This window comes from Astyanax mexicanus, chromosome 1 (assembly GCF_023375975.1).
Source record: "Astyanax mexicanus isolate ESR-SI-001 chromosome 1, AstMex3_surface, whole genome shotgun sequence".
In the NCBI taxonomy this organism is placed as follows: Eukaryota; Metazoa; Chordata; class Actinopteri; order Characiformes; family Acestrorhamphidae; genus Astyanax; species Astyanax mexicanus.
The window spans coordinates 57,288,523-57,360,611 of record NC_064408.1 but is presented as its reverse complement, the minus strand read 5'-3'; the positions used below and the strand labels follow the sequence as shown (position 1 = coordinate 57,360,611).

The window sequence follows — 72,089 nt, the reverse complement described above, 5'->3', positions numbered from 1 at the left end:
AGTTTTCCCTATTAATAACACTTCCAATCTCCGCAGCCAGATAGCAGACAAAGCCTGTGAAAAATATTTTCCTGCCTTCACCTCCTCAGACTGGCAGACCTGATTATGCGGTTTGTTTATTTGTTGATTTATTTACTCCCTGAGCCCCCTCTCCTGTTCCTCTCGAGGGACAGCTATACGGCAAGTGCAAATAGCCCAACGTGTGTTTACGAACATGGGCATGTACAGGCGCAAATAGGAACAGGCATGGCAGTGGAAAATCTCACACACACACGCACACACACACACACACACACACACACATCATTCATGACTGCTCATGTTGGCACGCATGCTCAGGGCTCAGATGATGAGGGCTTGTTTGCAGTGGAGGTCAGAAGTGACCTCAGCCTCACAGAGAACCCAGTGTACCTCTCCACCCCTCCGACTCACAGACACACACACGTTTGTTTTTGTATATTGTCAGGACTTAAGGTCATATTTACAGTCATATTTCATAATACATAATTACTGACCACAAAAACTACTGGTTTTGAAAAACTGCTAGAATTGAATTCTAGGTATTTGCTGAATTTAACATAATGATAAAAAATAAACCTGAAATATGCAATATAATGTGCTCTCAGTACAGGATGTTAAGATATCTATAGGTTATCTATTTTTTAACAATAATGATAAAAACAAAATAAAAAAAGTCTATACATAAAATATGATCCTAACACTAAGCACAGTTCATAACAGTTTTTCTGCATTTAATTCCCAATGTGTTTGTCCTGAAAATTTTCATGTACAAATGCAAATTACCACACACACACACACACAGACTCCCAGTGGACTGTACACACCCCTGTTATTTGGTGCAGCAGCTGCTGCAGTTACGTAAGAGCTGTCAAAAAGGTTGCACACATCCGTGGACACACACACACAGACACACATGCTGTCACCCACAAAGGAGCTCAGCAGTGCAACCCAGTGACACCTAGCCACTCCCTCTAAAAGGAGGTCCCCGCAGTAGAAAAACAAAAACTAGCAAGAGGGATTCCAGCAGGTTATGTAACAGCCTTTCCCATTCCATGTATTTGCAGGATTGTCCCACTGTGCTTCCTGATTGGTGCATTAAGCTACAGTAGTGTTGTGAGAAATGGCACAAGGTCCAGAATGTCAGAGACATGAAGGTCAAGCAATCCCATGACTCAATAAACAGTCCTGATTGGCCACTGTGTCTTCCTGACCGGTACTAACTGGAGGTGAAATATCACAGTCAAAAGGACAAAAATATTCATTTGATATGATCAGTGTTGGGCGCGTTACTTTGAAAAAGTAATTAGTTATAGTTACTCGTTACTTCTCCAAAAAAGTAACCGAGTTACTAACGGAGTTACTCCACTATAAAAGTAATTAGTTACCAGTAAAAGTAACTATGCGTTACTTTTTATTATTCGCCCGTCAAAAAAAAAGGAAATCAATTATGCATTTACTATTATTATTAGAAAAATAACAAACGAAAATAAACCCAAAATGTTGACAAAAATATAATCTAACGAATTTCAAAAAAATTAAACGAAATTCTCCACACAACCAAAGAAAATTACTAAAACTTGTAATACTGAAAAAAGCGTAAAAACGCGTCTGTGGATGAAATTAAACAAACCAAGCCACACTCAAAAGAAATATGTATGTATAAACAAAACAAAATAATGGACAAAAACAACAATTTAATGCCCGTTAAAATGGTATTAATATAACAGCTTCACCAAAAGGGAGAAAGCAGCAGCACCACAAAAACCGGAGCAGCTAAAAAGAGCTTAACGTCCTTAATTCGGAACTTGGGCTTAGAGCTTAGATTCTCTGCCCGAACCCGACCTGACTAGCTCTGGGCGCACGTCAACACCTCCGCGTTTGACTTGCAGCATTGTGTGTAGCTGTTCTTAAAAATCATTTAAATTAAATAATAGTTCTATGCTTTTATGTTACAGTGTAAATTAACATAATTCTGATTATATTTCGCTCATTCAATCAGCCCGAAAACAGACAGTTTATGGGGCGGATCGGCTCGGGCTCATAATGACAGTTTATGGTTTGGGTTGGTATAGGGCTTGGGCAGAACGTGCACGGGCTCGGGCTGGGTCGGGTCGGATTTTTTGGGCCCGATCTAAGCTCTACTTGGGCTGTCCACGGCAATCACTGAATTAATTAGAGCATGCAAATAGTCACAATTGTGCCTCACTTCACCACGCCAAACCACAGGCACAGCGGCCAGAAGCTCAAGTTCACCGGACAGAGGAGGGGTTAACCAGGGCAAAGCGAAGTAAAAAAAAAAAGTTCATAGAGCGGCTAAAGTAACGTGCAGTAACGGGGTGTCGGAAATGGTAACGGCGTTATAGTTACAGTCATAGTAATTAGTTAGATTACTCGTTACTGAAAAAAAGTAACGGCGTTAGTAACGCCGTTAGTTTTAACGCCGTTACTCCCAACACTGCATATGATTCTGTACCAGAGGACCACAAAATATTTAATTTAACAAACATTTTTTGGTGCCCTGATCTTATATGAAGTGTCTTAATACTGAACATTATTCGATACATATCTTTAAAAAAAAAAAAAAAACTGTTTACAACCTCACAGTTTAGGTGAAATGTGATTGGGGCTTCTGTAACATTCTATAACATTATGGTGTAACAGAATGCTGTTATTTCTGGTAAAGCCCTTTCATGATACTTTTGCAGCTTTAACAGAATTGAATCATAGACATTGAATTTATGAATTAGTATTCGTAGTAAGGCATTTGACCTACAAAGCCAGAACCACAATATTCCTTTCAATAAAAAATAGCGGGTCAGTTATCACTGTTTACATCTCAGTGTCTGAAAATCAAAAGAGGCCAAGACTGACCCTTGTTCAGCTTCAGGCAGAATATACAGTAAAATCATTTTAACTCCACCTGAGAGTTCATGCCAATTCTTTCACTATTAAAGTAGATAGCCTACACTGGAAATAATGTTCTGCCCTTTGTCTTTATGTTTGTAAGGATTGGGAAAAATGATAGACAGATGATGTTTTTAGATTACAGAGGAAAATGCTGAGTTGTGCTCTTTACCCTCCTTTTGTTTGGAGCAAAACTGACAGCCTACCTGTTTCTGTATTTTGTTTATGAGTCTCAGTAAAACTTCAGTGTCTTGAAGGTTAAAAGAAAATACTGGTTAAACCTTCCCCAGTAGTGCTGTCTTGGCTGTGGGTCATTTTTAAGCTGTCAGCATGAAGTGCTGTGCTGTAAATCACTAGTTACCCGGAAAAGCGCTGTGTACCCATAAAAAGTTCAGGGGCTGTGCTTTTGTGAGGAACGTGCATTTTCCAGTTTTCCAATAAAGGAAGAAAAACTATATGCAAAGCACTTCCCTTTTTCTCCACCAATCATTACTACAGCATATTATAACTCTTTTGTCCCATAGGCCGTTTACACAGCTCACCGGTAGTTAAGAGCTGATAAGTGTTGACATCACAACTAGACAAAAGTTGTGGGTCATTATTTACTAGGGGGTACTGGTGCTAACATGACAGCATTTAACTCAAACAAAACGTGCTTCAAGGGCCAGAGCACATCTGCACAACATTACCCAGGAAAGACGCACCTACTCTGTAGCTGTTTGTGACTTTTTGGTTTCTAGTTTTGGGCTACCAATCACACCGGTTGATTGGCTTTTACATTTGGGACAGTGTGAAACCAACATTCTGTTGTTAATGATTGTTAATGAAATGTCAGGTCAGTGTGCCATGGCCTTAATATTTAGAAAATGAGATCTGAAGCTCACTCTCCTTTATGTGGATACATGATATTTCTCTTGTTTTGATCTATACACATGTATTCTTAGTTTAGAAATGTAGTGTTAAAGAAGACATTTGCACTTTAGGTAAAAAAAATAACAGTATGCTTTGAAATATTTTTTTGTGTTGACACACAAAATCAGCGTGTTTACATATTTCTCTGCCTATTCAATCAACAGCAGTTTAGCTCCACCATGGTGTGCATGTTCACATTGTTGTAAGGGGTATTATGCTCACGGCGGGCAGAGGCAGGAATGCAACCACAGTGAACAAGCTATGGAAACAAACACAACAGGAAGCACACTGAGGCTGCACTGAAATCCCGGCAGAGCTGGAAAAACAATTATCCCTGAGGTTCTTATTAAGACCAGTAAAGGTGGAGTGGGAGGGTTTGGGGGTGGAGGCGATGCTCCTTGAAGACTAGGGCAAATTCTGAATGGAGGGTGTCTCTCTGTTGTCTCGACAGTGTGGCAGCATCTCTAACTAATGGAAATTCACGATTGGGTTAAGGCAGTGTCTCTGGAAACGAACCCCTGGAGCCCTTAGAGCAGATTCAACATGTTATGAGAAACATGGAAAAAGCTGTGCTGTGTTTTTCCTCCTTTCCTTTGGCAAAAAAAAAAAAAGCAGAAGAGGGAAAAAGAGTGCCGTGACATGGTCAAAAAATGGGTTGGTGTATGATTTTTCCATGGGTAATACTGGCTCTTTTGGAAAGATGGGGTGAGTTCCTCCACTGGGGAGTGTGTTGTTGTGAGAGAGAACAGAACTTGGAAGCTAAGTAACTTTCCTCCTGCGGAACCCACTTTCCAAACCTACCAGTGCCAGCTAGTGTGTTTGCTCAGGGAGAGAGATGAGTGTTTGGGCCAGGACGCCCAAAGCTGACCCTTATCAAGGTGTGAGAAGCACCTAAAACAACACTTTCCATTATCTCCTTGCTAAAAGGAACTATAGCAAGACTGTATGAGTGGGTTGAAAGGAAGAGAGAGAGAACGAGTCATCTACACCATTGTGGTGTAGTTGCTGGAGAGACTTTGGGGAGTTCAGTTCACACCTCTTTGTGACCACTTCCCCCGGCGTCACTGACACACTTCCGGCCTCACACAATTCTCGCAAAATCGCTTGTGGGATACACTCTGCTGTCTCTCTTCAGACACCCTGGAATGCCTTTTGCCCTGCAGTAAAACACAACCTGCATTTATTCACCTCCTCAGATTATAATGAACTGTGGCACAGCACAGGACATAAGACCTTTCTCAGGTCCCATATTAAAGTACTACTAAGAACAAGAGCTTGGAAGCAGTATTATAGAAGACTTACAGCAACTGTAAATACAAATTAACCTATAAAGTAAATGTCCTAAGGTCTGCTTTTTTGATGCAGCGCTGTTATAAGGGAATTAAACTACAGTGGAACTGTTTCTGACATTATTTTGCATACTGTTGTCAATCTGCACTTCACTTTGAGCATAATATACTATTATCTGAACAATGTAAAAAAAGTAAATAAATTTGTGAGCACATTAAGAGCTCAAATCACTTAAGAAACTTGGGTCAGCCATTACTCTAAACAGAGGAGATTGCAGTCTCGAATGTCCGTCTGGAACTTGATCCTGACCCAGAGGTTGTTGGACCTGTTCTCAGGAGACTGGACGTTAGCTAGCAGGATTCTATGCAGGGGGTTCTCTGTGCTCGAAACCTCAGCCTGTGCCCAATGCCAGTTTGCTTTCCTTGGGACTGCCATGTCATGTCCTTCGTTCTACCTTTGATTCTCGCATGGTCAGCTTGAGTCAGGTGTTAAAAGGTGAGTCGATTGTAGATAAATAGAAACAAGTGTGTTCCTCTCATAATGGTCTAAAATAAGTGAAAAATAAAAAGAAGCAAAGTATGATCAGAGCAGTCGTCATGGCAGCTCACCTCACTGCTGCCACCCATAATTCTGTATACTGTTGCTGTATAACAAGGCTTAGGCTTAACATGTCTTAGCATAGCATTGTTGCAGGCTGGTGCAGTCACTCAGAACTGCAGAATCACTCGCAAACTAAAAAGGAAAACAGCCATTATGAGTTTGTGCTAAAAGAACAGATTTAGATAAGCGGACAGAATTATAGTACTGTTGCACCCCCTTTTCATGCACACACACTCAACCCCCAACTTAAGACCCACATTAGGAAAGCATCTCAAATATTGTTACAGCTGCTGTGTTGAAAGATGTTTTAACAGTTATTTCAGTCAGCATGTTAACCTCTTGAATGGCCTTTGCATAGTTCTTTGGAAAAATGACATCAAAAGCTCAGTCAAGTGTGCAATTTCATATTCTTTTCTTTCGTAAAGAGAGAACAGACTAATTTATTCCGCCTTTTACGAGCTTCTCCTACAGCCGTGTCTTAAACAAAGGCTGTTGTTTTTATTTACATCTGCATCCTGGCACTCGACTTGGCTGAAACCTCTGATGCAGCGTTGTGATTCTGTAGCCATCACATTGGAAAGTGACCTCAGGGATACCAAGGGTGGCACAACATAAAAAATGTGTAAGTGATTATGGGAATTACTGAAAGCTTCCTCTCTCTCTCTCGGTTTCTCTCACCCTTTCTGCTACTGGATTAGGACCTGGCAGACATGCTCGTCTGAAGTGGGCCATTTTGCCCCTGTGCTTAGCTGCACTTTAATATTAATGCATTGGGAGGCTTATGGAGGCACTGTTATTATCTCCAGAGTGTGCTCATCTCCTGCTGAGTGACAGTTAAAGGAACAGGCGCCACAGTGCAAACAGAGCCTACACACTCTGTGTTGTGAGCTGGTGAGAGCGGCTTGCAGAGGCCCAGCAAAATATGGAGGGGCACTGACTGATGCTCTTGGCCCAGGAGTTTCACTCTCATCTGCCTTTATTTGTTCTTTATTAGGAGCAGAAAGAGGGAGGGCTGCGAACTGTCCAAGACTAACATTATTCCACGGGATCCTAAGGGACAGCAACAAAATATCAGAGTCTTTCACCTACATTAATGCTAATGTCAATGATGGATTCTGATCATTAGCATTCCATACCAGGAGACCCATTTCAGAAAAATCAAAATAAAGCATTCTTAGTAGTTTAGCATTTGTGTCTATTTTAAATCAATACCCGTTTAGAAGAAATATTATGTTTTAAATATAAATAAATAATGACAAAAGAATCCAATTAAGTAATGCAATTAATTTTATTTAAATCTCAAAAATCAGTATCTCCGAAAATTAGAATATTATATAAGACCAATTGGTACTTTTGGCAGTGTGGGAAGTGTCCCAAGTCCTGCTGGAAAATGAAATCCACATCTCCACAAAAGTTGTCAGCAGAGGGAAGCATGAAGTGCTGCAAGACTTTCCAGGAAAACACTACACTGCACTGATTTTAGACTTGATAAAACACAGTGGACAGTTGGAAAATGAGAGTTTGACTAAAATAATTGTTGAACTTTGTTTGTTTACTGACAAAAAGTATAAATTACCAGGCACTGAGTTGTTTTCTGCTCTTTCCTAAATAATTTCAGATGTGAACTTACATTGGGATTAGGACATTTCCAATAAGTAGTTCTTACTTCAAAATGTCCTATTCACAATGTGAGCTAATAATGCAGATGACTCGGCTTTCTTCCAGCAGTATCTGCATCAAAGTCATTGACATGGCCAGAACAACAATGCTTTGGCTTCAGAAGTGGTGAGTCGGCATTTCCCCACTCACAAGTAGCAATGGTTATTTTAGGAGATAGGGTCTTATACTTAAAACTTTCCAAAAATGTTCTGTATGTATTTTAAATAAGTAAAATCAGAGAATCCTTTAGTTGATTTGTGGTTGCAGTCATACTGACCAATATTATGACTGGATCTTAGAATCTGTGTGACCTCTGAGAGAGACATGACAAGTGTTTACAGATGAATGACAAGGTCATTTCTGGGAAGCAGTGATTGAGTTTATGGTAAGACCTCATCATGAACCATATACTTCCCCCTTTTAAGTTCTCAGACAGGCGACTTGTTGCTTTTCTGATCAATTTGTAATATCTGACAGATGATTCTTTGGAATACACTCCAGGTCTAATTATGTGAACTGCAAAATGCACCTCTGATGTCAGTAGTAGCTAAAAGCTCTTCGGCTTGTTCTCTTTTTCTTCACAGGCCACCCATTAGTTTTTAGTGATGTCAGGACATTTTAATTGTAATCTCACCCAAATAGTGTATCAATGACCATACACATTATCATCATCTGCCATATTCTGCTATATCTGAGACCCCTACACTTTTAAATGGGATTTTTGTGGATTTTTCATTCGTTGAAAATAACTATAATTGGTATGTAAACACAGATTTTCAGCATAGTTTGATGCAGACGGTTCATTGTGAATGAACGGACACTGATGGCGACATGACGGTTACATCAAAACGACATATTTTTGTATGTAATGTTAGTATTGTCTGAATTACATTTTACAACTCATCCATTACATTCATGATTGCATTAGACTTGTCATTACATGATCACTAATCATGTTTTTTAACAGGGCATATGGTCATTATTATGACGATTTACAAATAACGTAGTCAAGCTTTATGAATAACGCTGCAGATCAATCGCAGAAGTTTCTCTTGGATCTGGGTTTACTAGAGGGTTAGTAGAATGGCAGGCATGCCATTGTAATATATTACTGAAATAGAGGAAGTGCTGTTGTTTAGCCACTGAGGATGACATAAACCAGTCCAAACCAGCTGCACCCTTCTAATGTCCACAGCCTGCTGCTGAACTTCACGAAGGCTAGCTATTCACACAAAGTTCTCGCGTTAGCTCACAACCTCAGGGTAATTTAGTGGTAAGGCCCAATGTTTTTCTTAAAAGGTTTATTCCTACAGGACACCAAGAACACTCAAACAAAATTGCTCCTTCTAAATATCTAGTTTTGAGGTCTAAAGTTTCTATGTGATGCAGAAAGTCTTAAAATAGTGTAATTTGAGTGTCTGTCTGGCTTGGTGCCACTGTTGATTGGGTGTTAATAGATGCCAGTACATAAAATTTCCTGAACTTCTCAGCCTCACTGTCATTTAACATGTTTCCGGAGGGACCCTATAAAAAGGAGCATGCGTCTCTTGCAGGATATGGTACTGTGCTGTTGCTGTGCTGCCTGAGCCCATCAATTACATTGCCATAAAGCTCTCATTTCGACCAGCAGAATTTTGCCACAGCTCTGTCAAAAATCCCACCGAAGTGCCTGGCTGCTCTTAAAGCCAATCTTTAAGAAAAAATGGCTGGTGTGTGTGTGTGTGTGTGTGTTTGGGGGGAGAAAACGAGTGGAAACTGGACAGACGGGCCTGGATGTCTTTTACAGACTGACTCAGAGAGCTGCTCAGTGCCAGGTCCTTTGCCTTGTATAACAGCCCTGAGATTGGCACGGATGGCGTATTCTTGACTCACGGTGCTATCATGCAAAGTCTGGTCTTGTTTTTCTGCAGAAAAGGTACAAGAGTACGCCAGAAGGAGGAGTGGGTGTTCTCACCCCGCACAGCAAAAGGCAGTGAACTCAGTGACCTCAGACTGGTCCTTAAGGAACAAGAGTCTTCTACTGTTTGATCTGCAGACCACCACAAGAAGTCACTACATTAAAGCTATGTTTATGAGACATGTCTCACTTGTTGAGATTTTTTTCACTCAGTCCTAATCTTCTTGCCTTGATTGTTCTGCTCTATATAGTAAAGTACAATGCACTAATAAATCACAATTCCATTGTGGCATGATCGGATCTCCCTTTGGCATATGGTTACAGAAAAGAAAGCTAAAGAAGACCTTAAATATGTAATCAGTCCTTAAATATGTCCTGGTTAAGCAACCACATTTGGCTTTGAAATTGAAAGCTGTGTATTTTTTGTTTTCTTTGTGCTGCAAACTATCCTTTGGAAATGTATTTATCATTACTGTTGTAATAGATTGCATGGAATCACCAGGATTCTGAATCGGGCAGATTTACTTATATTCACACAGCCACATTTCCTATGGCACTAAAGAGTGAAATACATTACATTGTACTGCGGTGATATGTTTACATATTTCATTCATATTTATCCTTTATTAATTAATATATTACTCTGCTGAAGGTTCCTGGTGCTGGTGCTGGCCTGGTAGTTATTTTCAAATGGTCAAACTTTGGTCTGTGGAAATGTCAAGAAAAGCAGGAATTAGGAATGGGTACTAGGAGCCCAGAACTAGGGTCCTGACGCAAATGACACATCCCCCTTTCAATCTGGTGATAGTTACAGTGGTGCTGGTTGGGTTTTTTTTGTGTGTGTGTGTGGTTGGGGTGGACGAGGGGGGCTGTCGGAGGCGCTAGAAGATGACACTGATTAGCCAGCTCTGGAGGCGGCTGACGTGGCTTATGCAGAACGGTCGCTTCTCTCTATGATTAATGTCCATTAAACACCATGTGGCTCCAATTTGTTGCAGCCCAAATCCTGTCCCCCAATGCGCTGATTACAGAGTGGGTGCCCGGCTCTTCTCCTACACCTGCTGGACTGAGGAGACGCTCATTGTGTGCTACGCTTGATCATGTGGCACCACTGTCTGTTTCAAGGCACACACAAAAAAAGGGCAGGCTTCTTCTCCTTTTGGAATAGAACATGATCCACAAGATGGAATATAGATGATAATGTAATGTCTGCAGAATTATCACTATAATAATAATAATTTGACCTAGATTCTGAAGTCATTAGGCTCTAGCCTGTCTTGATTACACGTTCAATTCAGAGTGCTGTAGGACTTTTCATTTCTGCCTTCATTATTTCTGTTACCGGCACTGGCCTGAAATCAGGGCTAATTTTGCCAAAAGACAGCCAGTGCTGTCAGGAAATCCACTTAGGCCGATTTCCCAGCTCTTGCTTTGGGTAACGCGACACTAAGCGGCGGCTGTCAGAGGAGCACTCGCCTGGGTCGACAATAAAAACGTGAGCCTCTGATGTCATGACCGCAGCTATGCTGCGAATTCCACCCTGATGCACTCATCTGTCAGCCGTGCTCTTAGGCCACACTATCAGGGGGATACATGGAAAACGGAGGGAGGAGGAGAGAAAGAGAGCAGGGTGTGAGGGATGGTGGGGGTATTAAATGCAGCTGGGGCCAGAGGATGGGGGCCTGCTGATCAGTTTGTTTGCGCTAAAGAACATGCAGTGGTTTAGCAACAGGGTGTGCACCATCCACTTACCTCTATCCCTTCTGGAAGATAGAGCTGTCGCCTGGGTCGGCCTCACCATTCCTCAAAACGTGCTTTTCAGCTTCCTTCCATAAATATTTAAGTCAGTCCATTAAATGTAAGGTAATTGCGCCGTCTCTATAGAACGCCTGGAGTCATGAGCCTTATTAAAGACCCTCGAAAGTCAGTGAGTTTTAGAGTATTTATTAAGAAGACTTGTATTAATTATAAAGGAGGTGAAGGTATAAAATGAAGGAATATGAACAGAATGGTGGCCCTCTATCAGCAAGATATAATGCCCAAAGTGTGCCAAGGCGCGGAAGCAGCTGGAGCAGGACAAGGCAGCTCATACAGAAACATGTAGACCCTAGTTCATGTTGTAATGTTGTGACTGCTGTACACTACTACTGTACTGACTGACTGATGTCCAAAAGCATGTACTTCGTCATTTCAGTCGGGGACTTGAAAAAGCAAATTTTATTTTTTAGAGACCAGAGCTTTGAAATAAAGGCAGTGCAGATCTTTTTAATGATGGGGGGAGAGAGAGAGAGAGAGAGAGAGAGAGAGAGAGAGATGGAGAAAGATGGCTTTGTGCAGGATTTTGGAGGTGACAGGCTGGAGCAGGTGCACCTGACAGGGCACTCGTTGGTTCCCATGGTTGCAGGATCGGTGCAGTGAAAGGGGCAGACAGGCGATGACAGGGTGGTTAGCCCCAGGGCTCTTCCTGTGCCGTGATACATTTAGCTTCCTAATGCCACCTAAAATGATCTCCCTAACTTTCCTTTATTACTTTACATGAAAATTTCATCAGTTTGAATAATGTTGTCTAAGTAAAGCAACAGGAAGACTTCAGTGCCTTGACACGGTTACCTTTCTACACGTTTACTGACCACACTCGGCATCCCAGCAGTGTTAACTAAGGTCAGCTTTTAATACATGCAAATCATTAATTACCCACAGTTGTATGTAGGTTGTTGACACAGTGAAGAGAAAATAACTGCAAAATCTATCCAGAAAACCAGCTTAATTTAAGCAAGAAAAATACCATACTTTAGTTTTTCTCAAGTTAGTGGAAACAATAGACCATGTTATGCACTTATTCAAATAAGTCCTTTTATCACAAAAAACACTCAAGACTTGTCACCATGTGTTTATTCCTTCAAAACATATGTAGTTTTGTCTGCCCACAGTTTGTCAAACCATGACAAGTAAACGATAAAATCTCTTTCATTTCTACGTATTTATTTATTGTATTGCGTAAGATGTACTGGGTTATCTTTGCAGCGAATCCATCCAATTAACTTCATCTTCCTTGGATTTTCAAGGCTGCATTTCCTCTGAATAGGAATTAGCTTTTTTTTCTTCTAAGAAAAGGAAGGGATTAGAGTAGCAAAAAAATGGTTCGTAATATTGTGTATGTTGTATTTCCAATGTCAGTCCTGTAATCCTATTCATCCTGAGAAAAAGAGGCAGAAAAGAGCATTAGGCTGTGCAATTATAGAATGGGACTTAACAGATGCACTCGGCACACTGTATTCATTTTGGATTGCGGCACATAGAGTGTGGGAGTTATATACGTTCCTGAGAAATGTTTCAGAATCCAGAACGTCAAAAGAGAGGGGAGGGTGAAAAAAAACAGCATTCATCCGTCATCTCTTTAACATTTCAATTTCCTAGACCCATCCTGCTGTGCATTGCGCAAGAGAGCTTTTAACAAAACACGCCTCGAGTCCTCAAGTATTTGGAAAGCGCAAGAACCGGCGCTCATAATTACATGCAGTTATTTATACTGTCCATATCTCCACATCACTTGAAAAATGGTTGCGCCTGCCTTTAGGACCTGCTGAGGGAGGTGTGCCAGAGAATTGCCAGCCACCAGCCTCTTCTCATTCAGGGATCTGGCACAGAAAAAATAGCTGCAAATGAATCTCCTGATGTTGAGCAGATTTCGTCCACAAGATGTCAGTCCCTTCAGAACCCTCTCACAGAGGAACTCCTGCAGCTCAATCTGGAATGAGTAGATTACTTGCAGAGAAAAATCCAATAATAAATGTCAGTGTTTAGGACTATATTTACATTGTTTGGTCCCACGGTTCTTCAATTGTACCTAAATGGTTGTCATGGCTCTACATAGAACCATTGGCTTTACTAAATTAGTATATTAGAAATATATTGTCTGTAGAACTAATGCTAAAGCTTCAGCCTTTTTCTTTTAGAGACTTTTTTTGGTATCAGATTCAGTTATGTTTTGATGCCAAACCTGTATTCATTTAAAATCCCAAATTGTTAAAAATGCAATAAAAATACATGTTAGTCTAAACCAGATTTCCCAAGCTTGCTTCAGGTTCTTACTCACTTATATTGACATTGTTTAGTGTAATACCTGAGATGACCATCTAATCACACAGAAATGTTCATCAGTAAAAATATACTGCTAATAGATCTCCAAATTAGTTTGTTACATTTGAGCAGAGGCAAAAGATTTTTCAGCCTTGATAAACACTGTTTCCTGGGTTTACTCTGGGTGAGTGCTGCTGCAGATTGTGATGCAACCCCAATGAAATGCCTTATTTTTCTGGGTTAGCTGAGATGGCCTTGGTGCAGAAGCATAGGAGCATAATGGTGTTTGTAATATCCCTAGCCTCAGAGCTCACAGAAAACCACAAGAGTGCACAAGGCTGAATCTGAATCTGTGTCAGAGACGGAAGCAGAAGAAGGTGTACACTACATGTCCAAATATTTGTGGACACCCATTCTACTGAAAGCATTCACCTATTTGCAAGTTACACCAGTAGCTGACAGAGATGTGCAAATGTACATCTACAGCATGTCTAATCTATGTAGAGAAGTATTGCCAGTAGAATAGAACTCGGGGGAGCAGATGCCTAAAGCCAAACATGGTCTAGAGGGGTATAAAGCCCCCCAGATTTGAGCTGTTGTGACTGAATATAATCAAATCCTCACAGCAATGCTCCAGAATCTAATAGAAAGCATGTGTGGGGGGAAAGGGTGCTCCTTCAGCAGTTTAACAGCAGTATTGCACCCCACTAATGTTCTGGGTTTTGATTGTGAAAAGAGCTTTATGATGAAGATGCAAAGAGCCGTTCACCCATAGCAAAGGTGTGGACTGTTTTACTAACAGCCGTGATCAATGCTGTCATTTTTCAGTTCAGTATCCTGGTTCAGTCTGTTAATAACTCTGTGTTGTACTGTCTGCGTAAAGGGAGCTTACAATTTGGCTGGCTAAATGAAATGCAGAAAACGACAGTTGCTGTTAGCTTTGGACATGACATCACTGTTCTCTTTCGGTATCTAATCAGGAAGAGGTCCCTTGCACACAAAAACCACAGTGAAGCTGATCTCCTGATTTGTTGGCCAGAGGCTTATTACTACCCAAGCAGGGACACAGAGGGCTTTCTGGCCTTTGTTTAGGCTTAGCCCTGTTTCAATGGCCCAAAGGCTTTAAAATTTAATTTAATATCCGTGATTTGTCGACAGGGCCTGCGGTTTGGGACGTAGTTTTTCATCTGACGTTCTGCAAATGAGAGGGGAAATCTTATTCTGTTAGATTAACAGCCATCCTAATTAGGCCCGTGCTCTACTGTGAGGAGTGGGATTTGTGTCATTTTTCAGGTACTGTCAGCTTCGGGGGAAAGGATGAGGGATGGGCTAAATTTTAAGCAGAGGATGAAAGAAAATGATGAAGAGAGGAGATAGCGAGTAGTGTTCGAGTATACTTTTACTACGATGTCTCAGAGGTCTCAGAATGCCTTCCATGAATGCTCAGTATTTAAAGAGGTTACATATATTTCTATTGTATGAAGGCCTCATTTTTTAGGAAGAGGAGTCTTTCTGTTTTGGCTTTTTGAGTGGGTCATCTCTCTTTACAGTCATCTCATGTTTTCAGAATGTTCCTAATTGTGGTTATGGGTTTTGCTTTAATGCATCTGAACATTTGGATTAATCGATCATGGTCACTTCTCCAAGAGAGCAAGATAATTGTTTCAGCAGATGATCAGTTCTAGTTTATTTAGTCAGTGTGTAGAGCCCGAGCAAGACACTAAGCTCTACACACCCAGAGTAGAATCAATAAGCATTTTCATTCTCATGCATGGACATGTAAACCAGTCTATCTATTATCTGAATGTAACTTTGTAAAAGATACATTCAAGGTTTTTAATTAATCATTTATAATAAATAATTATGTTAATAATTGTTAATATTTTGCAAATCTTTATTGTCCAAAAAAATCAGGAATTCTTTTCGTAAAGTTATTAAAGAAAAATGGTCATAAAAACACTCTCTATTGTCTAAAACAATGTCTTTATGGAGGAGCACATGTAAGATGTTGTAAGGCGAAATATTACACCAAAGGTTTTTGTGTATAGTGTGTAGAGAAAAAAGCACACTAGAGAGAGAGAGAGAGGAGACACATTCCATCAGCTGCACATCTGGCACGGCTGGGAGCTGAAGCTGCACGCCTTGCAGATGCAGACAAGATAAAAGGGCATCACTGATGGTATCTGAATTACTGCTACTGATAAAACTACTGATTGGCTTGCTAAGAATCCTTCAGGCCCAGTGTTGTAGGAATTGTTTAGGTGTTCCGTGTCCTTGGGTTAATGTTCTGGTAGATCTAAAATGCGTCATGGTTATTAACATTATATATATATACATTATATATAACATTTTTTTTGTCTTTTTCAACACATTGGAGTCTACTTTAGCATTTATATTACCATGTGATTGGATGTCAAGAAATCTTAAAAACGATGTAAAATAAGGAAGCATAATGCAGGTCAAAGTTAGACGTTTTTATTGTAAGTCACATTTTAAACAAAATAAATGACAGACTACACTGGGGACATAGATAACTAGGAATTCAATGATTAACATTATTAATCCTCTGATAAGGGGGCTGAATGGGTGCATGAATCAAAAATAAAAGCTGTTAATGTTTAGACGGTTAATGTGACCTTCTTAAAAATTACATATGATTTTGGAAAATAAAAACTTCTAATGGATGTGGAACCTTTACAACTCTGCACACAACTGGGTCTGTATTATACGTTGTATATGGTAATGGCATGTTGGTTGGCTTCAAAAGCTGGATCTCGCCTCCATATGAACCCAGTGTGTCCTGCACATCTCTAATATATGTGCTTGACAGTGTGTGCATCAAAGCTTCAAAGCCTGAGCCTGAGAGCAGTGACGAGATCTTATTTAGCCTGGTGCTCTGTGCAGCACCAGCGACTGCCAGACGGCCCAGCTCACATCTGTTTGCCCACCAGATCTGATGTTGTTAACCTTGGACAGTGACTAGAGCCATTTATTTGGTCTGCTTTTAGAGGCCGGGCCACTCTGGTTTCATGGCCTCCACATGGTCGCCTTCTTGTTTTGCACCTTCGCAGATGAAATTCTGATTTGACATGTTTTGGCATGCTGTGTTTTAACAGCTTGTTCATATTCTTGTGTCCACTAAGAGTTTTACTCTGCTGGTTCATGGGCATTGAAGGAGCATGTGGTGGGGTGGGTTGATGGTTGGATCAACATGTGTTAGCCCACAGGCAAAAAAATGTGTTAAAAAGCCTTTTGGAGGCCACAGCTTTTGGAGGCAGGTTTTGCCCTTTAGGCTGCTTGTTTTTAAAAGTTTACAGCAGGCCACTGTTTTTTACGCGCTGTATAGTAAAATGAAAGGAGAGAACAAAACAAAAAATACAAGTATATAACTGCAACAAAGTGTAATGTTGTAGGTCCAGAGGAGAGATCCAGGGAGAAAGACAATTAATCACTGCTTCTACAGCTGCTTCCTGACATTTCTGCAAAATGTTGTGGAAAATTTAATGAAGGCTAGCTTCGTAATGGTTTCAAGCTTACCCAGTGGAAAATATGACTGTCTTTCCGTAGACAATTAAGACCAACATGAAGCCCCCTCCCTTCCCCCCCTTTTTTATTTTTATTTCTTAGTCTTTTCTTTGGTAGGGCTATGCTCTGAGCTTCAGCCAGGGATAAATGGAAACATGTACATTAAATAGCTACAGCTGCACCACACAAAAATGACCAGTATTGTTTCTTGTTTATGCAGCATGATCCCTAAGTAGTGGCACCTACAACAAGCTCCAGAAAACCCTAAAATCCAAACCATCAATTCACTCTACAATATAACAAACTCATTTTAGGAGAGGCTTAGACTCAGACTTGCCACGTTTTTTTTTACCATCAAGCCTCATTCTTACTCTGATAATTCATGTCTCTTTGCCATTAATCCAATTGTCTGTTGTTCAAGCTCACTCACAAGAAAACACAACTTATACAGGTGTGGGCATTCCCAAACCTAAAATCATTGATTTCCTTGTAGTAAAACTTCATTATTAATTTACATGCTTCTATCCCATGACCTTTGGTCAAGAGTCCTAAGTGAACGATGAGTTCATTAAACACAAAGCGACTGAAACCAACTGGACACAGTAAATGTTTGCTTCTCCTATAAATTTGATTGTCTGTTTTTGGACAAAAGATTAACTCAGTAGTCCTGATTTTAGTCAGCAGTGTGTATTTACATTTTTGTAATGGTGCATGTCAGGCTGCGCTATAGGCTACAGTATAGATGCGTGAAGCTACATGAATAATCACTGCAGGCTCTGGTGTAGATTTGAAACAGAAGCATAAATTGTCCTTGAGGTTGTTAAGCAATATGGTGAAAAATGGGCTTCATGGGCTTCCATTAAGATTGTAAATTTTTACCTTTAATCCTTGCAGTGATTAAAGTTTAATTTAAATTAGTTTAATTTAATTGCTGATGTTTAAACTCATTGATGTTTTATTAAGACAGTGCAGCAACTGGAATAACTTTCCACTCCCTATATCTAATGGGAGAAGTGTTTTCTGCACCATCTTATCTTTCCACATGCAAATCTTTCTTTAGGTTTTTAGTCTGAGGGAGAATTGAGTAAATGGAAGGCTGCCGACTGCTTGCTTTTTCCGGTATATTCACTCTCTCCCTCCTGTCTCCTTCGAGTGGCTGGCATCGCAGCTGCCGGATAATTGCGTGTTCGACCAAATGTCTTGAAGGGCCGCGCGATGCTGCGGATCCGGCTGCCGTTGCTGCCGGCCCACTCTGGCCGAACGCCGGCAGGGCCGCGTTGTATAACTGCGTCTACCCCCCACCCTTCCCTTTCATAACGCAATTCATAAGCACCATAACCCTGCATGGTATTCATGCCTTCTCCTCCCACACAGGAACTGTCACCCACGCTCCTCACCCCGTCTCGAGATGGCTGTGGATGCTTCCCACGCACGCTTTTTCTTTCCATCACTTATACACTCTTATGTAGACGCACACACACAAACATGTTCACACACATTCAAGCTCTTCTGTCCACGGCGTTAAAAATACCTCTCCTCTTATTTAATTGCTTCCTCTTTGCTCTAGATATCTCAGTGAGTTTTGCTCTCTCTCTCTCTCTTTTTTCTGTAGTCTGCCTTTTTGAAAGGAAATAGAATCATGAATACAAGTTGCTTTTCATTGACTCCCACAGTATGCTCGCCTTTGCCTGCACAAAGGCCATGAGCATAGACCCTGGACCACCAGAATGTAAGACATACTGTTAGTTCCATAAGTATTTAGACATTCATACAGTTTTTGTAATTTTGCACCCCACCTCAGTGGACATAAAACAATTGAAATGTAGACTACTAGCTTTCAAGGGGTTTAACAAGAAATATAGCATTCACAGTTTGAACAATACAGCTTTTAAAGTCCCTTAAATTTGGCTTGTAGGAAATTGGATGTTTTTGTGTCCAGGTCTGGAGTTAATTCCAAGTGTTAACTTAAATCTATGGATAAATGAAACCAAGAATAGTCAAATTAAAGGTTTTATTATTATTATTATTAACAGCTTTGTCTAGGGAGTCTATATTACATAAACATAATACTTTCATTTGGACTTCTTCCTTGAGCTTTGTTGATGCAATATAATGTTTTTATGTGAAATTCTACACTTTTTGAATCATAAACTCAGTTCATTAAGTTTTTTGAGCATTCTGACCATCTGGTCACTATTTGAGCCGAATCATCTCTTCGTGTTGGCCTCTCAGCTGTGATGCTTGCCGAGCTTAGCCGAGGGGTTGGCCTGCACTTCATCTTAGGGGTCCTAATGAGGAGTCAGCAGGACACGAGGGGGCTGACTTGCACACATTTTGGGGTGATACATCCCCCAGACCTGCTAACGCAGGCCAAAAAAAATCCCTGCAGAAAGTTGCTGGGTGAGCAAAAGGCTATTCTTCCAGGAGGAGGCAAGACAGACTGTAAAGAAAGAAAGTTCGGAGCAAAAAGAAAGAGAGGTGATATGAGGATAACGTCAGTAGGTCATTATTCAGGGGTTTTGTCTTTCGGAAATTTCCGGAGCACCTCTGTTTTTCTCTCAGCTGTGCTCAAGACAAAATGACAGAGAGCTCGCACCATTTTTGCAGAATGTGCTTGAATAATTGCTGAGAAAATAAATGTGCTAACTGCGTAAGAATACACAGTACTTCATTGTGGGATTCTTGCTTCAATCTATCTTTAGACGCTCTTATTCATCTAGTCCTTGCCAGTTGATAAAGCCAGTTGGAGTTGTAAAAGTTGCCTCCATCACTAATGAGCTGGAATACTTGGAACATAAATCTTGGAAAAACAAACCTAGCTTTCTCAGTCTTAAAAATCTCTCTTTAGTGCAGAATTCCCCCATTTTATACTAAGAGGAGGCCTATATATTATAATTTTTGTACTGGATTGTTTTCTCCTTAGGTCATACATCCTATAACTTTACCGTGATTATATGTAGCCTAATAAAAATTGATCTACCTAAATAGGTAGATATATGTTTTTTTTTCAGGGTACTTTACATATATTGTCTGGAAAGTGAACAATATGTTTTTACATTTTTACACACGTCATATCTTTTTCTAAAAGAAAAACTAATTTTATCATGATATGGACCCTGACGTGACATTGAACATTTATATTGTGTCAACCACCCAGTCAGGGAATGAAGTAAATGTGTTTTTTTCCATGGCATTACCCTGAAGGACTTATTTTGTAAATGTCTACCACAGTAACACTTTCTTTGTCCAGTGAACTTGTTTGGTAGAATGTGCAGAATCCCTGGTGAATAACTTTGCACTTGTCATTGTATCAGTTGTGAACAATATACAGCACAGAGGCAGGCAGTGGAAAGTGGTTTTTGAAGGTAAGGGTACTGAAAACGGATAGGCCTGATTTAATTTTATGGTTATATCTGTTTTTGGCAAGTGCAGTGCAGCCAGGCAACTGATAAGAGTTTTAAAAGAACATACATTGGCAAAACATGCCCCTGTTTCCTGCGTGTTTGTTTATTTTTAGTTCTGTGGAATCTTTCAATCAGCTCTCGGAAAATCGATAGAAACTATAACTAGCTATTTCAGCCTCTGATAAATGCATTTTTGTGATTTGTACATTAATGCGTGTTCATTTGCAAACAGAATCAACACAGTCACCCTTAATCTCTTGAATGGGATCTGGCAGGGAACATATAACATACCTAAATCACAAAAGCGCTGAACGTCATTGTGTAGGACTGGTTGGTGCTCCAGGGTAGCAGTAGGCAGTAGAAGATCTCAGAAGGTCTCACCCATGCAGCAAATTGGGCTCCAATAAGTTTCATAACCCTCCTGCTAGCAAATCATAAGAGTGGGCAGATGTGTGTTGAGCTGCGTGTGAAGAAGTATCTGTGTGATATTCTAAAACCAAAAGAAACCCACACAGCAACAGGAACATCCTCATCTCTTCATTCAGTTCCATGTGTGCGTCTATGTGTGTTTAAGAGTGGTGTTGAGACCACATGTCTTATATTGGACTTTTTTGAACTCGTTGAGTTTATGTAATTTCGCTTAGTCATCCTATTCAGGGATACAGTAAGTGTGCAGTGAATGGAGGCAGTGCTCTATGTGGGATGTCTGCCCTTTATCCTTTTGACTGTGTATATATTGTTCACTTGGAGTCATTTTTAGAACATTTCCTCTCAGCTTAAAAAAAGTGACCGAATGTATTTCAGTGCATTTACTTGTTTCTGCAGAAAAGCTTATGCAATCCATTCAGTAGATATCTCTCGACTTAAAAACCTCTTATCTTATGCAACACATGCAGGGGGGCTGCATAAGAGGTTTTAGGACTTTTTCTATTGCTGGCTGCCTCAATGTCATAAGCTGTAGTGAAGGGGAGGGAGGTTGGTGTTCTGCTCTGGTGGCATCACTCATTCAGTTATGGGGAAAGGCCTTGCGTTTATCAGAGAATGGGGCCCTGCACAAGTGGGTAGCCAAGCTACACAGATTAATTAACAGAATAAGACCTTTTATATGCGGATGATGTGCAGCAGCAATGGGTCCAGATTACCGTTAAGTGTGATACATGAATCAGAAGCACTGACTTACTTAAATACATCACTCTCCTCTAGGCCGTGTTGTCAGTGAGCTGCTGCCATTACTCTTGGGAACATCACCTGACCTTTGTTTTGCTGGAGAAAACCAGCAGAGGTCGAAAGCCTTCAACAAGCCAAGAGAACACAACTCAAATTCTGTATATAGGTAGCAAAGATTGAATGTTGGACATTCTTCATATTCTTAGCATTTTAGTAGCAGCTGCATAATTTCTGGATTTGGAACGAGGTGTATATTTATAAATTGTATTTCAAAGGAGTTGGGCCAAACATAATGTACCATATCTCTTGGGAAATGCAGTATCATGTAAAAAAGCTTTTTCTTTCTTTGGTAAAATGTCACTGGAATGTGAATGTGAATGTATCCTATGCATTATATAGTCCCTGTAGCTTCAGTGTCTAGACATAATCCTTGAAACACACAGTCTAAATGACAAAACATTAATCAAAACCTTAGTCTTGAGCAGATAAAAAAATTATAAATAACATTTAGTTGGATATATATTTCTAGTTACTTTCTGTTCTGTACTTTCTGTCAACTCTACTTTTTTCTGCTTTTTAAATACCCTTTTTTAATATCCTAATGTTACATCAGCCTACACAGTGGAACTGAGTACTGGTACATAAAAATCTTCCAAGCCTTTGTGCACTAAAAATATTCACCCTTGTGCCTCTGTTCAAACTCATGACTTGTCTCAGTTTGTAAGTGCATATTTTCCTATGTCATGCATGGATGAAAATGAAAACAAAACGAACCAAAAGTTTCAGGTGCTATAAATACCAGTGGCTTCTCTGCCCTGCTATTTTTAGCAATCACACTGGCTTCCAGACATCAACGTCACAGTTTCCTCACTCATACTCAGGCACTCAGGCAGCTCTGTCTGTTGCAATCAAGTCTGAGATCAGGAAATACATTACACAGAAAACACATTCAGCATCCTGCCATTACAAATACTGAATCTACTTTATCTTTGTGGAAGATATTGTAACTTGAAGTGCTGTAGTAGGTTGTGCTTCAATTACATTTGTATAGAGCAGCCTTTCTCTTTTAGTGAGAACAGAGAGACAGCAGAATGCTAAACAAAAACAGCAACAAAGGAAGAAAACATGCTGTAGCTTGCCCTTTAGACGCCCACGCACATGTGACGTTGAATGTCACTTGCCTTCCACAGCCTATTTTTACACATGGGTGTCTTTTTTGGAACTGGGTGGGCATGGTTGTTAATGATGACTCATGGCTTGGGGAAGTGAGGTAGCTCCTCTGTTTCAGTTCATTGAGATTCTGAACATTCTCATTAGACCCCCAATCATTACTTCTCTGCTCAGCGACCTCTTCTTAATACTTTGAAATTAACTGTTTATATTTGTTGTCAAATTTTTCAAAGCAGACAAATACTGTTTTAAATATAGTTTTTCTCTGTTTGTGTCTCTTACAGATTTATCTGGAATTAGGCTGTTGAAGAAAAGGGGAAGCAACAAGGATTTGGATGAAACAATACGTCACAGAATATTACCATGCCAAAAGAGTGAATGAAGGAAAAGCAGTGGTCTGATGATTGTAAAACACATTTTGGAGTTTCAAATGTGGAGCAAATCTCAAAAAAATGGAAATGGAGGACTTTTTCTTTAGATGTCAGTAAATTACCTGGCATGACTATATACTTGAACGCAATTTAACAGACGGCACCTTAAGTAACTCAGTTGGAATACAGCAAAATATGGAGCCACGCGGAACAGACGCCAGCCACAAATGCAGCAAGGAACCACGTGATAAGAATACTCTACAGAGGAAATGGGTCTCTGAGCCCTCTAATGGTACACAAAGAAGCACTTATGCAGAATCGGAGAGTAAAAGACATTTAGACCATGAAAGTTTCCAGAGTGGTGCCAGTGGGACAGGTATTGCAAGTGCTGGAAAGCTGCATTTAAATGCTGTGTCTCAGTCATCTCAAGAAAGTCGATTCTTTCCTCGGTCGTACTCCTACCAGTCGTACCCACAGCAGCCCATGCAGAAACCTATTCTGACTGGTACAAAGCCACAGACTGGTTTGGAGGCCCATGCTTGGCCATTCTCAGGCCAGTTGCAGTCTCTGCCGCCGGATGATATATTTCCTGCTCACTCCCGCAGTCATGGAGTCTTTCCCCGTCAGAAGTCTCCAAGTTTACCTAGTGCTTTTGGCCAGTATTCTCAGTCAAGCTCAGAGCAACAAGAAGAAGGACATAAGAAGGAGCAGAAACCCAAGAAGCCAGGGAAGTACATTTGCCAATACTGTGGACGGGCATGTGCTAAGCCCAGTGTTCTTAAAAAACACATCCGGTCACACACAGGAGAGCGACCCTATCCATGCGGTCCCTGTGGTTTTTCATTCAAAACCAAGAGCAATTTGTATAAACATAGAAAGTCGCATGCCCATGCCATTAAAGCAGGACTCGTTCCTTTCTCTGAGCTGGCTATTCGTACAGACATTGATCAGGCATCTTCAGTTGGTGAGGCAGAGGTACATTCTGATGGAGAGCAAAGTACTGACACTGATGAAGAGACTGCAGAAATAGCAATGTATCCAGAAAAAAGTAGCCCTGTACCCCAGATATCATTTGAGTCTGACAAAAGCACAATAGAAAAGGGCGGAGAACCAGCATATGCAGATCCAGCAGAAGAGCTGGCTATGGCGCCTATGAAAGTGCCTATCTTAATTGTCCCAAAACAGGGGCTTCCATCAACAGCCATAGAGTGCATCCCATTCACAGAAATCAAGGGATCTCATATTGGAGGACAAATGATCAGAGGAGATGAGTCACATACCATCAAACAAAGGCTTGCTTTAAGACTGACTGAGAAAAAGGGCCAGGACTCAGAGCAGTCACTGAATCTGTTAAGTCCACACAGCAAAGGTAGCACAGATTCTGGCTATTTCTCTCGCTCAGAGAGTACTGAGCAACAGATTAGCCCACCTAACACCAATGCAAAGTCATATGAGGAAATAATGTTTGGCAGAACCTGGTATTACAGACCCAGACAACCAAGCACAGTTGGAATGGCTTCTCCTGCCAGTCAGGACCCTCACAACAAGAACTGTGCCATGATGGAGCTGGAAATGGGAAAGATATGGGAAAGAGGTTCTGCAGAATCACAGCTTGCTGCAGGGTGTGACCCTAAGCAGTATCCTGGAGCGCCTTGCCAAAGCAATGCTGGTCTCTTAGAAGCTCCTTCAGAATCAGGGCCACTCATTCGAAGCAACTCAATGCCCACACCTTCTCCAACTAACCTCAATGTACCACCAGGTCTGAGAGTAAGCCATTCATTTGATGAGATGATGTCTCCTGATGATGTATTTTATCCAGCTGGTCTGAGAAGGCTGAGGAGACAGGCTGCTTTCGAGCATGGGGAATCTGAAAACTATGGAAAGATATTAGGTCCTGTTTCAGCCATGAAAGTGGTTGAAAGAGGCCTGGTTATGTCTGAGTTCAAAGGTTCAGGATCAGAGCTTGCTTGTCCATATAGCTCATATGGTACGAAAGTTGGAATGCCAGAGATGACCACACGAAAGCGACGTAAAGAAAAGAGTGTTGGTGATGAGGAGGATTGTGCTGTGCAATATGATGATGCTCAGAGTGGTCCTACTGAAACAGCAGACTTTGATCTAAAACAAGCAAGTCAAGACTCTTCAAGGGCTACTCCAACAGATAAAAGGTCAATGTTTGGTGGTTATAGCCCCTCGGAAAGTTTCGATAAAGGTGCTGGTGTGTGTCCAGAGGGTGTGGCAATTGGTCAAGATCCAGACAGAAAAGCTGCGGGCAATGTTATATCTGTTATTCAACATACAAACTCACTTAGCAGGCCTAGCTCGTTTGAAAAATCAGAGTCAGTTGAACTTCAGAACTACCATCCAGAAAAACTGATTGGTCAGCTCTCTGAGCAGTCTGACACAGAAAACATAGAGGATGTGCAGAGTCCTGAATCACTTGTGAGGTCTGAGAGCATGGAACATCAGCAGCAGGGTGACAGTGAAATGGCATCTGTTGCACCTAACCAGCAATATCATATGCCTCACAAACTAGTACGGCAACCCAACATTCAAGTGCCTGAGATCAGGGTAACAGAAGAGCCTGATAAACCAGAAAAAGAACCAGACGCACCAGCTAAGGAACCAGAGAAACATGTGGAGGAATTCCAGTGGCCACAGAGGAGCGAGACTCTGTCTCAACTCCCAGCAGAAAAGTTGCCTCCAAAGAAAAAACGTCTTCGTCTTGCAGACTTGGAGCACTCATCTGGAGAATCGAGCTTTGAATCCACCTGCACCAGTCTTTCAAGGAGCCCAAGTCAAGAAAGCAACCTGTCCCATAGCTCAAGCTTCTCAATTTCATTTGATAAAGAGGAAAGCATTAAATCAGTGTCACCAACAAAGCAAGATGAGTTCAGTAAGCAATCAGAGTTTCTGACTGTACCAGGGAGTGGTCATTCTCTGTCAATACCAGGCCATCATCACAAGGAGATGCGTCGCTCTTCTTCAGAACAGGCACCTTGTGCTTTACCTACCGAGGTACCAGAAATTCGGAGCAAGTCGTTTGATTATGGAAGTCTTTCAACCTCTTCAAGACAAGGGGAGGTATATTCCAGTGCTTCAGCCATGAAGGAGCGCAGACGTGGATACCTAGTTAGACAGGCATCGCTGAGTGTCTACCCTGAAGCCGTACTTCAAGAGCAAGGCTCTGAGTTGAACATCAAGCAGGAGCATTCTGACCAACACGGCTCGCCATCACCTTGGCAAGGCACCTCATCTCTAACTGGCACATCTCATTCTGTTTCTGGAAGTGACCTAGCAAGATCTAAAAGATGCACGCAGCCAGTTCTTGGATCACATCAGCTGTTGCAACAAAGCATAAGTGAAGACAGCCAATCAGAAGACATTCTGCAGAAATCTCCTCGCTTGCTAGGGCAACTGTCTTCAGACAGCGAGGCATCAGTACATGAGCACATGAGCCAGGATGTAATGCAGTCCTCGCTTCAAAGTAGCTTGGCTTCGTCTGCCTTTTTGCCATTTCAGACAGTTCAGTTCTGGAATCCTGAATCAACTCAACGACCCAAACATCACCTGCCTTATCAGACACATCAGTTACAGAAAGTACATATCAGACAGCCAAATATACAGCCCATACTTCAGAAGTCCCACCAACCTTTACATCAAATACAGGGACAAAGTGTTTCAAAGACTGATAGCACTAGTCACTATTCATATCTTTTAAGAACCTCCCCACAGAATGTAGGAGCGTTCTCAACAAAGGTGCTCACAACAAGTTCACTTTTCATACCTCAGAATGTCAGTTCCCAGCCACCACTCCCCGGAATGATGGTCCCTGTTAGGGCCCAAACAAATGTGCCATCATATGGTAGTGTTATGTACACAAGTGTTTCACAGATTCTTGCTACTCATGCTCAGAGCACTACGTCTATCAGAATAATATGCTCAGACAATGCATCTACTAGCTCACTGGGCATGTCCTCCAAACACCCGGTAGGGTTCAATTTATCCAAGATATTGGGCCATTCAGAAGGATCTTTGCAGTTCCCACTTTGGAAAGTTCCAGAACCATTACCTGGGAGACTGAACACAGGCATACCATTGTCTTTAACATCCGGGACTATCTCAACTACAGATGCTTCCTCCAGTATCGGAGGGAGTAAGAGAATGCTGTCCCCAGCCAGTAGTCTTGAACTTTTTATTGAAACCAAACAACAAAAACGGGTCAAAGAAGAAAAGATGTACGGCCAAATAGTGAAAGAGCTAAGTGCTGTTGAGCTGAATAACTCGAGTGCACCAAAAGACAGTGACACATGTCCACAGCCTGATCATTTAAAGAGAGAGGACTCAGAAGATGATCAGGAGAGAATGTCCTCATCTCCACCAGCCAATTTTCCACCATCTAAGTTCCCAGTACGCCCCACTGTTTCTCATTTCCCTGATGTGCCACCCACAGACAGCTTTACCCCACCACTCCAGATTGTCACCAACACTTCTAAAAGAGCAGAGTCCCCAGAAGAGCTTGATGTAGATGAATCCACTCCAGAGGCAAGCTCAAGCCCACAGTCCATGATCTCCTCAAGTGATGCTCAAGAAGACCTAAAGCAGGGCAGTAAGATCCCCGTAAACATGCTGGTACAACTTGCCGCTAGTCAGAGTGGTGGTGCTGCCGGTAGCACTCTACTGCTCACTGATCTTGCAGATGTTCAACAGTTTTTTCAGTTTCCAAGTCTCCGCACAACAACGAGTGTCAGCTGGTGCTTCCTGAATTACACCAAGCCAAACTATGCTCAGACAACTCCATTAAGCTCTGTTTATGGCTCTTGGTGTGTCAGCTCCTATAATCCTAACCCACTTAGTCTCAGCACCAAGGCAACTCTGGCACTGCTCCGCTCCAAACAGAGGAGGAACACAGAAACTTATACAATGGCTGCTATGTATCAACCAGGGACTGGAAAACTTGTTTCATCCTTATTGTGGAAGCAGAGGTTTGAACAGGTAAATGAAACAATAATAAGCATTTAAAAGTAAATATACAGATACGATCTGTTTCTAAAAAAACAACATTTACTATTTCTTAGGAGCACAGAGTTCGATTTATAATTCTGTTTATTATAAACAATAATTCTGAATAAGTTTTTCTATTTCACTGATGTTCTCTGATGTTGATCATTTCGATTCTTATTACATATTCTGTGTTTTTGATTACATTTTAGATGAAGCCAGAGCTCATGCAGCTGGATGTTGGCAAGTTTGGGAAGAAAATGAAGGGGGTGAACTCAAGGGAACGAGGAAAAGAGGACCACGGAGAGAAAGAGGCTTCCTCAAAGCAGCATGAGCCCACTCGCATTAAAATATTTGAAGGAGGGTACGTGAAGATGTGTGTCAATATTCAAAGCAACCAACTGCATACTCTTCCACTTTGGAAGGATGACTAAATATTAATGTTGTGAATGTGCTAGTTATTCAGCTTAGGAATGATGCTTTTCAATGCATAATAATACTATTAAAATATTATTAATGATTGCCTCATTAAGAGGGATTTAGGACCTCAAAAGTATAAAATGTGTTCAGGTGGTCTGCCTGTACTTTCCAATAATAGTGTATATGCTGTCACATGTATAAGGGCATAGAAAACTAAACATTAAATGAATGCAGCTGTGTAAATTTTTCTGTTTAAAATACTTGGGTTCAGCATAAGATTTATGATGTTTTTCTGTTTAAACTGTACTTTATGTAAGCCACACTCTTAATAACTCGTTCCTAGGAACATTCATTTTATGAATCCTTCCTATACTGTTAATAAGTTCATCCATATTTTTATTTCAGGTACAAATCCAATGAGGACTATGTTTACGTGAGAGGCAGAGGTCGAGGGAAGTACATCTGTGAGGAATGTGGAATCCGATGTAAGAAGCCAAGTATGCTGAAAAAACATATTCGCACACATACTGATGTGAGGCCATACGTCTGCAAGTTCTGCAACTTTGCTTTTAAGACAAAAGGTAGGTTTCCCCTTCCATTTTCAGAAACCAACTATTTGTGATAGTGATAGTTTACAAGAAGACATGAATCACTACAGCAGTATTTATGTTTAGTTAAAAAATACAGGCATTTTACAGTAAGGTGATATATTCTTGTTCTTTGTTGTTGATTATTGAAAGAACCAGACATTTCTTTTGCATTCCTTTAAGTCTCTTTACCTGTTTTTTAGGAAATCTAACAAAACACATGAAGTCTAAAGCCCACATGAAGAAGTGCTTGGAGCTGGGGGTGTCGGTGACATCTGTGGATGACGCGGACGCAGAGGAAACTGGTATGAATCAGTCACTTAGGACATAATGTTAAAATCTGCCAGAAATGTGATAAATAGTGCGCCCTACAAATTGCACTAAAACATGACTATTCGTTTAATGTGAAAAGAAGCCCAGACACTGCCAAGTGTTGTATAGAATGTAGGAGTTTGTAAGCAAGTCTTTTCTCATGCCTGTGTGACACAACAAGAAGTGCAGTATTGTTATGCTTTAAGTCACATGATTTTTTTTTTCAGATGCCACTGAAGATGTCCAAAGGGATTCTGGGAAGATTGGCATGCTGGACAGCATGGCGAAGCACCAGTTTTCTGATGCTGACGATTCTGATGGACCTGAAGATGATGGAGATGAGGTGGATGAGGATGAAGAAGATGACGATGATTATGATGGTGATTCCACACCAAAGACACGCTCTCGAAGCACAAGTCCACAGCCCTATGTTATCCCCTCACACGCTATCACTGCAGTTGCTGCATCTCAAGAGGCTGCGCCCGAGCTTTTGGGCTCTGCTCCTAAGCAGCCTCTGTTTAGTTACTTCACCAGCCTCCCAAGTATTCAAATCACCCAGCTCATGCCTAGTGAAAGGGCTGGAGAGGCCCAGATGGCGGAATACCAGAAGCTCCTGCAAGGTGCTTTAGGGGAAGACTACAAAAACAGACTGGAAGTGCCTAGCTCCATGGATGAAGATTTTGGCTTATCTCCAGAACACAGCTCATCGTCCTTCGACTTTTCACCTTCTCGACTGTCATCACCTGGCTGCGACTCCTCACCTCTTCGAGAGCCCTCTCCCAGCAGGAGATACTTGTCTCCAAGGCGGGATATTTCTCCACGGGGTCGCTTGTCTCCGAGACGGGAGGCATCCCCCCTCAGGCCACTCTCCCCCCGAAGAGATGTCTTTCGACGGGATCTGTCTCCCAGGGGGGACCTGTCCCCGAGGAGTCACCTTTCACCTATCTCTCACGCAGGAAGGCCAACGTCTCCCTCCAGCAGACGTGATCTGTCACCAAGGAGTCGCCACAAAGGCATAATCAGACCACTGTCTCCAAGAAGGGGTCTACACCATCAAAGTGGTCCTTGGACCATAAACCAGCATCCACTTGGAGAGATGAACACAGTGTCTCAAGCAACTGGAAGCAAGTCAGAGTTAGATATGGTAAGTGATTATTCTCGTGTTGTTATATACATCATGAAATTTGATACAGAGGATTTATTTTTAAATGACTTTGTCGGTATATAAAGAAGTCAATAAGGAATCTCACTCATCCTGTAAAGTGTTTCATTTGTTCAGTTGTATCCTGTAGTCCTTTATTTTATTGAACAAATATATATTTTATTGAACTCTGCAATATAATCTTTATTTTTTCTCCTGCTAATGATGCACATGTACTTAGAGCCCTAATAAGTAGTTTATTATTAGAGACTGTTTCATTTTCCTATTTAGGCAGATACATATTTTAGATCTGGAAGAGTTCATAACTTAATCCAATAACTCTCAATCTTTTAGGATCAACGAAAGAGCTGTCATCACCAAGGAGATGTTCATAGCACCGAGGGTCCCTGCACAAACCAGGGTCTTTTTAGCCACCTCCCTCTTCACTCTCAGCAACAGCTCCGCACGCCATTACCTATGATTCCAATTGGTGGTATCCAGATGGTGCACTCTGTAACAGGCCTGGCCCACCCCGCTCGGCTTCCTCTTCAGAAGAGCACTTCAGAAGAGTCCAGCACCAGTGAAGTGTCCTTCCATATCTCAGAGGGCCGCAGGACAAACAGTGGCGGCAGCATTCGAGGTGCAGAGGATTCAAGGCAGCCTCAGGAAGTGTCTGCGTCCCCCAGGTCCATATCCTCGGTCTCATTGTCCTCTCCACAGACATCCAGAGAAGACAGCAAAGAGCTGGGTGAGACAGAAAGCAAGCAGGAAGAGAGCATCCAGACCTGCACTAAGGCCATCGCTTCTCTGTGCATTGCTTCAGAAGATCCTACAGAGAAAGCTTCTGTTGAGCAGTTCCACCAGTCTCATTCTCCCACAGCCCAACAGGAGAGTGCACAGAGCAGACCTCAGCACTTCAGTAGCTCTGAGATTAGGCACCCCTTACACTCCGGCTCTGAAACAGTGGCAGGCCATTCCCCGGCCTATAGCGCAGAGACAGCGGAAAAAACACCAAGCCTACTGGGCCATGGTGAGAAGCCAACCAGCACAAAGAAAGACAGAGAGTCAACAAAAGACTACACTGACAACAGGTGAACAATGTCAAAAGGGAGGGGCAGTTCATTTTACTCAAAAAGTACGTTTACACACACACACACACACACAGCAGCTACAGTCACATACTCAAGCAGTCTTTAAACAAGCAAACTGATGCAACATTCAATAGTTTCAGTGTACTTGTACAGTGTAGCATGCCTTTTATAACCTGGTTTGCTATTTCGACTATGATTACTTTCTTATTTAAAGTTTCAGAGAATATATGTTAACTTATACCTGTATATGAGCCTGACCAAATTTGCTTATGGACTCTGTCCGGTACTTTTAAATGTACAGATGTGTGTGCCTTTTTCTTTACTTTTGCTTATATTCTTATAAGCATATGAAACAGGAAGACATGTAAATATATCAAGTTTTGTGTACCTGCTTTGTATAAAATGCAATTTGCTGTCTTTTTTGGACACCTGGGTCTGAATGATGTGAAGTATCAATATATGTAATGTTGCACTAAAACATATTTTTATATGAGTGAAATTAAATGGCTTTTGTGTACAGAAGCAATTCTATAATACTATTTATTGTATCATGTTTAATAATTTGTAAATTTTTCTTAATGTTGTGGATGCCTTTTCTATGTAAAGCATGGGTTTTGCTATTGCATAATTAGAGCATATATATATATATATATATATATATATATATATATATGTATATATGTGTGTGTGTTTACCTACTTGTGTTGAAAGATATATATATATATATATATATATATATATACAATTTAAGTAAACATTGAAGTATCTAGCATACATACAGACTATATATCTGCACTTACATTTTAGATTGACACCCACATACAGTATGGTAGTTATCTCTAAGTGCTTGTGCCCTCCCCTCTCCTGTCTGCTAAATAGGCTACACTAGTTGTGATTTTATTGCTTTTTATGTAGAACTGTCAAGCATTAAGTGAATCAGACTTGTCCACTTGTGCATTTCTTCCAAAGCATACTGAAGTAATCGTGAAATATTAAAGGTATTTTGATCTTCTGTGAATCATATTGCTTGAACTACTTGATTTCTTGATTACTATGGGGAACATTCCAGCATATGTAAATATTGAATGCCCACATTTCTCTATGCTCATAATCATACATTCATACGTGGAAAGGAGTTCATCATAGGCCATAACATCAGTCTAAAAACATTTTTAAGGTCTTGTAAGAACTCCGATATTAAAACGCACCTTATATTTCTTGAACCTTCAGAAACAAATCCCATGCTATATCAGTTTTAGAAGTGGGATTTTGTAAATACAGATGCTTTTAAAAATCTGTATCTCTTAATTGAACTAGAGTACAGAGCCAGAGTACTCTTGAGTGTATATCTGTAATTTGTATTACTTGTATATGATATATGTAATTCACTCCCTGGACATTTTGTCAGTAGTCCCTGGTGTTCATTCTTTACTGTATTAACACTGTTTAAACCTAAGGTATCAAAGCACAAATCATTGTAACGAAAAAAAGACATTAAAAAATGGGTAACTTTGTGATGTCCAGTGCAAAATATCATATACATATTTGACAATGACCCACAATACAGGAAAAACAAAATTGAGGATTGTTGTTTTCAAATAAATACAACTATGAGAACTTTGCATGTCCTTGAAGCTTTAATTGTCTCCTGAATGAATGGTCTGTTGTAATCCTTTGTAATACTTGTTGGAAAAAATGTAAATATCTGTACTTGTAAAAACATGTATGGTAAAATTCCACATCAGCTCTAACATAATGCATGGAAAGAGCTTAAGATTTGTTTAAAATATGCACATTTGGAAGCCTGGTTTTAGCACAGTTTAGTTTTTTCTTTGCCCCATTGACTTTTCTGAGATACTAGCAGGGTGTGGAAGTGACATGCTGCATTTCAGTATCAACAACAAAGTCCCTGTCACATTTTACCACACTGGCATTCTGTTACTAGTAGGCTCAGTGGGTGTACAGAAATGATGTGTCTATAAATATAGAGAGTTGCGGCTGTTGTGTAGTATTATTAGGGGTTGGGAATTGGCCTGTTCACCAGCCTTGTTTCAATCATGCTGGACCTTATTCTGAGGGATTCGTAGTTTGTCAGGTCTGTATACCGAGCACTCTTGCCCAGGAAAATACTCTTGTTGTTCCCTTTTGACAGTCTGAGTGTGCTACATTAGCACATTTCCTGTGAACATAAAATGTTACTATTTTAGTTTATGTTATTATTTTGTTTTGATCTTGCCATCTGGCTAGGGAAAGTTATTGTTTTGTGATGTCACTCAGTCTACACAGCGGTGGATGTTTCAGGCCAGAGTTGGTGTAAATGTCAGTGTTGATGTGTGAGTCTGTGGTGGTCAGTGTGCTTGAACTGGTGCTGAGGAGAGGAGTTATTGGAGTATATTAGCATAGCAGGAACAGAGAGGCATGGTCAGACTGGGGGAGGGGTGTGGCATTGTTTGCATCCGCCACATTTATACAACAAAGCTGTTTCTAAACTTTAATGATCACTAGATGACGCTTCTTTCATGTTTCATCCAGTTTTGTGCAAATATTCAGAGAATAATCCACTTTAACCCTTTCATTCTTTATTTAATTAGTTTTAAATGATGACATGATTATCTGATCTGGATAATTTAACTGTTCTGGAGTTTACCCATATTCAATATAATGACAAAATGCATTAACAAATGAATGTAGTTCTTTATTTTTGTGCATATATTTAGGTATTTATTTTTTGTAATTAAATAATTTTATTTGTTGTTCAGTTTTTATTAATGTTTCATTCGTAATTCACTAAATTCATTAAATTTTTCAAAACCGTAAATGACTAGCACTATAAAGAGCAATATATTTGTAAACAAAAGAATTTTGATACAGATGAATATTTTTGTTGGGTATTAAAGGTCACCTTCCGTCGTTTTTTCTTTCATTTTAAAATGTCTAGTTGTGGTCTCTAGTATGAATGAATGACATGTGAGCCGTTTTTGTAAAAAAAAAAGTGCTCAGGTGTCTCTGTATAGCTCTTTTTTAATGGACTGTTTTAGGGGTGTGTCCAAAATGACCGGATTCCAGCTTTGCTCATGAATATTCATACATGCAAACAGCATGCAAATATCTCTCCTCTGATTGGCTAGGAGCACAGCGACGCCCCTCCACCGCACTGACGCTCACTGCCTCCCACCTCCTAACTGATGAGCGGTGATGTTGCGTCGCTTCAGCTCCGCCTCTGGGAGTTTCTCGAGCCAAGGTGGGCTGGTCTGTGAGTTTCTGCCTACGTAGGCAGAAAGATAATTCAAAATTCACCCGTTTTTCGGAGGGGGGGGGGGGGGATTTCTTTGCTTAGCTCCTGCAGACAACAAGAAAAATGCGATTTTTCTTGTTTTTTGTGGAATACAGTAGGTCTCTCCGAGTTGAATGTGTACACCTGCACATTAAACTGTTTTGCAGCCCCCATTGTCTGCAGGAGCTAAGCAAAGAAATCCCCGCTTTGCATGCTGTTTGCATGTATGAATATTCATGAGCAAAGCTGGAATCCGGTCATTTTGGACACACCCCTAAAACAGTCCATTAAAAAAGAGCTATACAGAGACACCTGAGCACTTTTTTTTTTTACAAAAACGGCTCACATGTCATTCATTCATACTAGAGACCACAACTAGACATTTTAAAATGAAAGAAAAAACGACGGAAGGTGACCTTTAATGGTGGTGATACAATACTTAAATTACTATACATATATTATATATAATTATAATGTACAACGATAAAACAAGATAGTTTTATGTAGTACACAGGAATAATAATAATAATAATAATAATAATAATAATAATAATAAAAATAACACAACAATACTGTTGCATTCTATTCATTCATTCACTTTATTCATTCTAGTTCCGTATTTTTACGTTGCAAAACAACAACAAAAATAGATTTATTTATTTATCTCTATTTTTTATGTGAGAAAAGAATGACCATCAAGCTTCAGGCTATTATCTGTAAGTTTAATCCATACTGCAAAAACTACCCTTTTGAGGATATAATACTTGTTATTAAAGAAAAAGAATAAGAAGTCAAGTTTGGTATTATATATACTGTAAACTGTATTATGCTCAAAAACATCACAAAATAAAACCATACATTTCACTGGAAAACAAAAATGGATAATGCTTGTTTTAATTCAGTTTTTACTTTGCATACCTGAGTAATTGTCTACACACTCCATATTTTTATATGGTTATGGTTGTAGATTCATTCTAAAGTACATTTTCAAGTACATTTTTGACTCCATGATCTCATACTCTAACTTTTACATACTTTTTACACTGCTCATTATTTGGCACTTCCCACTCTTCCATCAGAATTCTGCCATGAGGAGCAGTTCATGCTGTTCAACATGTTCAACATGACAGAGTAATTGACATCCACAAGTTACCAGAAATGTTAAAATAACTCTGGATTCCTTTCTACTCAGCATTCTACAGTGTAGTACTCCACCCACCATACTGTGATTGTGAAATGTGATTGTGCAATGGTAAGAACAACTGCATGTTTTTATAGGGCAAGTGGGAGCTTGTTCGTATTTATTACTTTATACACATATGTAAAAAAGAAATCCATAGAAGCTTACCATGCAGCACAACTCAACAACAGTCTTCACAATATTGCACTTAACAGTATATAACTGGACGTATACAAATAATACAAATATTAATTAATGTGATGGCATTAACAGACTTTAGATTAGCTGTCTGTGAGATCCCCTGAAAATAAAGTAGAAAATTTCTTTACACTCTTTTTTATAAAAATAGTTTTTTTCTTCTGTGTAATCACTGCGAAGTCCTCTTCAGCTCTTTCATTTTTAGGAGCGTGTCCTGTCCCACAGTTAGAGCTCAGCGTTCAAAACAGTTCATGAAACAGTGTGTGTTGCTTTCAAAATTGAGTGTGGAAGACCAACAGAAAGTGTTGCTCCTTTCAGGGAAGCATATGTTTGGAACGGCTTGCATTCCCCCTTAGCTTTTTTTCTGAGGCACGTTCTTGCCAGGAAAAGAAAATAAAACCACAGCCCACATTTTCCATGTGCTGTCTGTGCTCCTACATTGCTGTATTTAGTGTGGTGGGAAGGCCTGTTCTGCTGGTGACCGGATGTTCTGCCATCACTGATGGAGTCCAAGAATAAAGCTTCTGTGTGTTTAGACAAATGTCTTTGAAGAACCGACCATAGATAGATAAAAAAAAAATGTTACTGTTGTGTAGCTTTCAAGATACCTGTTTACACAGTAAAAAAGTACAGAGAAGCTAACTTAATTAAAAGACTACATATGAAGCCATTTGTTAAAGTGTAAACAGTTGATCTCAAGATGAAAATTATAATCATGTTTTGGGACCAAATTTGTAGTCATAAAAATAGCTTTATAATAGCTTTATACTTTGAGGAGCAAAGATATACAGAGGATCTCCTGTTTGTGACAAATGCAATATTTATTATGCATTGCATTTTTATTGAATGGTTTAGAAACAATAATTCAACAATCTAATCTTTTTTTTTTTTTTGGAAGTTAAAGGGTACAGTTACTGGCTCGCCTGCAGTGCTGACCCGTCCCATACAGAAAACATGCAGAGAGTTTTAAAATGAAACAGGTGACCCTGTACTATTGCATGTGTGTTTACAGGAAAAATGGAACAGAATAACACCTGAAACACCTCATTGTTTAGTGTCCTCTGTGCCTATTTTAAGCGTTGTCAGAAGGAATGGCAAATGTGGTAGATGCGCTGTTTCAACTTTTCTTTGAATGTTTTGCAGGTCTGAAATGCAGAAATGCATGAATAATAATAATAAATTAAATAATTTGAGCGGATAAAACCTGAAATCTCTTTGGTTTATACTGTCTTCAGTAAAATAACATGCAAACTAAATAAAAAAGTAAATATTGTAACAATAACACAAAAAATAAATTAATTAAGATTTATTTCATTTAGATTTGTAACTGTGTTTAAAGTGTGTATAGTGTACAGTTTATTGAAAAAAAATAAAAAGGAATATTTAAAATCTAACGAACGAACGAAAATATAACGAACAGTACAGTAAAAAAACTCTTTAGTTACATTCCATAATTATCCTTTTATATATTTGAAAGAAATTGTGTTCTTTAAGTGCACAGTCCCACACATTTTAATAGCACATTCAATAAGATTACACAAGACAGTATAATTGTATACAGCACGCACAGGACAGTAAACACAATACACAAGTTACTTACTTGCAAAAAATTGTTTTAATAATGTATAAATATAAGAATGTAGTCAGGTTCAGTAACAAAGTACATTGTTACTGAATTTCAGTTGCAATTATGATGCCATCATTTGCAAGCATGTGCTTTCTTAAAAAATGATACAGAAATATTGAACTGATGTATGTGGTAGTATAGACATAAGTATTCAGCAAAGAAATACATAAAAAATGGAATAAATGCTTTTTACCTGATAGAAATATAATTTTGGAGTAAGGGGGATTTATATAGGGAATAGGTTAGACACTTTAGCAGAAGGCCACTAGTTACAAGACCATATTCTTTTGTTTTAATATAAATTAATGCTGCCATCTGCTGGTCAATTCCTTTCAGACGTTTATGTAAAAAAATCATTTGACATCTACAGCCCTTTTGAAAGGTCTTTTTTTCTATATCGCTAAAAAAACACAGAAAGACTTGTAACTAAGCACTGTTTTGGAACATGTAGTAAATAAAAGTTAGTATCTTACATTACCAAGTATCTGCAGCTTTACAGGAGAGACAGAGAAAATCCTCCTTACTTTCAAGGAAAGTCATTTCATTGGACGGTGACAATATGCACATAAATCCTTTTTGGTCATGGGGAGACCTGCTAGCCTAAACTACACAGTGCCCTAATAGGAACCAGATGAATCAGGGACTGTGACGGCTTTAGAATTGGATTAATGACTTTGTTTACTGCCATCTTTTTCCAGCATTCTCTGAGGCACTTCAGTAAAACTATTTCAGTTTCCGGGTCACAGAGGAGAGGAGGAGGATCGGTGAAAAAGGAGACACTTTTGGGGTTTCTGGTAGCAGCCTTTGACTGAGCAGAGAAAGATCTGATGCAGCAAAAGGGAGAGTACAGGCAGCTTTAAATCATGATCACGTCTGACACCTTCCCACTGATTTATCTGGAAACATTACGGGAAAGAACATCCATTTTGCTGTGATGGGCTGGGCAAAATCTGGAGGCATGCCAGCACATACAGAACATTTACAGTACTTACCATCTGCACAGCAGCGGCTTAAAAGTCAGAGCTCAGCGCAGGCCAATATTATAAGGACTTTCTTTTATATTAATGCAGTTTTGTGAACAGCTAACTGCACCAGAGCTAACAGACACTTTGATTTACCAAGCCTGTGCTGAAGATGTAGAGCCAACCAAAACAGATTCATGACTATCTACACAGTCACCACATGCCTTCTGCAAAAAAAGGTATTCTGTAGTTCAGGGTGGATTCCACATCCGTCCATGATAATGATATATATTCAGAGTAATTTCTTCAAAAGGACATATAGTACCTATTAGTGGAAAACAATAATGTAAATGTAAATGGCTTGAATAATTTGCTTCATTTAGCTTGAAATTTATCATGAAAGTACTAAAGGACTGTTTTATTCAGGGTGCCTTAGAATAAAAAGCAAAGTCAATATATTTCATAAAATATTAGAAATGTTTCTTTGCAATGAACAGGAGTTTAAACTTCCACAATTAACACAAATAAAAGGATGGCCGTAGCTCTGCTGACTGTTTACAGCAGTTATGATTGGCTGGGCAGTGCTAGGAGAGCTAAAAAGAAGCAATGTGATTGGCTCTGTAGTCAACATTATATCTGAAAGGGATCTGCCGTCCCTATTCCCCAATAACTGCTCCTTCTCTCTATTACTACTATTACTACCCGAGAGGAGGAGTAGGAAAGAAGGAGGAGAGCTACAGTTTCTGGACTCAAAGTAGCACAGGTCTCCCACAGTCATCCATCAGTCTTACTACATTTCCTAGAATGCCCACTGTGTTTTCGCTACCAATCAGTGAATCCATACGACTTTGGGAACAATGCATCAGAATATGTTAGACATTTATTTTGACACAATAGCTGTGTACAAAAACTTTTGGATAGGAGGAGAAGAAGGTTGTTTCTTCACCTTGCTGATGAGTTGCAGTTGTGCTCTTGGGGTTAGTTTTACTGGGTTCCCATTTCTCTGCAGAGTACCGACAGCACCAGACTGTCTCCATTTGTAGACTGGTAAATTTCTAAGGTCTTTAAAACCATTTTTAAACTCTTAACTACATGCATCCTTTTTTTGTGGACCAATCTCAAAATGTTTAATAAAAAATTACCTCTAGTTTACACCTCTAGTTTACAGGTTTTTTAGATCATGTTCTCAATTAACACATACATTTTTTTTTTCTTGGTGTAATGTTTAGTGACAATACGTCAAAACCTTTGACTTGGATGAAAATCAGATCACATTTTATGACAAATTTATGGAAAAAAACATGAAATTGTGACAAGAAAAAAAGACATTTTCATGTCTGCCGCAGAAGGTCAGTGGGATTTAGGTCAGGACTGGGCCATTCTAACACATGAATATTCCTTAATCTTAATTATTCCACTGTAGATCTGGCTGTATGTTTAGGGTCATTTTCTTGCTGGAAGGTGAACCTCCTCCCCAGTCTTTCGTTGCCTTCAACAGGTTTTCTTCCTGTATTTAGTTCAATCTGCTGAAGAAAGACATCCACACAACCTGATGCTGCCACCACCATCTTTCACAGTGGGGATGAAGTGTTCAGATGATGATGTGCAGAGTTATTTTTCCACCACACACACATTGCATTTAGGCCAAAAAGCTCAACATTGTTCTCATCTGAACTCATCACCTTCTTTCGTTTGCTGTGTTCCTATATGGTTTGTGGCAAACTGCCAATGGCACTTCTTATGTTTTTCTTCCAACAATGGTTTTCTAAAATATGTGTTCTGGTTTTGAATGATACTGAACAGTGCTCCCTGGGATGCTCAAAGCTTTGGATATGTTTTTATAACTTAGCCCTGCTTCAAACTTCTCTACAACTTTATCTCTGACCTGTCTGGTGAGTTCCTTGGTTTTCATGATGCTGTTTGTTTACTAGTTTACAGAACAATAGCTTGAGCTATTGTGCATAGAACAATGGGCAACATTTTCAGCCTGTAGATGTACAACAGAAGGTAAGGTTGACATTCTTTTTCTTATTTAATCACTGGAGCATTTATACATTTATTCAACAGAAAGTAACTGCATTTACGTTTTCTTTTTAGAAGTTTGCTGAATAAATCCATCTGCAATATATAAAGGAACACGTAGTTCTTTGGCTGGCAGGCAGGTTGTCCAGGCAGCAAGCAGACAGTAGATGAGGCAATAGAAAAATGGAAACCCAGCAAGACCCAATAAACATATGGTGATAAATCTGTTCCTCGTCTCTTCAGAGGACTCCCTGGCTGGATATTATTCAAGAATTATTTTTACATTTCTGTATAGTTTCACCATTGGAATGTAAATAGTTACAGGAACATCATTCATTGTATAATAACATTTTTGACATAGCTTTGATGAAACTATGAATGTGTTTATTAAAATAAAAACAGTGCCTATAAAAATAATTTGAAAGTATTCACCTTAGATATTTTTGTTCTTTTTTGTAAATGGAATTATGGTCAATATAGCCTTTTGACAATAGCAGATATGTATATCTGTGTTTAAAAGTGAAGCATCAAACAATATGTACATTTGTTAATGTGTCTACAGCAGGCAGTCATCACCACCTGAGTCCCTGTGCAAAAAACAGACTGTTAAAGACACCTTTACTAAGACACCTATGACTAATCTGAAAGATTGATGTTGTCAACACCAGGGGGTGTTTTTGTGGAGATTTGCAGTGTTTAGTGTTCACCAAACATAGCATCTGTGTTTTAAATATTTGTTTAGTCCACTGTAAAGTTATGTATTTTACTCCAGTATATAGTAAGAAATAGTTGTACTAAGTTAGTTGTATTAGCTTGCGCATACTGTAATCCATTACAGTTACAGTGATCAATTAAGTAATTAGATTAGTTACATTCATTAAGTAATTAGTTTAGTTAGTTTATAAATAGAGTGATTACTAGCAGGTTAAATTACAACTTAAACAATATATTATTTATCTTAATATGCTGCTGTTTACTTGATTAATCAAAGGGAGCAACATACATCAGGTTATTACAACTGTAGATGACATGTCTCTCCAAACCGTCACTGACCATCAGTACAGTAACTTTTTCATTTCATTTGTAAATCAAGGGAGCAGAGTCTGGAGGAAGAGTGGAGAGGAACACAGTTCGAGCTGCTTGAGGTCTAGTGTGAAGTTTCCACAATCAGTGATGGTTTGGAGAGAAATGTCATCTGCTGGTGTTGATCCACTGTGTTTTATCAAGTCCAAAATCAGGCAGTACAGTGTTTTTCCAGAAAATCTTGCAGCACTTCCTGCTTTCCTTTGCTGACTCCATCTTTTATAGAGATGCGGATTTCATTTTCCAACAGAAACTGGCACACTGCCCACACTGCCAAAAGTTCCTAAAATACTATTTTTTAGGTTTCCATTGGCTGTAAGCCACATCATTATCATCAACAATAAAATAAATAAGAGCTTAAAATAGATCTCTTTGTGTTTAATACATCTATTCAATGTAGGAATTTCACATTTTGAACTGAATTATTGACATTAAAGTAACTTTTCATATATGTTCTAATGTTTTGAGATGCACTAGTAGGAAACAAAACCCTTTTTTGTGCCCACAGATAGGGTCCAAATCGACAGGTGTTAAAGGCAACAATCGTCCTCTTTGTTGCACCCTGATGTAATTTCTGACCAGTAAATATTTAAAAAACATTTTGTCAGGCAGCCAGAATGCTTGTTTTATTTGATCAGGTGTCTTTTTATTGTTGTCCAAATTTATATATTTCTTATTGGTTCTATTAAGTCAAGGTTGTTGTAAAACTGAGATATACCGATTTGGGGATTTTAACTCCTGCATTCTTGCCCTTTCACGAAAATCAGTTAATTAGAATATATTACTGAAACAAATTATTTGAATACTAATAATAATTAATAACGTTATAATTGAATATATTAATCCTAATAACAATACTAGTGTTATTAGGGTGCTGGTTAAGTGCTAACGGCGCCCTCGTGCGGAGCTTTCCGGGCGCAATTTAACGTGTGCAAAAAAAAATGTGCAAAATGTTTATTAGACGTTTACAGCTAAAACAAAAAGGAATGTCACTCTCCTGTGGAAAGTAGACCTTTATGTAGTAAATATATTATCATGTTTAAAAGACTAAATTTAAATAAACATCTAATTGTAGGTAAATTAATATATGAATCTAGCAAGACAAGCTAGGAGAGTTTGTCTGAAAGTCTTGTTGTGGAATTACCACGGTAAAGTTAGTTTCATTTTTGATATTCGACTTTTCGGCTCTAATAACTTCTGAACGGAGGATTTTAGCCAGCAGATACTTACATAATCAGGACAGTACGACCACAGAGAGTGACGCACACCCTTCCTTTTACTGTTTGGGTGAAATTTGCGCAACGCCCTTTTAGCGTTAATACCGAAAAACTTAGCGCACTTTTCCTGTCAGAATAAAATGCATGTACTTCTAGACCACCTCTACATCTGTACACACTCATTTATTTACCTCCAAATCACTTCAGTGCATAAAAATGCCTATTAATGTTCCCACATAAGAATAGATGGCTTTAAGAAAAAAAAAACACCAATAGCTCCATATCCTTAGGGTTCATACACATCAGAATAACGGGGATGTATACTTTGAGTCATGAGGAAAATTGCACACCCATTAATATTATGCAAAATGCTCTATTTTTTTATTATATTTTATATATTCACAAATTCAATTGCATTTCAGCAACTGTGTATGTCACAGCTAGGTAGCAGCAGACACGCACACCATTTATATTTTGGATACAGTGCCAATTCTAGTGAATATTACATTTTATATATTTAAAAAATCAATAGAATTTAAACCGAATTACACAGAACAATAAAAACAAGTGTGTATGATACAGTTAGGTGGCAACAAACACACACATGCTTTATATTTATGATACAGTGCCAATTCTACATATTATTAAATTATATATATTTTAAAATTCAATAGCTTTTTACGGAGCCCCGGAGGGGCCGTGGATAAAAAAAATAATTAAATCGTGCTCACGATTTGCTATTCGTGCTCACGTTTTCTTTAAATCGTGCTCACGTTTTGCTATTCGTGCTCACGTTTTCTTTAAATCGTGCTCACGATTTGCTATTCGTGCTCACGTTTTCTCTAAATCGTGCTCACGTTTTGCTATTCGTGCTCACGTTTTATTTTAATTCGAGTGAACGATTTCTGTAATTCGTGCTCACGTTTTTATGCGCAATAAGACAAGAAGCTCGGAGGGAAAGGAGCATTTTCTCTCTTGATCTGTTACAGGGGTGCAGTAATGATAATCAGTTATCTACCTTTATAACCTGCTGTTATTAATGCACTAGTGTTACAGTTAGATGTACAGTACAGTGAGCAGATTTTGCCTGGTGGTGGAATCTCTACAGCGCGTGGGGGAGAGCCGTCCGCGGCATCGGTTCCCCCGCCGCCAGACACCTGCCGCGCGCGCAGGTCTTCACGGAGCTTATTTACCAACAATGTAGACAAATACAGTCAATTCCAGTCATGAATAAAGGAAACAAACATTTTACTGATGCAGGACAACTGTGTGTTATTAAAACCAGATCAAAACAAAGTTATAATGCAATGTGCAAATGTGTTTATTAATTTCTAAATAACATTCAGCCAGCCTCCAAGGAAATGCACACCTTCTTAAATCTGGTTACATCATTATTACTTTTATGATAGATTTAATCTATATTTTAATAATTTGTATAATAAATAAACACATAATTCAGAAAATATACATTTAAGAAGTTTATAATTATTATATTTTTTATTTGAAGCTTGTGGCATGTTTCTGGGCAGGACACTGTGATTTGAGAATAAGCAGATATTCAGGACATTTCATCAGATATAGAAACTTAATTATTTTAGGAAACATATTGGAATAAATTATCAAATTGATCCAAATTATTATATGAAATGCCTATTTACTAAATATCTTAATACATTGTATTAATAGTATTTTAGACCAGCTATTTTGATTTTATATAGTGTTACATATTTAAAGCAGCTCTTATATGAGCCATTCATAGACAACTGTCACACCTTGCATTAATTTTGTATTATCTTTATTAACTTTTACAGTGTACATTTGGACCTAAGTCTTATAGCTGTACATTTATATAATTATACTTATTTACGTTATACTATTGTTGAAAATAAGAAATTATAAACAGTTCCACATTGCATTATAACTTTGTTTTGATCTGGTTTTAATAACACACAGTTATCCTGCATTAGTAATGTTTGTTTCCTTTAATCATGACTGGAATTGACTATATTTGTCTATATTGTTGGTAAATAAGCTCCGTGAAGACCTGCGCTCGCGGCCAGGGAACCCGTGCCGCGGACGGCTCTCCCCCACGCGCTGTAGAGATTCCACCACCAGGCAAAATCTGCTCACTGTACTGTACATCTAACTGTAACACTAGTGCATTAATATCAGCAGGTTATAAAGGTAGATAACTGATTATCATCACTGCACCCCTGTAACAGATCAAGAGAGAAAATGCTCCTTTCCCTCCCAGCTTATTGTCTTATTGCATAAAAACGTGAGCAGGAATTACAGAAATCGTTCACTCGAATTACAGAAATCGTGCGCACGAATTACAGAAATCGTGAGCACCAATTAAAGAAATCGTGAGCACGAATTGCAAATCGTTCACTCGAATTAAAGAAAACGTGAGCACGAACTGCTACATCGTTCACTCGATTTAATTGTTTTTTTTATCCACGGCCCCTCCCGGGCTCCGTAGCTTTTAAACTCAATTACACAGAATAATAAAAACAAGTGTGTATGCTACAGCTAGGTGGCAGCAAACACGCACACTCTTTAAAATTTGGATACAGTGCCAATTCTACTAACTATTACATTTTATATATTTTAAAATTCAATAGCTTTTACACCAAATCACACAGAACAATAAAAACTAGTGTGTATGATACAGCTAGGTGGCAATAAACACACACACTCTTTAAAATTTGGATACACTGCCAATTCTACTAATTATTAAATTATATACATTTTAAAATTCAATAGCTTTTAAACTCAATTACACAGAATAAAAAAATATTGGATACAGTGAGCCATAGTATAAACAACATAGTATAAACCATAGTTTTAGCCATAATATAAATAACGCTAAAAATAGCTGTGTATGACACAAGTCGGTGTAAAATAAAGGGTGTTATGCAAATTTGGTTATGTAAAACCAAAACATCAAAAGAAAAAAAAAAGGCAGTGTATCATAAATATAAAGAGTGAGCGTGTTTGCTGCCACCTAGCTGTATCATACACACTAGTTTTTATTGTTCTGTGTGATTTGGTGTAAAAGCTATTGAATTTTAAAATATATAAAATGCAATAGTTAGTAGAATTGGCAGTGTATCCAAATTTTAAAGAGTGTGCGTGTTTGCTGCCACCTAGCTGTAGCATACACACTTGTTTTTATTATTCTGTGTAATTGAGTTTAAAAGCTATTGAATTTTAAAATATATATAATTTAATAATATGTAGAATTGGCACTGTATCATAAATATAAAGCATGTGTATGTTTGTTGCCACCTAACTGTATCATACACACTTGTTTTTATTGTTCTGTGTAATTCGGTTTAAATTCTATTGATTTTTTAAATATATAAAATATAATATTCACTAGAATTGGCACTGTATCCAAAATATAAATGGTGTGTGTGTCTGCTGCCACCTAGCTGTATCATACACACTTGTTTTTATTATTCTGTGTGATTCGGTTTGAAAGCTACTACATTTTAAAATATATAAAATTTAATAATTCGTAGAATTGGCAATGTATCCAAATTTCAAAGAGTGTGTGTGTTTCCTGACACCTAGCTGTATCATACACACTTATTTTTAGTGTTCTGTGTAATTCGGTTTAAATTCTATTGATTTTTTAAATATATAAAATGTAATATTCACTAGAATTGGCACTGTATCCAAAATATAAATGGTGTGCGTGTCTGCTGCTACCTAGCTGTGACATACACAGTTGCTGAAATGCAATTGAATTTGTGAATATATAAAATATAATAAAAAAATAGAGCATTTTGCATAATATTAATGGGTGTGCAATTTTCCTCATGACTCAAAGTATACATCCCCGTTATTCTGATGTGTATGAACCCTAAGGATATGGAGCTATTGGTGTTTTTTTTTTCTTAAAGCCATCTATTCTTATGTGGGAACATTAATAGGCATTTTTATGCACTGAAGTGATTTGGAGGTAAATAAATGAGTGTGTACAGATGTAGAGGTGGTCTAGAAGTACATGCATTTTATTCTGACAGGAAAAGTGCGCTAAGTTTTTCGGTATTAACGCTAAAAGGGCGTTGCGCAAATTTCACCCAAACAGTAAAAGGAAGGGTGTGCCTCACTCTCTGTGGTCGTACTGTCCTGATTATGTAAGTATCTGCTGGCTAAAATCCTCCGTTCAGAAGTTATTAGAGCCGAAAAGTCGAATATCAAAAATGAAACTAACTTTACCGTGGTTGTGGAATTTTCTCCTGGAAAGTTAGTTCCGGTCAGCTGTTTGGCCGCTCTCAGTTCCTTTGAGGAAAGGAAACACATCTTTGAAGACAGAAAAAGAAATTAATATGGTTTTCAAAAAATCACCTCTATCAAATCAATGTTAGGCCTGGAGAGCAAAATATGATGACAATGAAGACTACAGAATGATGTATGATTTATGTGGTCTATCTTTCACTTGTTCTTGTTTTATTTCATTCATGATAACCATCAAATATTGATTGCAGATGTTTAATAAATGATGATACCATTAGAATTATTGTAAGAAATGGACATTATTATATGCATGGTCATGTTATGAATACAATGTTCAGTGCACCTCACTCCAGGTCTTCACTTTAGAGACTGTTGACGTGCCTCCTGGTGGAAAACTCGTGTTTCTGATAAATCTTGGCTACAGTATAAACCTGCCTCTGGTCGAAGACTCCCGTCTCTCAGGCTGCACTACCCACCTGTAGTACACACCGGAAGAAGGTGGGGACATGGAGGAGAGGAGAGAAGGAGGAGGAATGGAGCAAGGAGCAGTTATTGGCGAAATGGGACAGCTAATCAATTTTAATAGGATGTTCACTATATGGCCATCCTATGAAAGGTGTTTGTTTAAACTCCTGTTCATTGCAGAGAAAAAGATTTCTGAAATGATGTGAAATATTTGCACTATATAAAATCAAATAAAAGTGGAAGCCTTGTGTTATTTATTTTATTTCATTTTATTTATCTCTTTTTTTTTGTTCATAATAAGTGATATATTTGACATTCATGTAAGTGTTTTTATAAAGTTGTATCATTCTATACACAATTTAAAAAATAAATGAATTAAAAAAAATAATAATTAATTAGATTAAAAAAATAATTTAAACAGAACCGATGGGACAATTCAAATGGAGTTTGATTCAGATACCTGGGGATCATTCCACAGCTGAAGAAACAAAAAACGTGTTTTGTTGTTTTAATTTGAGATATTTCACATCTTGTATATATTTTTGTATGAAACAGAACCCCAGTACAGTTTTTAAATTAAAACATTTTCTTTTATTATTTTCTTAGTTAATATAAAATGGAGAACCGTGCCAGCTGTATGTTTAGTCCTTGTAAGGAATTAAACTGAACCCTAGGTGGCACCCTGTAGACAGGAGTCAAAAGCTTCACAACCCTGAATCATTTTTCGATTACAATTGCTTCAACTGAGTTACTGCTGCATCGTAATGGCCATCGTTACCTTATAGAGAAAACAAGGTACGTTGCCCCAGGAATAATATTGGTCACTAGTGTTAGACTCAGTTCTAATCGTTCTCATCTGTGAAACAAACACAGCAGGTCTGATTTAGTTTTCTTACTAATATGGGTGGAGCTTAATTAATTTGCCTCCTTTAAAAGCTGTGGTCAGGGCTGTTTCTTTAATGTAGCTCATGTTGTGCAGTCATGAGTTTAAACCAAGTGCTGTGGGGAGTGCTGTTAGGGTTTCTAATTGTTTACTGTAAAGCTGAGTTTTCTGAATGGAAGCAGTTGATACAATATCAGGACCCAGTCAGAGCTCAGGAGTTGCCACAGCCGGTGTGGGGAGCTGTGCAGGATTCGCTGTTGTTAGATATCTGGCGGCCTGTTCAAGAGAAAATTTATCTTCAGTCCAAGCAAAGGGTACAGGGACCTATTCAGAAGCTGGCATGGCATTTCCCCCTAGTTCCAGAAACACCTAGACACAAAATAGATGAGAATTTTCAGTTGCGGCGGCCCGTACGAGCAAATAGTGTGGCTGCTGACTGTGGAGAAAACGTAGTTCACGTGGAAGTTAAAAAGGATCTGTTTGGAACTGGAGAACTGCTAAACCCTTTGCTTTTCAGCCTTGGTGGTTGTACTGCAACAGGGGAGGACTCGGAAACTGAGGTTCTCATTTTTGAATATGACCTGCAGAGCTGCAATAGTTCATTAACAGTAAGTCTTAAACCCCTAATATCCTTTGCTACATCTGTCTGGACCTGCAGTGCTACATTGTTCCTTCTTGCAGATGACTGAGGATGAACTTGTCTACACATACACCCTAATCTATGCTCCAGAGCCCATAGGTGGAACACCAGTTGTAAGGACAGGTGGTGTTGCAGTTGGCATTGACTGTCATTATGCAAGGTAAGACCCAGACTGATCTCTGGTAAAATACTGCTGCTGTTGGAAGTTAACTCAGACTTTATAAATTACAGGAAGCACAATGTGAGCAGCAAAGCCATCTTACCCACATGGATACCATTTTCATCTACAATGGCAGCTAAGGAGCTTCTGTTTTTTTCCCTTCAGCTCATGACTGGTTTGTAATGATGCCACAGGTTATATTGGAAGGTCTGAGTTATTTACAACATGGCCATTATTTTCCCCATAGATGACTGGCACTTTGAAAGGCCATCCAACCAGTATTTCCTGGGTGATCTGCTGAACATTGAAGCCTCTGTGGCGCAGTTCAACCATGTACCTCTACATGTTTTTATAGACAGTTGTGTGGCTACAGTAGACCCTGATGTAAACACAACGGAGAATTACTCTTTTATTGAGAACCATGGGTAAGCAAGACTTGTTCATTTGAGTTTGGTTCAGTCAACAGTGTTTTTAACAGATGTTTCACACAGGTGCTTGATCGACACAAAGATCACCGGTTCTAGGTCTCAGTTTATGCCTCGTGTTCAGGTGGACAAGCTTCAGCTTCAGCTGGAGGCGTTTAGATTTTTGAATCAAAGTGGTGACCTGGTATGTCACTTAATTTATGATGCTGAGTAGTAAAATGTTATGCACTCATTTACATTGCATTTATTTTTTAAATGGTCACTTTTTTTGGAAGGTCTACATCACATGTTTGTTAAAGGCTACCACTGCTTCTGCTCCCGCTGATGTGAAACACAAGGCTTGTTCGTACACTTCTAATGGGTAAGTATCCTAAAATAAATAGCTAGTTGTGTATATTGGAATAATTGACCCAAACTGTGCTTCTCAGGTGGACTGAGGCAAATGGAGGTGAGGCTCAAGTTTGTGATTGCTGTGACATGAGTTGTAATACCAGGAACAGGAGGAACGCACCTAATGCAGGTGGGTGTAGAAATATTGGTGCCAAAATTACTATGGTGTATAAAATTGCCTCCTATTTAACACTCCCATCCTCACCCCGTCCCACCCTTTAGATTTGTGGCGGGAAGCAAGAGTCTCTCTGGGCCCAATCTTAATAAAAGAAGAAACCCTAATTGACCATGAGGACATTTCAAAGGATTACCAGTGAAGTTAAATATTTAACTAAAATGTTTGGTATTTTAAATTATACAGAATGTGGATATTTTTTTTTGCCTTTAAACACTTGTTTGCTGTAATAGGAGTTTTTTTTTTTTTTTTTGAAATGACATGGTATTTTTAAGATTCTGTTGTTCAAAATTTAAGGATAAGGTTATGCTGTCAGTTTCTCTTGGTCATGATGTAAACTGTAATAAGCCTATCTTCTAAAAGAGTTGGTGACTTAATTTAGATTCCGAGACTGTTTAAAAACAGTGTCAGGACACCTCCTAATCCCTTATGATCTGCTATAAGGGACACAAATGTTTTTAAGCATCTTAATTGTTAAAAGCCAAATGTGAATCTGTATGCATTTAATGTAAAATGACTGAATGCATTAAAAAGGCTTATTATAGTAGTGTACAGTAGAGCTGTTGAAGAATAAATATGCATCAATATGTATTTTCAATTTTTTTATTTGTTTAAACAAGGGAAGGTCTGTCCGAATACTGGGGGAGATGAAAAAGGCAGCTCAAAATAGCCACTGAATTGAAGGATGAACAAGACAAAGCTATTTAGAAAGATTTTTCTATGATTTTGGGATGGCATTACCGTGTGCAGTGTTTTAAGCTGGCTAAAACATAGAGAACATAAGATTGTTTAACACAACTGACAGAGTTGTGTTTTACTCAGTTTTTTTCAGTTGTTTTAAGTAAATTCAAACCAAATATCTTTTATTTATTTTAGCTGGTGCATGCATCCACCAGGGGGCAATATCTGATTTTATTTTCTCATTTTTGTTTCTGCCAAAAACATATTTTTTTAGAATCATTTCATTTAACCTGTGGCATATAAGGCCAGTAAATTTAAGTGAGGTTGGCAATTGTGTAGGAACAGGTTAATATCAGAAATAATGATACCGCAGAAAACACACAGATTAAACCACTCTGTGCTTAGTAAAATACAGCTTGTGAGTCAGTTAGCTTAACTTAGATAGATAGTCAAGGTTTGAGGAAAAAAAGAATATATGTTCAACCTGCCCTGATGTACCTGATCAGCCACTAACTATTTCATTTTCAAATTGTGTTTATTAATTTAGGATTGCAGGACTGTAAGCTATGATAAATGAAAATTAATTTAGCTAAATAGTTACCTAGAAGCTGGATGTTGTGGATAGACAGAATATAGTACAATATTTTATGCTGGTAATTTAAAGCAGTTTCTTAACCCTGATCACTGCACTAAAATTGTGTATTTTCCACCTAAATCCAACTGATCAGCTAATAAACAATCCTTTATTAAATTTACCTGTTAAAATCTCTTAGCCCTCTATGGAGCATAGATCAATCATTATGTATATCCAGCAGTGTATTAAACACATCATACCACCACTTACTTTATTAAGTGCCTTTATAGCAGAGGAAGCTGTAGAATATGGAGAACAGTGGGAGTATGCAGTAAAATATGCAGGAACAGGCTTGAGAAACACTGATCTAACCTGACTTCTGTTCATTTATAGTTCACAGTAAGATCACATTAAGACCACATGTCCTGAGTAAATAGAGGAATTCCAGGCAAATATAAATATTTTTACTGTAATTGTATGATTTGAGCAACTACAAAGCAACAATAGTGTGACACTGTTTAAGCAAGGTGAGGTGTGAATGTTGCAAAATGAACTTAATTTAATAGTTCAGGGTTAGAGTTAGTGTCTGTTAGAGTTTATTCTACTATATTGTATCGTGGTGTAATTTATTGTTTAGGGGGGTAAAAGAGATGTGGAGAGGACTGAAATGAAGTGAACTGATAAAAAGAAAAAAAAAACAGGTTAAGAGAAGCAAGAATTTGAAAATGGATATATAGTATAGAGTTAGACATTTATAAACATTTATAAAATAAATATGTCTACCTTTGTTTAAACAGGTCATTTTAAAAATATTTTAAAAATCTGTTTTAAAAAATAGAAAAGTAGTGAATATTAAATGGTGGAATTTTATAACTTTTAAAGAAACGTAATACTTTACTGCTTCCGCTAGAGGGCAGAACAAGTACAATAAAGGTCTAGCCTCACTAGCAGCGAGCACAATGGCAGAAAATACAGCACCCCTTACCACACACAACCTAATATAAAATATAAAGCTATTTAGGCAGTGATTTTACTATGTTTGCAACCTGTGGTTAAACACGATCTTCCTCATGCATTTTTATTTTTTTTTTTTAACAGACGAGGAGATGTGAAAATGTTAAGTCTGAAATTGAATGATTTATATTGCCCCCTTCATGATTTATTAATTTTTTTACATTTTTGTCACTATTAAATGTTTTAGATCATCAGACTTATTTAAATATTAGTCAAATACAACACAAGTAAACACAAAAGGCAGTTTTTAAATGAAGATTTTATTATTACGGAAAAAAAAATTAAACCTACATACTCTTTCAAACCATGTGTACAAAATTACATTAAATTAAAACATAACTTTAACTGTTGTTCATCTCACCTTAATTTAATTTCTTTAGCCACACCCACACCCCTTTTCTAAATCAAGAAATCATTTAAATAGGACCTGCCTTACAAAGCGAACTAGACCAAAAGATACTTAAAAGCTAGACATCATGCCAATACTCAAATAAATTCAAGAACAAATGAAAAAGAAAGTAATTGAGATCTGTCAGTCTGAAAAACGTTATAAAGCCATTTCTAAAGTTCTGGGACTCCAGTGAACCAGAGTGATAGCCATTATCCACAAATGGTGAAAACGTGTAACAGTGGTGAAAAATCCCAGTGTGGCCGGCTAACCAAGAGAGCGCAGCGACGACTCATCCGAGAGGTTACAAAAGACCCCACAACAACATCCAGACAACTGCAGGCCTCACTTGCCCCAGTAAACATCAGAGTTCATGACTCCACCATAAGAAAGAGACAATACAAAATGGCAGAGTGCCAAGATAAAAAAAAACACTACTGAACAAAAAGGACATTAAGGCTCATCTCAATTTTGCAGAAAAACATCTTCAAAAAAATACTCTGTGGACTGACAAGACAAAAGTTGAACTTTTTGGAAGGTGTGTGTCCCGTTACATTTGGCATAAAATAACACCGCATTTCAACATGCAAACATGCAAAAAATAAAAATAAAAAAAATGTCACATCCAGTAAGTATTTCAGGCTTATTATTCTAAATGTTATTAAATGGTTACTGTTAACACGCTAAAGAAAACAAAATCCAAGCTTCACAGAAACAGAATAAAAAATATAATATTCAGTATTTTTCAAATCTCCCCAAAAAGATGAACAGAATCAGGTTGAAAATAAGGTATTCTTTCCATTTATTGACAGGAAAAACATATATCAAAAAGGTCTACTGATATCTACCATGGTGTAGCAACCTCTCTCTCTTTTAATGACAAATCTTTTAACTTTCAAGATATACAGTATAAGCTGCCCAAGCCTTATTATGCACTAATGCAACCCTATGCCATCAGAGATGCAGGCTGCTAGATTGTGTGCTGAAAACAAGCTGGATGGACAGGTTTCTAAAAAGGGTTAACAAATTTGGTTCATCTGACCACAGAAATTGCTTCAAAATTGTTTTTTTTTTTCTCTTTTTATCACTTACTTTATCAGCCTTTTGTTGGCATGTTTGAGATGTGTTGCTTCCATTAAGTTCTAAATGAATTTGTTTTTCAAGAATGTCTCACTTTCTACATTTATGTTCTTTTGTGGTTAAAATGTTGTTCTATGAGATTTGTTGTCAAACATTTTACTGAATAAATCGATGAACAAAAAAACTTTTATTTTACATTTTGATCCAGATCACTGATTTTTACTTTAAGGGATGTGCTATATATAGAACACACCTTTGCCCTGGTTGACTCAGCATGCCGTTTTGTAAACATCAGGATCATATCTACATACGAGGCAGTTATAAAAATAAAAGGTCATTTACACCCACTCACTCCACAGGTCAGGTGATAGTGAAAATGAGTCAAAGGTTTTCAGCCAGTAAAACTGCAAACAGCAGAAACTGCTCTGTCCATGCTGATGACCTCATTTTTAGATATGAAATGACAGCAGTGCAAACAGAAGTGACAGTGAGGGTGTTTTCCACTGTGACAGTGCCGTCACATGACCTGCACTCTCTATGGTCTTTGTTGTGTTGTGGCAAACAGGAAATTCCCCCTTGTCACATGATTCAGATGTATAAAGCTGTCCCACAACCTTTTTACTGAGACAAAGTTCTGGAACAAGTGAGAAATCTCATTGCAACCATTACAGATCATTGCATCACATTAATTCTGTTTACATATGACACACCACACTCAGTAGGAATGACTGTGCAGGTTTTGTTGTTTATTTAGTGCCTGAGGTTGAGAGAATGATTCATTTTGTTGTTGCAATGTGAAGCAGATACCATAGATATTAGCTATCCAGATCAGGTAGCCTGCCATGTCTTAGGAAAAAGCATGAAACAATTTTCTTTTTCAGAAAATTTTATGGCAACAAAAATGACAATTTATGTTTATGTACCTAATAACAAGTTTGTTTCTTCAAAACTGGATTTAGAAATGTAATGTTTTTTAACCCTTTCAAACCAGAACTTTTATTCAGTGTGCTCTGTAGTGGACAGCAGGACTTACTCCAGACTTACTGAGTGAGGCCCAATGACTTGTATAAACTGTGGAGCAGCTTTTTGCAAATATTGTATAGCTTTTAAACCAATGGAGGGCTCATCTCTGAAGAATCTGTTTGTCTCTCTCTATATATATATATATATATGACCCCCTATCTAGCTAATTCCAAAGTTAAGCTAACTGACTCACAAGCTGCAGTTTATGAAGCACACAGTGGGTTTGATCTGTGTGTTTTGATTTGTGTCTTTTTAACCAGCTATCAGAAACAATGTCATCACAGTTTACATGATTAGCTCCATTACCTTCCTTTTAGAAAAATCCCCACTCCCTACCGCACGCCGCAAAAACAGCAAGCTTAAGAGGTTTCCAATTCACACAGCGGTCAGTGTCCTGTCTCCTCATTTATAGTACAGCTGAGCTGAGTGAAACGGTTTGGGAGTACTGGAAAATTATTCGGGGCCCAGACCAGGCAGTACCCCTGTTCTGCGTTATCATTTTTTTTGGGGGGGGGGGGGGGGGGGGGGGGGGGGGCAATCCACCTAGGCTCCTACACCAATGTAATTTATCACAGCAAGTCTTCCATGTCCTGAAGCAGCAAAACAGCCCCAGACCATCACACACCTTCCAAAACATTATTTTGTATTGTTAGTCCACAGAATATTTTCCCAAAAGTTCTTGGGGATCATCAAAATGTGTTCTGGCAAAATGAGATGAACCTTATTGTTCTTTTTGCAACTTTAAACCTAAACTTTTTCTGAACTGTGATTAATTTATTCAGAAATCAGACTTATATATAAATGTGTAATATGTAATATAAATGTAGTCTTACATGTTTGGATCACCCTGTATGTAATGTCTACATATAAAGTTCTGAATATGTAGCTTACACAGCCAGACTCAGCAAATGAAAGCAACACATTATTAATAAAATAGGGAAGTTGATTTCATTCAGGACCTCTAAAACCAAGAGGAAATGTACAGTTGAAACCAGTGTTTGTTAATATTCCTTTTTTGTGCAGATTGTTCAATCTGTGTTTACACCTTAACATTGTCAGCGCCATTTCGCCCTTGATGCCCTCGCTATAAAACAAGATCACAAAAGTGCATGATGAATTGCATTAGCTGAGAATGTTTCTGATGTGTTAAAGGTAACATAATGGCTGATGACAGGCTGGTGTGTCCAGAGTTAAGTAAATATCAGCTTTCACAATGATGACTCAGGCAAATGTACCTGCATCATATGTCAGAGCTTCTACTGTTACAGGGTGACATAATTGAGATAAAGATCAACAGACCTCTCTTACAATCACATGCTCATGACAGAGCAATATTACAATCTACACAATCAGCTAAACTCCCTGCAGCAAATGTAGGTGCTGTTCATTTTGATTTTCAAAAAGGAGGAGTGTCTGAATAGGTGATGTATGTTGCTGTGTATATGTTTTCTTTTTTGGTTTATTAAAACTTTTATTATATTAAAAAATACTATTTTTAAAATGAACATGCTGTGCTTCACATTGCTCAAATCTTACATTATCTGTACACTACTGTTTAAAATTACTGTGTGTTATACAGTGGCGGGAAAAGTAAGGTTTTTTTTTTTTGATTTTGCATTTTTGTCATACTTACATTTTTCAGATTATCGAACAAATTTAATATCAGACAAAAATAACCTTAGTAAATATAAAAAATAAATAAATTATAATTTGATTTATTAAGGGAAAAAAACTATCCAAACCAATCCAGCCCTTTGTAAAAAAGTGTTTGCCCCCCATAAATTAACTGTGATCAATCCCACTTTTTGGAAAGGGTTAAATGTCACTAAGCCAGACCTGATTTCTACAAAAATCAAGAAAATCACGTAAATAGAACTGTCTGACAACATTAAGCAGATAAAAGATCTCAAAAACCAACACATGCCCCGAGATTCAACAACAGATGAGAAAACAAAGTGATTGACATCTGTCAGTCTGAAAAAGGTTACAATGTCATTTCTAGGACTTTGCAAACCACAGTGAGAGCAATTATTCACAAAAACTAACACAGAATTTCAGAAAAGAAAAATCACACTGAACTTAAAACATGGTAGTGGTAGTGTGATGGTCTGGGGCTGCTTTGCTGCTTCAGTACCTGGAGAACTTGCAGTAGTAGATGGAACCAGGAATTCTGCTGTTTGCCAGACAATCCTGAAGGAGGCCATCTGTTTGTGACCTCAAGCTCAAGTGTACTTGGGTTCTGCAGCAGGACAATTATCCAAAACACACAAACAAGTCCATCTCTGAATGGTTCAAAAAAACAAACAAAAAAAAGTTTTTGGAGTGGCCTAGTCAAAGTCTGATTGACTGATGCTCAAAAACTCTCCAATATGGCTGAATTAAAACAATTCTGAAAAGAAGAGTGGAACAAAAATCCTCCACAGAAATGTGAAAGACTAATTGCCAAGTAATTAGTAAAGCTTAATTGCAGTTGTTGCTGCCAAGGGTGGCACAATCAAGTTATTAGGTTTATGGGGAAAACGTTTTTTCACACAAGGCTAGATTGGTTAGATTTTTTTCTTTTAATAAAATTATAATTTAAAAAGTGCTTTTTATATTTACTCAGGTTATCTATGTCTGATGTTAAAGTTTTTATGATAATCAGAAAAATATCAGTATGACAAAAAAGCAAAACCAAAAGAAATCTGAAAGGGGCAAATACTTTTACACACCACTGTAATTAGTGCGTATGTATTTACTTATAAAACAAAATTGTTGAAGATACAATGATTCAGTTAAAATGTTGCTACTTTAGAACTTTCACAAAACTCTTTACTGGTTTTACTGTTACATGTTTGGAACGATGAGCAGGGTTAATTTAATTTAATATAATAATTCTAGATTTTTTTCAGAAAAGTCTAAAAAGACACAATATAATACTGATAATATTCAAAGTACAATCTAAGCGATACATAAACAAATATAATTCCATGAGGTATTTAACTCATTAACCTGACATTATAAATATACAAATATAATCAGATATTTCCTCTATCATCTGAAGCCAGTTGCTGCTACACTGTGATGTGCGGCCTGTTCTCTGGCACGGCCGCTGGTTGGCTGCTCTTACAGGATTAGTGTTAACTATTTATCCTCCGCTGCTATGACGAGTACTGCAGTCACACCACAGAATGGCTGGATGATGTCACCCTGCATGAATAAGCTGATAGGCCCAAAGCTCTCAGCCTAGTGGATCAATTTTGCATGAAGCTGAGAAGTAGCATGTTTACAAGCAGTCACGTGACTTTCTTAAGATGATGCTGTGAGAGTAATAGCAGTTTTACAGTATGCTGTTTCTCACCACTTCTCAAAAGAATAAAAAAAACAGAATCATTGGTTTACAATAAAAGCAAATGTGACATGTGTGGCACCTTTAATAACCTTTGGGTTTCACCAAACATTTATTAACTGTTCGTTTCTTGTATTATAGTAACTTCTAACTGATTATGTTAATTTCATTATTATATTTTTTCCTGATATGTTTGGCCTTGTATAATCTTTTTTAAGAAGACACACAACACACTGATTTGATAACAAAGTTAAATTTAACTCTGTCAAAATGGACAAGAGGGAAATTATACAAAGTTGAAGATGACGCTACTCTGGGAATATGCTGACTCTGAAAATGCTGATTTTGCAAAAGAGCATACAGAAACTGTCAGAACAAAACCAAATATGTGAAGGGCCAGCATGCTCTCACATCCGCAGGAAATTGAAAAAAAAGCAGAACAACACGTAAATGGAAGCCATAAATGGAATGTGCCCTTCATACAGTTCTTAAAATGAGGCAGTAAGAAAGCCCTAGGGGAAAACGGGCTCTAAGGGAATGCATTTCTCTACATTGCTGGCATTGACTAGTTTGGAACCCTGGATTGATTTATATAAGTCCTTCATATCTTGCATGTAGTTTCCTCCCACACATGTTGACAATGGAACGGGTAAGCACACAGAACAGATATAGTGTAACACATAGGTACTGCTGCAGTAGGAAATGAGGTCAGGGCCCATGAAAGGATTGGGAATCCTGGCCATGGCTTCCCCCTCCGTCTGTCTGCATGCCGACGAATAATCCTTACGGGCGGGAGTCCGTTGCCATAGCTCGAACTGGGGTAAACAAACAGATGACATGTCAGTGTCTGTTCTGAGGTCAGTTTGATGTGTAGGTGGCACTGATTTAACTAGAGCTTTAAAAATAACTATGAGCAGATCTGCTGTGCATGGCGCAAATGTAAGAGGGAAGCTACCAACTATTATTTAAAGGCAGCCATGTCAACCTGCATTCCATACAAGTGAGGCTATTGCACGTCACTCTGGCTCCATAAGTGCTGAATCATGGGATGTATTTTTGTTTGCTTGTTATGACACCAACCAACCTAATATACATTATATGTTGAAAATAAAAATTGTTTATATTATTATCCACATACACACAATAATTAATTATTAAGATACAGTACCAGTCAAACATTTGGACACACCTTCTCACACCTTCTGGTAAATAAAGAAAATAACTTATCCTTTGCAACAGAGGTAACTCTTGACCTTTTTTTTCATGGACGGTCCTAATGATAGCCAGTTTCATCAAGAAGTTTATGATGGTCTTTGCAACTGCACTTGAGGGTAATTTTAAAGTTCTTGAAATTGTTTGGATTGACTGACATTTATTTGTTAATAAATATTTTTTAATTTATTTAGTTGAGTAGTTCTTGCCATACTATGGATTAGAACATTCCTCAAACAGGGCTGTTAACTAAATACCTATAACTCTTCCTCTTCACAACTTTACAACTGATGCTCTCAAACACATTAAGAGTCAAGAAATTCAAGTAATTAATTCTTGACAAGTTCAGCGCAGCTGTTAACTGAAAGACAGTCCAGGTGACTCTACCTCATAACGAGTGAGAAAATCCAGCCAGGATGTGCAAAGCTTTATCCAAGCAAGAGGTGCTACTTTGAAGAATCTTAAATATAGAACATACTCTGCTTTGTTTAACACTTTTTTGTTCCACATGCTGTTCTTCATAGTTTGAATAACTTTAGTATTCAGACCATTAAAGAACACTGAATTTATATGTTCACAGGTATATAATGATATAAAATGTGATATTTCTAATATTTTAATATATTATTTAGTGTCTGTTCCTGATTTGTAGGAACAAACATCTGTTGTGGGAGTTCTCAGCAGTGTATCTGTGGCTTTTATACTGTTCATAACAAAATCAGAATTATGTGTATGGCTAAATTAAATATTAAGTAAATATATATTAGGTAAACTGGGGTAAATAGCTTTCAGTTCAATATATATTGTGTAAAAGTTTACAATTGTTCTGTAATAATAACCTACAGTGTGTAATATTAACCCATGATGTGTTTAATACATATACCGATCCCAGACCTGTAAAGAGAGTTTGCAGTAGGGTCCCGCGTGCTGTGGGCTGTGGTGAGCGGAGTCGGGTTTTCAGGTGAGGACTGGAGGCAGTGATGATAGTAGCTGTGGTGCTGATGATGGGTGGGAAGCTGTGAGTCACGCTGGGAGCTTTACTGGAATGCAGCGCTGGTCAGACTGAAAGCGCAAATAAAGCATTGATCCCAGTGTTTTCTACTACTGCAGCGATACCGCTCTCTCTCTCTCTCTCTCTCTCTCTCTCTCTCTCTCTCTCTCTCTCGGTCTCGGTCTCGTGATGTTGAGGATCAGGGGATGAGTGTTTTCCTGCGCTTCTAGAGGAGGAAGATATGGGATGACTAGTCTCCATTTCCCGGAAAGGATGACGTAACTCCCCTGTTTTCTGTAAGAAGCTGCTATCTTAAAGACACACTGTGGTCTTTATGGGCACCTTATTGTTACCCTTTCCCCTGTGCCTTACTGTAGAGAATAGTTAAGAAGAAAAAGGCTTAGAAAAAGGCTTAAAGGCGATATGTAAAGTTACTTATAATCTTTAAAATATAATATAATTTTTAAGTCGTTTAAGTTCTCTTTCTGGGTCAGAATGTAACATCAACATTTACCCTTAACTGAAAAACAAAAACATTTTGTATGGTTGAACAACACATGGTATTTTGAGAGGCTTATATATTTTTTGACCATGTGTTGGTACTAAAAATGTAAAAAAGCCTTGAAGCCTTGAAGCAAAAGAATGTGAAAGTAAAGATAAATTAAAGTAAAGGAAGTCAGTTTAGAGTTTTAATCAGCCAAAACTTGATCAGAACACTCATAATAAGATAAGGCAAGGTAATTTGTTCATATTATTTATAGCCCTTTTTATACACAGTAACAACAACTCAATACAAATCGAGGATAAAACATCTTCTTTAAACATCATGTTTATATATTTTTTTATATAATTCTATATTAACTTATTAGGTTACAGGCTCTGTACTTGAAAGGTATATGTAAGTTATACTGTCCCAGTATAAACTGTCACACAAATACACACATAAATGCATAAATAAAAATATTAAATGGTTAAATAAGATACCACATAATACATAAACTGAACTTACTGACATTTTATTATAATCCCAGCAATAACCCTGAGATCCCGTATCCATTTCCTGTTATTTGATTGAAACAGTATGGTATTTTGCTTTAAAAAAAAGATGATGACAGACACAGACACGTTCAATTTTAAATACTTAACAGATAATAAAAGCTGGAAAGCAGCAACTAAACAAATTTTGCTGTAGTTACCCTGGAACCTCATAGTGTATTTATAGCTAATTGTTCTGTATTGACCTAAAAACAGCTGTACATATGCCTCAGTTTCTTTTTGAGGACACACCATGGCCCACAGACCTTTAGCCAGCTGTATGACTACGTACAAAGTAAAGGCAATCTCCATAGATACATAATTGCATAAATATAAAAGTATAGCATTTTTATAATCCCAGGAATAACCCAGAGATCCCCATTTTCTATTTCCTGTTATCTGAATGAAACAGTATGGTATTTTTCTTTTAGAAATTAGAAGTTAGTTTAAAACGGAAATATCTCTGCAGTCACAGCTTTAATGTGTCAAAATCATCTTCCCTTTATGATAAATTGTGAAATATCTTGCCCAGTGCTGATTTCTAGTGGTGTGTGATGTCCATTGGTTGCTAGCTAAGTCCACTAATGTAAACACTGAGCGTCATGATGTGGAGTTAATGCTTGCCTTAAATAGCCAAAAGTCAAAATAGTGTGAAATTAAAGAATAAAATATATGATGCTTTTTTATTATTGGTGTTACAGAATACATTATCATATACCATGGGCCATTAAAAAAGGTTTCTTGACATTTCAGATTAGCTAATACTTTTTTTAAAACTGGGCACCCATTTTGAATTACTGTAGTAAAAAAAATAAAAGTAAAAATATATATAAAAAAAATTTTTTGTCCCTTATCTCAAGAATATGTGATTATCCCTGCAGATAGTATGTTTTCCCTGTTAAACACTTTGTAACATTACAGTAAATACAAATAAACATAAATACAGTAAAAAAACAGTTATAAAATGTTGCGTTATGATATGAATAAAAACAGATGGTATAAAACATTTGCACAGTACATAATGCAGCAACTGCACTGTTAAAAAAATTGGGGGGTATTAACTGCCTCTAGATTCCACTTGTACAGATCACAGATTAGAGTACCCTAAACCCAAAATGTAAATGTGCTTTAATTTTGGTAAAATAATTATTCAAGTGGCTGAATTACCTGTCAGATTACTAGAGTTTTAACTGAAATCAGAAAATGTGCTTTTGAATTTTCAACTAGAAAATATAAAACTCATTTTACTTGTGTCCGTTAATCTTTTTAAACTTTCTGTTTCTAACCACACACCTGTATGTTGTTATTTTTTATTTTTCCCTTATATTATTTTTTATTACTGTATATTTAGTTACATAAAAAAGATGATGACAGACACAGACATGTTAAATTTTAAACACTAAACAGATAATAAAAGCTGGAAAGCAGCAACTGAACAGATTTTCAAAACATGTAGTAGTTACCCTGGAACCTCATAGTGTATTAATAGCTAATTGGTCTGTATTGACCTAATAACAGCTGTACATATGCCTCAGTATCTTTTTGAGGACACACCATGGCCCACAGACCTTTAGCCAGCTGTCTGACTACGTACAAAGTAATGGCAATCTCCATGACGTGATGTAGTCTGTCAGTTGGTGCACTACATAAAGAGTAGTCACACCACCACAATAAACTGTACATATTTACTCAAATGCTTCATCCACAATTAAAAGATATATACAGTAATTAGATTTTTTAGGAATTCTTTAGTCTAGAAAACAGATGTGACTGTTATGTTTTCCTATCTGGCTGTTTTATTTTGTTTACTATTTTCTGGTTATAGTTCTTGTGTGTGAATTTGCTAAGATGTGGGTCCCTCAAGAAATCTACCTATCACTCTGCTCATCACAAATTACAATCATTGCCCACAATGCTGGATAAAGCTATAAGAAGAACACTTTTGCAACTGTTAAGAATGTTGTGGTTCAGTCATACTTTAGGCTTATGTTTTGTTCAGAGGCACAGGGAACATTTTACTGATAAAAGACATTGCACTTACAGACTTCCAACCTAATCATCATTAAAAACCTGTCGGTAGATTTTTACTCTGAAAAATTACAAAAGTTTAGAAGTTTAGAACATTTCTTGGCACCAGTCAGAAAAACCACAGCATGTACTTGGGAAAACCATCAAGTAAAAAATTAAATTTTTTTGTGAAATGATAAAGCTCTTTGGGACAACCTTTCCAGTCATGGGAGTCAACAAGATATGTAAAATCAACAGTGTCATGTTTTGATTGCTATGTTATTGTTCCCTGGTAACTCTATGTGCCTGTGTGTGTGTGAGTGTGTGTGTGTTTACAAAGGCTGTATCTCTATAGAGTGGGAGAGGACAGGACATTTCCAGAACATAGGGTTAGGAGCCTATACTGGGGTGGTTCAAAACAATAAATGGTAATAAACCAGTACTTCAGGATACAGGCTGCACTGGCCTCCACTCCCTGAAATTCTTCTCTGGTAAGTCTGTCTTTGGCAAACTGAAAGAAACACAAGCCCACTTATGTCTTACCTCTGCCCTATCTTAGTAAACTGGAACAATTATTTTACCCTTAATCTTGACCATTAAAGTCTGATTTTCCTAACCTATGTGATTTTTGTCACAAACAGCTGCTGATCTAGCTCTAAGCTAAACTAAAGATGAAAAGTTTGACACACACACATACGTAAAGTAAATATGTATTACCTTAAAAAACTTTCTCCAACTTCCCAGCTTCGCATCTCTGTTTCTATACAGTGATCTGATCAGTCAGGGGTGTGTTTGGTCTTCATAACTGAATCTGGACACAGTTATGATGAAGTGAGAGAGCTGTCACGGCTGTGTGTGTGTTCAACAGATCGAGGGCGAGCTGGCCTGGTTCTGTATAAAGAGGGGCAAGCTGTCCTACTTTTTTGGTAACGTTTCAAGACAGCATACCAAAACTCCCCAGTCATTAGTCAGGCATGCCTTTATTTGCTCATTAGTGTAAAATGTTTGGAGCTACATTCCCGCAGTTCTGGAGGGGTGTGTGGGGGGGTGATCCTGTCCTCTTATGGTGTCTGTGTGGAGAGGGTTGCCTGATTGCATCATCGCAGAGCAAAGCCGCTCTCAGTGCTATAAATAGGCTGACGTCACCATGCCCAGCCCCGCCCCCTTTTACTAGTAAGATGCCTCGGCGAGGCTCCTACTATAAAGCGAGGGTGATGCAACGCGCCGCCGAGAGCTGTAAGTTTCTCAGCTGAGAGAGAGAGAGAGAGAGCACGCCGAGCCCGGACCCGTCCACGCGCCCTGCTCACACACACGGTGAGTACAGCCCCGCTCAGCCGCCGCCGCCTCTGCTGCTCCCAGAGCCGAGTCTCTGGGTTTCACACACAGACTGAAACAGGCGAGGCAGGGCGCGCGCGGGCTTTAAACTTTCCTCACCACACTCCGAGAGTCAGACCGGCTGCTTTACCCCTATAGCGAGAGAGATCTGCCCCCAATCTCAACGGGAAAGAGCTAAAACACGCAGAAAGACGAGCGATATGCCGATACAGGCTATAGGCTCGCTCTCGATCAGTCGGATTAGCAGACACACACTGAAGACTTTTCTCCTCTTCCCACACTGACTCCCACAACCTGTATCTTCATAATGACAACTTCTAAACTTTTACCACAACTCAGTTCACACACTAAGAAAAAATAGTACAGATTTGTACTTAAAAGAGGACCAAGCTTGTCGCTGTGGCTGTACTTTTTATTGAGAGCACATTTCAGTTAAAGTTTCGTTTTTTCATGTTTTTTGTACCAGTAAATATTTTAAAGATTATCTTCTTACAGAGTATGTGTCAAGAACTTGATGATCCAAAATTGTCTGGCTTTCAAATGAAAAATGTGTAATTAATATATATATATATATATATATATATATATATTGTTTATTCGTACAGTGATACAGAATACCGGTTAAATGGCTGGTTAAATTGTACAAATCTGTACCTCCTCCCTGTTCAAGAAAGTACTTTTTCGTACCTCTGGTTTTTAGTCTGTAAAGTACTTTATTCCAGCGCAAAGTTGAGTATTTCTGTTGATCCGTTCATCATGAAAGTTTGATGAAACGACAAAAAGCTACCTGATTAAAACTTTGACAAAATGTAAATATGCCGTTTTTGCGTGATAGTGACGATGTATATTTTACAGGGTAAATTAAATTGTGAGCTCGCTCAGGACACATGGCTATCTTGCTTCAGTAAACTGTTTATATGCAGGTGTTCTAGTGTGAGCAGTGTGCAGTACTACAGGTCTAACCCGCGCTGTGGATTTATATGTGTTCAGGTTTCAGAATGATGCTTCAGCATTCCGGACTGGGTTTCGGTCCTTCAGAAATCAGCGCCTCTGCCCTGGTGCCCTGTCTGTCTCCGCCGGGCTCCCTCACGCTCGACGACTTTACCACGTTCAGTCCGCTCGTCAAGGAGGAGCTGCGCTCCGCCATCCACAACAAGCGCCTTTCCAGCGGCATGAGCGCCACCCCGAGCTCCGGAAGCTCCAGCTCGGGCCCGTCCTGCGAGCCCCCAGTCAAGAGAGAGGTACTCCCGGCCACCATCATCACCACCTACAGATCAGCTCTTTCAGAGACATCAGTTAACTTTACATTAATTTGCTTGTTGTGGGATTGTATCCAAGTGCATCTCAAAAAATTAGAAGAGCATTGAAAAGTTACTTTATTTCAGTTATTCAATTTAAAATGTGAAACTTATATATTATATAAATGTATTAAACACACAGTGATCTATTTTACACATTTATTTATTTTATTGTTGGTGATTATGTCTAATGCACCTATATATAAGAGTTTCACATTTTGAACGTAATTACTAAAATAAAGTAACTTTTTAAAAGATATTCTATTTTTTGGGATGCACTAGTTTGTGATTAAAGTGAACAACATACATTTTATTGAGCCAAAGTGCAGTTTAAGAAGTAAAGATATAAGAAACATTCATAAAAGAGCATTAACCTATACTGACTATGCCGAGAAACTAACGTGTTAACTCACTCCCTTCCAGTTTACCTCTGAAGAAAATGATCGGAGGAAAAGAAGACGAGAAAGAAACAAAATTGCTGCTGCCAAATGCAGGAACAAAAAGAAGGAGAAAACAGACTGTCTGCAAAAGGTAGAGTTTGGTTAAGTTGTCTTTTAAGAGAATGTACAAGCAAAAAGTGAAAAGCTTTTTCAGTATTTTCTCTTTAAATTAACCTCACAAACTCACACATTAATTCGTATTACTAATGAATTCACATATTTATGGTATATAGATTAACACTTAAGAATAATAAGTATTTTTTTTATCAAATCCTTTGTTAACATTTCCTTGTTGTTTATTTGTGCCTGCTTGAATCAAGAAAATTCATCACATCTGCTTTACAGTATAATAATAATTAATTGTTACTTGTTCTTTTCTTGTACTCCTGTAGGAGTCTGAGAAGCTGGAGTCTATAAACGCTGAGCTGAAAGCTCAGATCGAGGAGCTAAAGAACCAGAAACAGCAGCTAGTCTACATGCTCAACCTGCATCGGCCAACCTGCATCGTGCGTGCCCAGAACGGCCAGACTCCAGAGGACGAGAGGAACCTCTTCATCCAGCAGATCAAGGAGAGCACCCTGCAAGGTCTAAACCTGACTACCGTCGGACCAGTGCTTGCCACCACTGTGCCAACCACATGTGGCCATCTCTAATGTACAGACTGCGAGGCTCTCGCCGTAAAGTTTCAGGACATTCTTTGCCAAGGGGGATCACAGAATCCTGTAGGAGACTACAAATAAAGACTAAGGACTAAGAAGAAGGTGGGTGCACCCCACATACTCTTGATGTCTCTCTGTAAGCAGTCTGTCAAAGCACTAACATTGAAAGACATTTGATGTGTTTAATGTTGTATACTATTTAAAACTGTAAAACAACTGTCAAATAACAATTTCATGCTGTTCTATATGTGCACCAAAGCGTGATATCATGTCCCCTAAAGTGACGTGATTTCATTTATATAGACATATGTTGTCATGTATAACCTTGTTAAATATAGTTTTGTGATGCTAGCGGTACCCAAGGAGGAATAGTACTGTAGTAATAAAACTGAATACACTGTGTTTTTAAGAATGAGGTGAGGATTGATATGCTCCATGTCATTAAATGGAACATACAGTTATTTTTCCAGAATGATGCATAATTCAGTGGTTGAGATGCTAACAAGTCAGCATGTGTAATTTGCTGGAATTAATTATACACAGTGGCAGTGATAGAAAGAGCATTAATCTGGCCAATTTATTAAGAACCTAAATGACAATGGAATTTACATGTAATGCTGATTAAGTTATTAATATTAATTATGGCAATTCATGTCAACTATGATAAAACTGCACTTCTCAAAACTATCATAAATATATGTCTCGGACATCAACATATTTGTAAATTTTTCATGCAAATGCTTTCTCTAAATTGGCTTTAGAAGCACTGAACACTTTATATACCTGGTTTCCATCACTACCATTGTGAACATAAAGTCACTCTGAATTACTGAACTAAGTCTTAACCATTTAATTATGCAAAGAAGGGTCAGTGGAGACCATTTAACATAGGTGGAAGTAGGTTTACATTTTGTAGTAAATTAAGTATAAAGTTATTAATGTGGTTCCATAGATCTGTGTGATTCTGCTATGTTAATTACTGTCTCATTGTTATCACTGTTATCTGCCACGTGAAGATATTCAAAGCTGCTACACTAATTTCTCAGGATGTGCATGATCTATTGCAGGAAACTGAGACTAAAAAGGAACAAGGAAATAGAAGCAATGTGGACTTTGCGATTGCAGTGTGACTGCTTTCTACCCAAGGATTAGAGCAAAGAACAAGTTACATAGAAGCCGGTTTCTTCTTTTGATCTTCAGTCTTCTAGTTTGTTCCTTGTGTCATCCAACAACATTTTGTTACAGTGCTGTGAGTGCGGTGGCCAGGCACTGTCTACTGTTCAAAAGTATGTTTTTGTGTTTGACAGTAATAATGTATTGTGTTTTGAAATGTTATATTGTATTTTTTCACATGATGTAGAAGTATGGTTCAACCTAAATGCACAAAACCCATAAACCTTAAAAGATATTTCATGGTTTAAAGCTCTTAAGATTTAAGTTTTCAGTTATGGTCTTAGCACTCCTGTTTTAGTGTTGATCTGCAAAAAGCTGTGGAACAGAAATCACTTGTAGGCCTGTAGTAGGTGACTGGGTAGTTTAGCCTGTGGCTAGTATTTCCCAACTGAAAGTGACTGAAATGCACTGCATATTTTAGTACAAACAGAATGGCCGAATCTGTTTTTTTTTTTTACAGTTGTAGTTCACACCACAGTATTGAGCACTAGGAGCAGTTTTATGTATTTATTTATCTAAGATTAAAGACGCAGGCGTCAACAGCTTGTTTTGTTTGTATTTGAGGTACATGTTTGAAAAGGAATGGACGGTGGTACTACTGCCTGTCATTACCAATATGAAGATAAGCTTTCGGTGGTCAGGCGTTTAAGTTTCAGCCATGTTTCACCACATCAACCTGTTCACATGCACTTATAACAATGTAAAGTTTTGTTTTCATGATCATGTTAAAGTATAACCTGAAGTGTTGTAAAAACTAAAATGGATTATTTTTTGCTTGTGTTTTTGACACTTTGACACTTTTATGAGTTGGAAGTGACCAGCTAATCCTATGTTGATCAATTTCAGTATTGAAAAATACTGACATATGTAATATTTATGGTTTTAATATTTTATATGTTTGTTGTTTGCTTCATACAATTTACTTTCTATTATTATTTTCTCCAGAAATACTGTTTTTGTTAACTGTGATGGTATGCAAAATAAATTATTTTTAAATCATTGATTTTATTTTTTATTTTTATTTAAAATCTTTTTAAAACCAATAGCAGTGTTGACTTCTTAAAGGACAGACATTCTACATTTCTTCATAGTTAAAAAATTGTTTTTGTTAAAGTAATCTGTACTGGTGGCCTATACTTATATCAGTGCTTCACTGACAAGGCAACCATAGATTAACCACTCTATAACTTGAATGTAAATGCGTGGGGTCTTCAGACCGGTTCACTTTTTACATTATGTGTTGTGTAAAAGTTTTCTAGAGAATTCGCATAATGTGAAAAGTGAAAATTCCAGCTGACAATATCAGTAAAAAAAGGCAAGAGGAGTAAGGACCTACTGTGGAGTTTAGAGACAGGACTGTGTGAAGATCTGGAGAATTGTTCTGCTCAACTGAAAGTTTCCAAGAGCACAGAGCCTTCATATTTCTTAAACAGAAAAAATCTAGAATAACTACAACTAGACAACCTAGAGCTGATCACCCCAACAAAGTAAGTCTACGGTGTGTCTTAATAAGAGAGGAAATTCAACCATCACTACAGCACCAATCTAAGCTTTAATCAAAAGTTCATTCTTGGTTCATCAGGCCAGATAAAGTTTTTTCTCACAGTCTGAGAGTAGGTGCTTTTCGGGTGCTTTTATGTGTCGTTTACAGAGGATAGATGACATAAGTTAAAAACAGACTGTTGTTTATACATGTTATTTTACATATTTCTATATGTATAAAACATATTTCATTGGAATTTAATCCTCAATCATTCCTGCTGAAAGGGAAACCTTTGCCCCAGTCTCAAGTCTTTTGCAGACTCCAACAGGTTATCTTCAAGGATTGTCCTGTATTTATCTTTATCCATCTGCCCATCAACTCTTCCTTTTTTCCTGCTGAAGAGAAGCATGATGCTGTCACCACTATGTTTGACAGAGGGGATGGTGTGTTCAAAGTAATGTGAAGTATTAATTCACTGCCACACATAGCGTTTTGCAGTTTGGCCATAAGTTCAATTTTGGTCTCATCTGACCAAAGCCCACTCCCCCCCTCCCACGTTAGCTGTGTCCCCAACATGGCTTTTGGCAAACTGCAAACAGGACTTTTTATGGTGTTCTTGTAACAAAGGCTTTCTTCTTGCCACTTTTTAATGAAAACACATTTGTACAGTAATACAAATTAATAGTTGTCCTGTGCACAGATTCCCCCACCTGAGCTGTTGATCTCTGCAATTTGTCCAGAGTCACCATGAGCCTCTTTTGGCTTCATCTCTGGTCAGTGCTCTCCTTGTTCGGCCTGTAAGTTTAGGTGGATGGCTTTGTCTTGGTAGGTTTACAGTTGTGCCATACTCTTTCCATTTTCGGATAATGGATTGAACAGTGCTCCGTGAGATATTCAAAGCTTGAGAAATTTTTATAGCCTTAGCCTGCTTTTAACTTCTGAACCTTATTCCTGACCTGTCTGGTGTACTCTTTGGACTTTTTACTCCCTCAATATTCTCTTGACCAATCCCTATGGCCAGCACAGGGCAGCTGTATTTGTACTAAGATTAGATTACACACAGGTGGACTCTTTTTATTCATTAGCAGTCATCAGGCAACTTCTGAATGCAATTGGAAATACTTTAGTACAACACACTTTTCTTTTTTTTTTTTTGGTAAAAAATGTTTTATATCATGCATAATTTTCTTTCCGCTTTTTTGATAGTTCACATTAAATTTCATCGAATATTTTTATGTTTGTGGTTGTAATGTGACAAAATATTGAAAAGTTCAAGGGGTATGAATACTTTTGCAATCCACTGTAACTGCATATCTATACACTTGCATAATATTCACCTGTCTGATACTTCTTGGCAACCTGCTGGTGAACATGCTGCCACAATCAAACAGCATCTCCACCAACCCTGTACATGATAAAGCATGAAGAAATGAATGTCATGTTAAAGCTTATAATTAGGACAAGTGCACACATGTGGGGAAGTATATTTTTTACCAGTCGTTCCAGTCATTAATCACTCGTCATCTGTCCTATTAAAAACTGGCCATTCAGATAATGACTCATCCTTTTCCATACAAAAGACTACTTTCAATTGGGTGTTACTTAGAAATAGTACCTGAACTGCCACTGAACCTTAGGAATTCCACAGAAACTAATGAGAATGCAGGAAAATGATAGTGAAACACCAACACAGGGCAAGTGGTGTGCTGAATCACTGGGGATTATCTGCTCAACAGTCTGTTTGGTAAATTCCAGATAGGAAATTGTCCAAAGGCTGGTAGCTAATTTCTAAAGCCATTTTATAATTTTAACTTCTGGCTTCTTAGAGCAAGATGTGTAAACAATAAACATAAAGTACTGTCTTTAA

General features: G+C 38.2%; 3 protein-coding genes and 1 long non-coding RNA gene across 8 annotated transcripts in view; 3 read left to right on the top strand and 1 right to left on the bottom strand.

Moving 5' to 3' along the window:
- The window catches only part of hivep2a (HIVEP zinc finger 2a), an 84,989-nt gene extending 51,820 nt beyond the window's left edge, over nt 1–33,169 (top strand). For all 4 annotated transcript variants that reach the window (XM_022666167.2, XM_007245467.4, XM_007245469.4 and 1 more), the window contains 6 exons: nt 22,914–27,995; nt 28,214–28,365; nt 28,827–29,002; nt 29,212–29,313; nt 29,548–30,464; nt 30,816–33,169. In XM_022666167.2, coding sequence (XP_022521888.2) covers nt 23,196–27,995; nt 28,214–28,365; nt 28,827–29,002; nt 29,212–29,313; nt 29,548–30,464; nt 30,816–31,556 — 6,888 coding nt within the window. In that variant the 5' untranslated portion in view covers nt 22,914–23,195 and the 3' untranslated portion in view covers nt 31,557–33,169. The remainder of the gene's footprint in view (nt 1–22,913; nt 27,996–28,213; nt 28,366–28,826; nt 29,003–29,211; nt 29,314–29,547; nt 30,465–30,815) is intronic.
- Nucleotides 33,170–48,660: 15,491 nt separating this feature from the next.
- LOC103023058 (zona pellucida sperm-binding protein 3) lies at nt 48,661–51,092 on the top strand. Of its 2 annotated transcripts, none has more exons than XM_022666180.2 (8): nt 48,661–49,319; nt 49,393–49,511; nt 49,583–49,686; nt 49,867–49,936; nt 50,003–50,120; nt 50,212–50,297; nt 50,365–50,456; nt 50,549–51,092. In XM_022666180.2, the coding sequence occupies exons 1-8, from the start codon at nt 48,810–48,812 to the stop codon at nt 50,641–50,643; spliced, it is 1,194 nt and encodes a 397-aa protein (XP_022521901.2). In that variant the 5' UTR covers nt 48,661–48,809; the 3' UTR covers nt 50,644–51,092. The 2 variants fall into 2 exon arrangements, with proteins under 2 accessions (XP_022521901.2, XP_007245532.3); XM_007245470.4 differs by having other exon boundaries at nt 49,759–49,936.
- A 7,734-nt stretch (nt 51,093–58,826) lies between these two features.
- LOC111191366 (uncharacterized) lies at nt 58,827–61,547 on the bottom strand. The gene is made up of 2 exons (XR_002649460.2): nt 60,696–61,547; nt 58,827–59,404 (listed from the first exon to the last, which is right to left on the bottom strand). It is a non-coding gene; the product is annotated as an uncharacterized LOC111191366 (long non-coding RNA).
- Nucleotides 61,548–65,019: 3,472 nt separating this feature from the next.
- Nucleotides 65,020–69,738, top strand: atf3 (activating transcription factor 3). Its single transcript, XM_007245472.4, has 4 exons — nt 65,020–65,148; nt 66,160–66,410; nt 66,891–66,998; nt 67,300–69,738. The coding sequence occupies exons 2-4, from the start codon at nt 66,168–66,170 to the stop codon at nt 67,558–67,560; spliced, it is 612 nt and encodes a 203-aa protein (XP_007245534.1). The 5' UTR covers nt 65,020–65,148; nt 66,160–66,167; the 3' UTR covers nt 67,561–69,738.
- Nucleotides 69,739–72,089: the final 2,351 nt, after the last annotated feature.

What these genes read in the sequence shown, in the direction of transcription:
- LOC103023058 (XM_007245470.4), top strand. Translation starts at nt 48,810, where the DNA reads ATGAGTTTAAACCAAGTGCTGTGGGGAGTGCTGTTAGGGTTTCTAATT. An exon ending in GCTGCAATAGTTCATTAACA is followed by an intron (nt 49,320 to 49,392) that starts GTAAGTCTTAAA and finishes TCCTTCTTGCAG; the next exon opens with ATGACTGAGGATGAACTTGT. An exon ending in TTCCCTTCAGCTCATGACTG is followed by an intron (nt 49,687 to 49,758) that starts GTTTGTAATGAT and finishes TTTTCCCCATAG; the next exon opens with ATGACTGGCACTTTGAAAGG.
- atf3 (XM_007245472.4), top strand. Translation starts at nt 66,168, where the DNA reads ATGATGCTTCAGCATTCCGGACTGGGTTTCGGTCCTTCAGAAATCAGC. An exon ending in AGCCCCCAGTCAAGAGAGAG is followed by an intron (nt 66,411 to 66,890) that starts GTACTCCCGGCC and finishes ACTCCCTTCCAG; the next exon opens with TTTACCTCTGAAGAAAATGA. An exon ending in AAACAGACTGTCTGCAAAAG is followed by an intron (nt 66,999 to 67,299) that starts GTAGAGTTTGGT and finishes GTACTCCTGTAG; the next exon opens with GAGTCTGAGAAGCTGGAGTC.